The sequence below is a fragment of the Cryptomeria japonica genome, chromosome 1, assembly GCF_030272615.1.
Source record: "Cryptomeria japonica chromosome 1, Sugi_1.0, whole genome shotgun sequence".
In the NCBI taxonomy this organism is placed as follows: Eukaryota; Viridiplantae; Streptophyta; class Pinopsida; order Cupressales; family Cupressaceae; genus Cryptomeria; species Cryptomeria japonica.
Window position 1 is genome coordinate 382,136,387 of NC_081405.1, and position 72,089 is coordinate 382,208,475.

A 72,089-nucleotide genomic window follows, 5' to 3' on the forward strand; every position below is an offset into this window, starting at 1 on the left:
ATTTATGGTGATCATCTGTCTTCCTTCTATCATACCGATGTACTAGTATGCAACTGCACTTCTTATATTACTAGTTCATCCTTTGATTGCCGGTTTGTTATGCTAGCATCAAGTCTCTTTGCCTATTTACCAGTGAGTTATTGGTTGGTTAGAGAAAACAAGTTTTCTTACCCGAGTCACCTTTTGTGACTTCACCATCACCAAAGTGACTGATCTTCCTGAATGATAGATCGGTTGACTTAATTTATCTTTTCTTGAGCTGAAGTTACCTTTTATCATTCGATACCAATGTTGTTTCCATTCACTATTTCTTACTAAAAAGCAACACCACTCTACCTATACCACTTCATTGGTTAGTGTCTTCATCGATAAGTGTTGGACATCAATGACAAACCTTAGCACATACTGGTTTTCTAGATTGACCGATTTTGTCAATGCCAACAATCCAACATACTTGTCTAATAGAATTTCTATTTTAACAAATTATATCAACCTTAACACTAACCATATTTTTGACAACAAGAAAACATAGATATTCTTTAAACTATAATACCAACTTGCTCCCCAAGATTCAATTCATATATCCTCATATGAAATGCAATCTATGCTAGAAGTTTTGTATTCAAGTATCAATCATTCTTAAACTAGATGTTATACCAGCAAAAAATCAAACATCCGAATACTCATTGATATCATTAAATCTGAAATGCCAAAGGGAGGTTGAGACCTTCAACACAAGAAGCGGTATCTGAAAAAGAATGCATGCACTTTGTTTTCACCTACTCTGGCCACTATTGCTCCCAACTAAATACAATTCCCATTATTTTAATAAATGTATTTTTGTAGGCCCTTTACAACCCTAAATTTCCCACCATGCCACACTCTACAATATTATTTAGATTTTGTGAAAGGTTATAGAGACTAAACACACAACCACTACTTGCCCTTGCTTAATAATCTACAAAGATATGACACAAAAAACACAATGTACATATCCATCAAATCCGCTTCTTTGACAACCATGACATCCAATCCTTTGTCAAAATATATGCAAGCCTCTACAAGGACATCGTATAATGTCTTATTGAATGATAAATTCTACACATCTCACATCTACCATGCCAATGATGATTTTTTCAAATTTAAATTTAAAACAAAAGCAAGAGATGCTGACCAATCAGTGCAACTTTCACCTCCTGAAAGATCAATCTTGTGTTTCCATTGAGCAATGGATTGTCTTTCATGACCAATTCTTAACACATGTAGCTTCTGATAGTTTTGATACTTAATATAAGTACAGATCCAATAGCCAACAAGATGAGAGGGGGGTGGGTGAATCATACAAACTTAATCATCCATAAAAACATCAGATTCAACCTCGGTAACACATATATCAGTCATATAACCAAAAACTATCAAACATGCAAACTCAAAAGCATATGAACAATATAAACCTCATAACACCAGATTTAATGTGGAAACCCAAATAGGGAAAAACCACTGTGGGATTTCAGACCCACTAAGAAATATACTCTTCTAGAGTATGCTCGGTTAAAAGCAAATCTTGTTAAAGATTACAAACACTTTGCTAGATGTGACCCGATTAAGGGATTTCCCTCAGATCTATTAGGATCTTCACTTTCTTAGAAGTGACCTTGTCAAAGGATTTCAAACACTCAATCAGAATGTCACCTTGCTAGAGGATTTACATATAAGACTCTTAAGTCCACTCGGTTAAGAGATTTTCTATCACTTTCACAAAATAACAGTAATAAAAATCTATCTGCAACTTCACATCTAAAATGCTAAAGCAGATTCCTATTTGTTCAATACAATCTAGACATAGAACTAATCTTGTCTATCTGCTGGGCATCAATACTCTGTTATTCTAACAGGTCTTCAAGCTTCTGTGCTCGGTAATCACTATGTAGCATCCCTGTGCATACACTTTCCCGCATCCATTGTTTATCAACAGTTTCCTATTTATAAACAATCTTCTAATCGCTTAATCTCCTTGATCACATTTCCCATGATCAATCATAGCCATCAAATCTTCAATCTTGTCCAGGTTCAATGTATCTTTCTATCTAAAAATGTTTTACCCCACCTTGGAACTTGTATTTTCACCTTGGAACTTGTGCTAGGGTAATGCGGTTCAATCTAAGCTGTAGATCTTCTTGCCGAATTTCCATTGCCTTAGATTCATTAACAAACTTCTTCCACTGCTTACCAATCATTGATCTACTCTAGCTCATTAGCTTCTTTCATTAAATATCACATGTAAACATTTAATGCATTCTATTATAGCTCGGTTGTAACTCGGTAAATACTAAACTTCACTCGGTAGACAAATTGCCTTCATTAACCGATAGTGATAACCTTAGGGTTTACCGACTAGGTTCTTTGCCTGATAACATAGTATAGTATTAACCTTTACATTTTACAACATATGTATGATGTTAAAACAATCTAAAACATCATGATCTCATCATTGTCTGACTCGGTAGTAGTTGCCCATTGAATAACTTATCCCCTTATTCATCATATTCTTTCCTGTGTCTTTTACCGACTTCTTTATAATCTTCATATCATACTTTCTCAAGATATGGCAACATCATACTGAATTAGAAAATCAATTTTTTGACATCAATGACAAAATAATAATATCAAGATAGTAAAACATCTTTAATCAGTTATGTCCATAATCATCAACAACCTTCTCAATATCCTTATTGAAATGTCAACAATCTTTCATTGTTTGTTATAATGTAATATTGCCAACAATCTCCCCCTTTGGTATTGATGGCAAAACCAATTGATTTGACCTTTAAAAGATTTGGATTGCTATGATTCTAAAATGCTTGAAATGCTCTCCCCCATACATTAGACTTCTCTTCTGTTTTCAGTCTTTATTTCAATCTGTAGTCTTCTCTTAGTCTTCTCCCATATATTAGTCTTCTCCCCCTTTGGTCTTCTCCCCCTTTGGTAGGTCTTCTCCCCCTTTGACAACAATGCCAAAAAGAAAAGAACTAAAACATAATTTCTTTCTGTAAGAAGTTATTTCTTGCTATAGTGTATCAACTGAGTCTCAGTCAGAGCATTTGTCTTCAATTCCTGTTCCCTGTATCATTCTTTGTATTATTCCAGTATTAATTCCAGTACACTTTTAGAAAACATTCTAAAGTGTATAACTCCAGCATCAACTCCCCAAAAGATATTCAATAGAGTCATTGGATTGATGCTTTCACCAAACTCGGTCAATGAGTAGATGATAGGGGTAGGACCCCTAACTTACTTTTGAGATATTCAAAAGTGTCCTTTGGTAGTGGCTTGGTGAAGATATCTGCAATTTTCTCCTTTGTGCTAACATACTCCAACACCACTTTCTTCTCTTGAGCTTCTTCTCTAAGATAATGATACTTGATAGATATGTGCTTTGTCTTGGAGTGCATAATAGGATTCTTTGAAATATTAATGGCACTAGTATTGTCACAGAATATAGTTACTAGCTCGGTAACTTTCTCATTTATACCTTCCAACAGTTGTTTGATCCATGCAATGTTGGTACAGTTCAGTGCTGCAGCAACGTATTTAGCTTCTGCTGTTGACTGAGAAACACATCCTTGTTTCTTGCTAAGCCAACTCACTAGTCTTTCTCCTAAAAAGAAAGCTCCTCCACTTGTGCTTTTCCTGTCATCAATATTGCCTACCGAATCAGCATCAGTATAAACTTTTAAATCAAAATCATTTCCTTTCTGATATACTAAGCCATAATCTTCAGTGCCTTTTAAGTATCTAAAAATTCTTTTGATTGCCATCATGTGTGTTTCCTTAGGATCTGCAGAGAATCTTGCAACAATACCTACTGCATGTGCTATATCTGGCCTACTATTAACAACATATTGCAACTTTCCAATCATAGATTGGTAAAGTGTCTCATCAACAGATGCAGATTCATCATTCTTTGATAGTTTACAGTTGGTAGTCATAGGAGTACTTACTGGTTTTGAGTCCTCCATTCCAAATTTCCTCAAGATCTCCTTTATGTACTTGGATTGAGTAATGAAAATCTCATTTTTCATTTGCAGCATCTGTAAACCTATAAAATACTTTATCTCACCGATTAATGACATCTCAAATTCTTTGCTAATTTCATTTCCAAAGTTCTAGCATAAAGAGTCATTTCCACAAAATATAATATCATCAACAAATATGTCTGAGATCAGTATTCCATTTTCATCATTCTTCATGTACATGTTGTTGTTCTCACTTGTCCTTATAAAACCAATCTTAATCAAATAAGAGTGCAATCTCTCATACCATGCTCTAGGTGCTTGTTTCAGACCATATAAAGCTTTGTTCAATTTACATACCTAATCTTTATCATTTTCTTCAAAAAATCCTTCAGGTTGTTCAATGAAAACTTCTTCTTCTAATATTCCATTCAGAAATGTAGATTTGACATCCATTTGATATACCTTGAAGTTCTTGAAAGCAGCATATGCCAACAATGTTCTTACTCCTTCAAGTCTAGCAAGAGGTGCAAACGTCTCACCATAATCAATTCCTTCTTCTTGGGCATAACCTTTGCAAACTAATCTTGCTTTATACCGAATGACCTCCCCTTTTTCATTTAGCTTGTTTCTGAAGATCCACTTTGTACCGATTACATTTTTATCTTTCAGTCTTGGGACTAGTGTCCATGTGTCATTCTTCTTGATTTGATCAATCTCTTCAGTCATAGCATTTATCCAATCTTCATTGTTAAATGCCTCTTTCACTATTCTCGGTTCAAATTCAGATATCAAACATGTGTTCTATCTCAATTTGTTCCTTGTCATCACTAGATCATCCTTATCTCCTATAATCTGACTTGGTGCATGATGTCTTCTAACATACTTGGCTAATACAGGCTTGGTAGCTCTGTATGATCTTCTTCATCACTCAGTAACTGGATATTTCTTTCATTTTCTTCAACAGTTTTCTCGGTAGGACTTCTTGGTTGCACATAGACAAATTCATCATAGTCTTCTGGTTCTTTGGAATTTCCTTCATGATTTCTTTCCGCAAATTCATCAATTTTCACATTTGCACTTTCTACTATTTTGTTAGATGATTTGATCAGACATTTAAATGCTTTACTTCTAGAAGAATATCCTAGAAATGTTCCTTCTTCACTTTTCTAATCAAACTTGCCATTTCTATCATCTTTATGAACATAGCATTTATTTCCAAAGATTTTAAAATAACTTACATTAGGTTTCTTGCCATACTAGATTTCATAAGGTGTCTTCAAAGTACCTTTCTTCAATTGAACTTGGTTCAAGGTGTAAATAGCTGTGCTTATTTCTTCTCTCCAAAATGTTTGTGGAACCTTCTTTTCAATTATTAGTGTTCTAGCACAATCCACAATAGATTTGTTTCTTCTTTCAGCTATTCCATTTTGCTGTGGAGTTCTCGGTGTAGAGACTTGTCTTTTAATACCATGATCATTGCAAAATATGTTGAACTCATCAGATGTGAACTCTCCTCCTCTATCTAATCTAAGACATTTCAGTTGTCTTCCTGTTTCATTTTCAACTCTAGCCTTGTACCATTTAAACATTTGAAAAGCTTCTGATTTCTCTTTTAAAAACATTACTGACATCATCCTTGAATAGTCATCAACAAATAATATGAAATACTTATCACCATAATAACTTTGAACTTTCATAGGACCACAAAGATCAGTGTGCACAAGATCTAAAATTCCCTTAGAAGTGTAAGACTTACTTGTAAAGATTGATCTTGTCATCTTACCCATCTGGCATCCTCGACACATAGCATTCTCAGGTTTTTCAAGACTCGGTAGACCTCTTACTCAGTGCTTCCTACTTATGTTGATCAGATTATCAAAATTAACATGACAAAACCTTTTATGCCATAACCAGATATCATCAATCTTTGCATACAAACACTTATTGTGAGTTGAGTCAAGGTGAAATGTATTACCTTTTGTTTGTGTCCTGGTAGCAACTAACTTTTCATTCTTGTCATGAACTTTGACAATTCCTTTCTGAAATTCTATTAGGTAACCTGTGTTGTTTAGCTGTGCTACAGTCAACAAATTGTATTTCAAGCCTTCAACCCAATAAACATCATTGCATCTTGCATTATCAAGAAGTGTTATGGATCCTTTACCTCTTATCGGACATGGTGTATCATTACCAAATCTAACATAGCCTCCATCATAATCTTCTAACATAACAAACTTGTGTTTATCTCCTATCATATGATGTGAGCATCCACTATCTATAATCCAAGAATCATTAGTGTTTATGTGAGATATAAGGGATTTTTCTTCATACATTTCTTCATCTGATCCATCCTTGATAGCCACATAAACAACTTCCTCTGTATCAGTCTCATCTAATTTATCATCGTCAGATTCCTCATCAGCTATTAAGTATGTCTTTCTATCTCTTCTTCTGAAGTCTTGGTGTCCTCTGTAATGGTTATCTTTTTATCTGTCATCTCGGTAATCTCCCTTTTCAGTGAAATCTTTGTCAGGACAGTTAGAAGCCATATGTCCAATCTTATCACAATTGAAACATTTCAAAGGTAGTTTTCCTTTATACTTACCTTTGCCTCTCGGTAACCTTTTGGCCAATAGTGCTTCAAACTCTTCTTGCTGTTTGATTTCTTCATACAGTTTGTGTACTTCTTCAATGTTCTTCCGAAATCTTTCACTTGCTCCACTGTGATCTCCTTCAGAGTACTTATACTTTCTTTCATTGTAATCATTAGATTCATTCAGATGAAAAGAACTAAATGCAGATTCAACTTTATTTATCGATGACCCACTGTTATCAAAATTACTTAACTCAAATGCATGTAGCTTACCAATAACAGCATCCAAGGAAACTGGCATATTAGGTACAAACTTGAATTCATTGATTGTAGAGACTCAGATTGTATAAGCAGGTAGAAGGGTTCTTAACAACCTACTTGTTACATCCTTTTCTTCAATAGTTCCTCCTACTCCTTTGATTTGATTTACAATCTCCTTTAGTCTTGTACTATACTGGGTTATGTTCTCACCTTCATTCATCATCATAGATTCAAGTTGTCCTCTTAAACTATCTACTTTTTCTCTTTGAACATGTTCATCTCCTCCATATACAGATATGAGCTTAGCCCACATTGCCTTTGCATCATTATAGCCTTCTAGATCATTAAACTCTGAGTCGGTCAATGCAAATGTTATTTCAATCATTGCTTGAATATGTTCTTGCTTCGCCTTTATCTCTTCAATAGTCAATGGATAGGTTCTCAGTGCAACAAAATCATTCTCCAGATAGTATATAGCATATTCTCCAACTCCAGATAGATGTAACTTCATCCTTTTCTACCATGTAGAGAAACTTGACTTGTTCAGCTTCGGTGCATCCCTCTTATACATCTTTGGATCTTTAACTCAAGTGCCTTAAACTTTCCTTTCGGAGTCCAAAGCTCTGATACCAATTGATAGTTCTGATACTTAATATAAGTACAGATCCAATAGCCAACAAGATGAGAGGGGGGGGGTGAATCATGCAAACTTAATCATCCATAAAAACATCAGATTCAACCTTGGTAACACATATATCAGTCATATAACCAAAAAACTACATGCAAACTCAAAAGCATATGACTAATATAAACCTCATAACACCAGATTTAATGTGGAAACCCAAATAGGGAAAAACCACTATGGGATTTTGGACCCACTAAGAAATATACTCTTCTAGATTATGCTCGGTTAAAAGAAAATCCTGTTAAAGATTACAAACACTTTGCTAGATGTGACCTGGTTAAGGGATTTCCCTCAGATCTGTTAGGATCTTCACTTTGTTAGAAGTGACCTTGTCAAAGGATTTCAAACATTCAATCAGAATGTCACCTTGCTAGAGGATTTACATATAAGACTCTTAAGTCCACTCGGTTAAGAGATTTTCTATCACTTTCACAAAATAACAGTAATAAAAATCTATCTGCAACTTCACATCTAAAATGCTAAAGCAGATTCCTATTTGTTCAATACAATCTAGACATAGAACTAATCTTGTCTATCTGTTGGGCATCAATACTCTGTTATTCTAATAGGTCTTCAAGCTTTTGTGCTCGGTAATCACTATGTAGCATCCCTATGCATACACTTGCTCGCATCCATTGTTTATCAATAGTTTCCTATTTATAAACAATCTTCTAACCGCTTAATCTCCTTGATCACATTTCCCATGATCAATCATAGCCATCAGATCTTCAATCTTGTCTAGGTTCAATGTATCTTTCTATCTGAAAATGTTTTACCCCACCTTGGAACTTGTGTTAGGGTATTGCAGTTCAATCTGAGTTGTAGATCTTCCTGCCGACTTTCCATTTCCTTAGATTTGTTAACAAACTTCTTCCACGGCTTACCAATCATTGATTTCCTCCAGCTCATTAGCTTCTTTCATTAAATATCACATGTAAACATTTAATGCATTCTACTATAGCTCGGTTGTAACTTGTTAAATACTAAACTTCACTTGGTAGACATTCCGCCTTCATTAACTGATAGCGATAACCTTAGGGTTTACCAACTAGGTTCTTTACCTGATAACATAGTATAGTATTAACCTTTACATTTTACAACATATGTATGATGTTAAAACAATCTAAAACATCATGATCTCATCATTGTTTGACTCAGTAGTAGTTGCCCATTGAATAACTTATCCCCTTATTCATCATATTCTTTCTTATGTCTTTTGCCGACTTCTTTATAATCTTCATATCATACTTTCTCAAGATATGGCAACACCATACTGAATTAGAAAATCAATTTCTTGACATCAATGACAAAATAATAATATCAAGATAGTAAAACATCTTTAATCAGTTTTGTCCATAATAATCAACAACCTTCTCAATATCCTTATTGAAATGTCAATAATCTTTCATTGTTTGTTATAATGTAATATTGCCAACAGCTTCTATAACATCGCCACCCCCTCTTCACATCTTTCTTGTTCCCCATGTTTTCTATGCCATGGACTGTCATTTGTTTCACTTGTCAAAACTCCTTTTTTCTGTCTTGTTGCAAATCTCATATTACTTCACCCTACACAAGTTCACAAATGATTCGTAGCTCTAATACCAAATGCGAGAATAAAATGATTTGATATCATATTTAGCATCGAGGAGATCACTTTAGACAATGCATATTTCATTTGATAAAAAACCATCTGCACATACGATTATCAACCAACCACAACAACTACAATATAATACATAATATTTAACTAAACAACATCTCACTATACTCAAGTTTAATGGATGAAGTAGACTCTTAAGGATATTAGAGTAGTGTATGATGAAGTTATTCCTACTATGTGTGATAATACTAGTGCTATAAACATTTCAAATAATTTGGTTTTGTATTCAATAACTAAACATATTTCAATCTGTTACCATTTTCTAAGAGAGAAGGTTGCAGAAAAAGAAGTTAGAATGGAATACATTTCTAAATTAGAGTAGATAGTTTTTTTTTTTACTAAGGTTTTGGAAAAGGATAATTTTAAGTATCCTAGGTTGAAGTTAGGGGTTATTCCCCCTCCCTTTTAACTAGATGCATTTTTCAGTGGTGCATCTTTCTAGGGGGAGACCTAGTGCTTATGCTTTTCTCCTAGATTGATGTTGTTGATGCTCTTAGGGGAGTAGTGGTGCGAGTTAGTCAGTATGGTTTTCAGTGCCCTTTGTCATTATTGTGAAAGGGGGAGAGAGAAGTATTGTGATATTAGAGACAAAGCTGTTATGACATTGAAGACATAGTAGTTGTAAGATTATTGTTGTTACAAACGTGTGCTTAGTTGCCATTAATGTCAAAAAGTGTGGTCTAGATATGTTCTGGTCCAGACATCTATTGTATGTGTTGGATATTGCTACTGCTAAGATATGTTGTTGTCATTGATGTCAACATATTCTTGTGTTTCAATATTACAGAGAGTTGGTTTGGTTTTTTCAGTTGGTATGTTGCAGATGTGTTGGTGCGGATTTGTGATTTTACTAATGAAGTATCTCTAGTTCATTCAGTGTTGGTTTCATGATGATATGTGGTGATTTGATCGGGTTATGGATTCTGGTATGAGGATTGGTTTTTTTGTGTTCATTGTTGCAGTATTTTGGTATTTGACCTATTGTGCTTCAAAATGATTATATCTTGAGTTGCAGATTTGGGAGAGTGTTTGGGATATTCATGTGTATCTTCAATTCAAATGGTTCATGATTTGGTACTTTTCAAATTATCTTTCTAGTTCCAGTTGCTGCTTTTGAGTGTTTTTGAGTATCAACATGTTGATCAATGAAGATTTGATTAAGTGGTGTTGGTGAAGCTATTGCGGATGGTTCTAATGTGCTTGTTGGTGTTTCCTAATCATTTCCTATTTGTTTTGCTAGTCCGCATTGATCATTGCATGAGTTATTGAAGATCTTATGGGTCTGGTGATGTTCTTCATGTTATGCAACATTTTCGGTGGCGTAGCATGTTGTAGATGATCTTGGTGGGATTTGTGGTGGTGTTGCATGTTCATGGATTTGATTTATGTCTATGCTATGTCGTCATGGTATTGTATTGGTTCGGTGGTTGATTTATGTATCATGTGATGTAATTTTGTAATTAGGTCTTAAGGGTTGAGCCGACCTTGTAGTCAAGGTTGATTATTTGTATAAATAGGTATCATATTCATGTAATTTGGATATAGGTGTTGTGTCTGCATTATCAAAGAGTGGTGTATGTGCGAACAAGTGAATTCATTTTTTGGTGAGAAGTGTAGAGCAGAAAGTGTTATAGAGTAGACATTGGGCATTTGGAGATTCTATTCTTTTAGTTCATCTAATCTGGATTGTTGTCCAATCTTTATAAGGAAGTGAGCCTTCCTCAAGGTTGTAGCTCTTCTTGTTTTTGAGTAGTGAGCTTGTTGGCATATGCACACTCCAATGAGACATTGTATGTGATTGAAGTTTTTGTCATTGATGGAAACTTTGCAATCCTATTGCACCGGCAAAGGCATTATATCGGCATTAGCAGATCACACTCTACATCGACACTCAAGACATCGACACCAGCACCGACATAGAAGAAAGGAAGTATACTGACACAGAGGCTGACGGGATTTTTGTTGGTGCAAGTTAGATCAAGGATGATGAACATAACATAAGAGATAAAGAAGCATTGCTCGGTGCCTTGACCGATTCAAAGGACTAATGTGATGGGATTGCAAACTGCACATGATATTTGGGAAAAGTTAGAGACCTTGTATGAAGGAGATAAACATGTCAAAGTTTCTAAACTGCAGAGTTTGAAAGGAAAGTATGAGATGCTGAAGATGGGAGATGTTGAGAACATATCATCCTTTATGGCTAAAGTGAATGAAATTGTCATGAACATTAGATGTGCCGTTGGAACTCTTGAAGAAGATGAGATTGTTGCTAAATTGTTGAGATCTTCACCTCCTGCTCACAAATTTAAAGTTGTTGCTATTGATGAAATCCAAACCATGACCACTATGACAAGAGGCATGTTGGTTGATAAACTTGATGCTTTTGAGTTGAGTGAATTTAGAGAATCACATGGTAAATCTAAGATTGCATTTTAAGACTTTGTATTGGGGAAGTAGAAGTATGATCTGGAAGAAAGATCATCTAGGGTTTCCAGATATGAAAGAGAAATGAGAGAGATGGAAGAACATGAAAGAGAGTTGGAAGAACTTGAAGCACTTATTTCTCAGAGATTGCCTAAGGGAGCTGATAAGTATGATGGGAAGTTAACTTTGAAATGTTTCTCTTGTAATAAGATAGGACATTTTTCTTCTAGGTGTCTTGAAAGAATGTCAAAGTATGATAGGCATGATAAATTTGATAAGCATGATAGATACGAGAAGCCTAACAAGTATGATAAGCCTTATAAGCCTAACCAAAAATACAAATATCAAAAGAGATGTTATTATGCTATTGATGAAGGTATGAAAGATGAAGAGTCTGAGAATGGGAATTCAGAAGATGAATTTGTATTTATTGCTATCAAGGAAGATGATCTGGTACCAGTGAATTCTACATGTTGCATTGTTGAGGAGAAAGCTTTGGCTTCTAAGATTGAAGAAAAAGACGAATGGGTAATTGATAGTGGTTGTTCACATCATATGATAGGTGATAAAAGTAAATATGTGAATATGTAGAAGTATGATGGTGGTATTGTAAGATTTGGAGATGATAAAGCTTGTGTAATTCATGGTAGAGGTTCTATTTCCTAGAATTTTAAATAAATAAAAGAATAATAGAATAAATAAATAAATAAATGAATAAAAGAATTAATTAGAATTGAAGTATTGCTTTAATTTCTTTATTTAGAAAATAAATTTAATTTGCATGAGAAAAGAAAAGAAAGAAAAATGATTTTTAATAATTGCATGTTAATTTATCCTTTGTTAGAAAATTAGTAAAGAAAATAAAATTGCTTTTATTACTAAATTTAGGTTTTTGGCAAAAATAGATTCAACCTAGAATTTTAGTTTAAAAAGGGGAATAGGTCTTTATTTTAGGGGGAGACAGGAAAAAGGTTAGGGATTTAGGTGAAGAGAAATTTATTTGGAAGCTTGTTGAAGGATTGGTTCTCTTCTACAAATTTCTTCCAGGAAAGCTATACCAGGTTGGGTGGCTTCCTTTAATTGTTTGTTTTAAAGGAAATATTTTATTTCTTTCTTCTTTCTGAATGATGTGTGTGTTAAGATGTTTGTCAAATCTAAAATCCTGTCTGATTATTTCTTGTTCTTGGCTAAAGTCCATTCCTGAAGTTAATTTTTGGTTTATGGAAAGAAGTTATTTCCTGGGTGTTTTTAGATTAAAACTTTGAGAAGATTGGGAAAAGTTAATGTGGCAAATTTTGCCAAAGATTTTTATTGTGCATGAAAATTGCAAGATTTGGGAGGAATGGGATTTACCAGAGAAAATATTCCCTCTTGTTTGATTTTTGTTTCGATACTTCGCTATGGCAGTCCTTTTTAATATTTGTGTATCTTTGTGGAATTATTTAATTATTTTAGAAATAAATTTAATCATTAATTAAATTTATTATGTTATTAAAAGTTAAGGGAAATTGTTTTATTATATTATTTTGGAGAAATTATGTATTAAATAATTTCCCTTTCAATAAATTTGATTGGAAATAAATTTTAGTTGAAAATAGAATTTACTGGTTTTTGGGTTATTGTATGTTAAAAATATATATATATATAAAAGAAATAAAAAATAAAATAAATTAAAAACCTTCGGTAGTTACTACCGATGGTAGTAGTACTACCAGCGGCGGTAGTACCTGCTACCGCAAGGTAGCAGTACTACCTATGGTAGTACCTACTACCGGGGGTAGCACTTGCTACCTACGGTAGCATGGTTATATTAGTTCACTGTTTCCTAGTTAAAATTTTGTGCAAACCAAAATTTGATATTTCAGATTTCTGTGTAGGATTATTAAATTTGATTTTTAAATTAAATTATTATATATGATATATGTATATATATATATATATATATATATATATATATATATATATATATATATATATATATATATATATATATATATATATATATATATATATATATATATATATATATATATATATATATATATATATATATATATATATATATTCATATATAGGTTTTTTTTAAAAATTTTTTATGGGCATTATGTTAAAAAGTCAGTGGATGACAGGATAACTCGTCGAAAGTCAGTTAAAAAGCGATAACCTAATAATTGATTTGGGGAGGTGGAATAAATATTAATTAAGATAATGTACCTCGTGCATAGGTGAGTGCTAGTACAGGGCTCATAATGTTGCGAGAAGGCCTGGAATGACAAACTTACCACCTTGTCTTCATGAAAGGATTGGTAGGGTCTGCATGAGACAGTTGGAATTGGAGGTTCGGGAGAGGTTACTAGGACAGTGAGTCGGGACCTATGGAGGTTGTACCATGGCATCCATCTTAAGCTATGTGATGACACTCTCTCCTTAGAGTCACTAGTGTTTTGTGAGTTGAGTCACATGGATGTTTGCGGAGTCTTGTAGTTCTTTCGTGTTTGTCTTACTTTGCTTGCTTGAGGGTTTTCTACTATCTCCTAGCATGGTGGGGTGGTCCCATTTCGAGATCACATGGTCGGGTGGTAGTGCCACTTCCCATCGGATGTTCTAGATTGTATCTTGAGGCGAGGAAAGGCTTCGCTGGTGTTTCTTGGTTCGTGGTTAATGTACCAACTCTTGTTCATGATCATTATTCAGTTGAGACCTTGTGATTATTGTATCAGACTTTTATGTAACCTTGATATTGTAACTTTTGGATTCTGTGATATTTTTGGAAGCCATGTAATTATGGATATTGTAATATTATGTCAGTGGAATTTATGTTAATTCAGTTGTTTTGTTCTTATGTATAAATGAAATATGGATAAATAAATGCATCGGAATACTTTGATTCTTTCATTATGGAATTTAGATGTATGTGTAGGTTTTATCTTAAGCACTTTATTTACCTGATTAAATGGATAATTGGATTAACCATGGTGTTAATATAATCTGTGAATTAATCTTTGTTGGTAACCCTTAGGAGATCATGTGTTGGACTTCTGCTGTGTTATTTAACATGCAGTTGTTATAATTAATGCACTTAATTTTAAAAAAAAATTTATTTCACCCTCTAGTTGCCTAGTTGTGTTGTTTTCCTTTAGGGTTCCCTATGGGGCATTACAATACACATACAACCGGGTGCATATAAAAGGTGATTTCGGTAAGACTCCTTATGAGTTATGGTTTGGTCATGTTCCTACTATTAGATATTTCAGATTTTTTGGAAGAAAATGTTGTATCAAAAGAGATGAGGATATAGGAAAGTTTGATGCAACATGTAATGAAAGAATCTTCTTGGGTTATTCTACTAAGACAAAGGCCTACTGGTGTTATAATAAGAGGTTGAAAAATATAGTGGAAAGTGAAAATGTGAAGGTTGATTAATGTCATGGAAAGCAAATCAAAGCATGCATATATGAATTTGATGATCAAGATGTTATTTCAAAGCCAGTGCATACTCAGAGCCTACAAAAGAATGATCCAGTAGAGAAAGTTAATCTAGATATTGTTGCTACTGGTAAAGAAGTTCAAGGACCCGAGAATCAGAATAATCAGAAGACTTTGAGGTATGTGAAATAAAATCATTCAGAAAATCAGATTATTGGTGATAAAAATAAAGGTGTAATGACTAGGAGAAGGGTTGACGCTGAAGAAATATGTTTGATTTCCATGTTGAACCTAAAGATGTTGCTGAAGCTTGTGAAGATGAGAATTGGATAAAATCTATGGAAGAATAGTTGAAATGGGAACTTTTAGAGACCAGAAGACAAGAATGTGTTTAGTAAAAAATGGGTATTTAGAAATAAATTGAATGAAGCTGGTGAAGTGGTTAGAAACAAAGAAAGATTGGTATGTAAAGGATGCTCACATATGGAAAGAATTGATTATAAGGACACTTTTTCTCTAGTAGGTAGAATTAAAGTTGTTAGATTACTTCTTGCATATGCCGCTTATAAGAATTTCAAGGTATATCAGATGGATGTGAAGTCAACCTTTTTGAATGGTGATTTGGAAGAGGAAGTCTACATTGAGAAACTAGATGGGTTTTCATTATTAGATGGAGACATGGTATGCAGATTGAAGAAAGCACTCTATAGACTTAAACAAACCCCTAGAGCCTGGTATACTAGACTAGACAAGTATTTGATGAAGTTGGGATTCTATAAAGGTACTGCTGATAGTAACTTATACTTTAAGGTTGATAATAATAATATTTTGATTGTTGAAGTTTTTGTTGATGACATTATTTTTGGAGGATAAGATGATTTGAGTATGAGGTTTGCTCATTATATGCAAAAAAAGTTTAAGATGTCTATGATAGGTGAGATAAAATTAATCTTAGGATTGCAGATTACACAGACTAATAAAGACATTATCATTTCTCAATCTAAGTATGTGAAAGAATTGTTGAAGAAGTTTGGGTTAGATGACTCCAAACCTGTTGGAACTCCTATGGTGACTGGATGTAAGTTGTCTAAGAAAGATGAATCTCCAAAAGTTAATCAAACCTTGTATAGATCTATGGTTGGTGGACTGTTATACTTGACTCAAACTAGACTAGACATAATGCATGTTGTTTGTCTTTGTGGAAGATTTCAAGCTAATCCTAAAGAAGGTCATGTTACAGCTGCAAAGAGGACTTTTAGATACTTGAAGGGGATAGTTGACTATGGTTTGTGGTATCCGAAGAATGATGATTTTATGTTATGTGCCTATACTGATGCTAATTGGGCAGGTGATGTTAATGACCGGAAGAGTATCTCTAGTGGTGCATTCTTTTTGGGAAAGAAACTAGTTTCTTGGGCAAGTAAGAAACAAGATGCTATTTTTCTATCTACTGCAAAAGCTATTGCTACTACTAGCAAATGTACTTAGGTAGTTTGGATGAAGAAAATTATGAAGGACACTAGAGTTGTTTATGAAGAGTCTACTATTATATATTGTGATAATTCAAGTTCTATTGATATTTCCAAGAATCTGGTACTACATACTTAAACAAAGCATATATCAATCAAGTATCATTTCTTGAGGGAGAAAGTTAGTGAGGAAGAAGTCAAATTGGAGTATGTATCTACAAAGGATCAAATTGTAGATATATTTACTTCCTGTGCCTGTAGATACATTTGTATATCTGAGAGATAAGTGGGGGTCTCTACCCCTCTTATCTGGATCGATGAGAAGGTGTTTCTACTCAGTTAGAGTAGTCAGTGTGTGGTTCAGTGGTTTTGTGTTTGGGGGAGAGAATCATAATTTGTCTATTCTTAGAGGGAAATATTTTGTTTTGCATTGATTTCAAAGGGGGAGAGAAGCATGTGTAAAAATGCCTTATCTTGGGAGCTTGGTGTGCATGATCTTAGAGGGAGATTGCTGGTGTTGATTTCTTTATTTTCATTGATTGTTTTTCACATTCATATGTTGCCATAAATTCCAAAGGGGGAGATTGTTGGATATTGTTGCTTCTAGGATATGTTGTTGTCATTGATGTCAACATATTTTTGTGTTCCGGTATTACAGAGAGTTGGTTTGGTTGTTTCATTTGGTATATTGCATATGTATTGGTATGGATTTGTGGTTTTAGTAATGAAGTATCTCTAGTTGATTTAGTGTTGGTTTCATGATGATATGTGGTGATTTGATCAGGTTATTGATTCCGATATGAGGATTGGTTTTTCTGTGTTTATTATTGCAATGTTCTTGTATTTGATCTGTTGTGCTCTAGAATGATTATATCTTGAGTTATAGATTTTGGAGTGTGTTTGGGATGTTCATGTGTATCTTCGATTCCGATGGTTCATAATTTGGTGCTCCGCAAATTATCTTTGTAGCCCTAGTTGTTGTTGTTGAGTGTTCTTGAGTAGTAGCATGTTGATCGATGAAGATTTGATTAAGTGGTGTTGGTGCAGCTATTGTGGATGGTTCTAACATGATTTTTGGTGTTTCCTAATTGTGTCCTATTTGTTTTGCTAGTCTGTATTGATTATTGTGAGCATTATTGAAGATCCTATGGCTCTAGTGATGTTATTCATGTTATGCAACATTTTTGGTGGTGTCACATGTTTCAGATGATTTTGGTGGGATTTGTGGTGGTGTTGCATATTCATGGATTTCATTTGGGTCCATGCTATGTCGTAATGGAATTTTGTGTTGGTTTGATAGTTTATTTATGTATCATGTGATGTAATTTTGTAATTAGGTCTTAAGGGTTGAGCTGACCTTGTAGTCAAGGTTGATGATTTGTATAAATAGGTATCATATTCATGTAATTTCGATATAGTTATTGTGTCTACATTATCAGAGAGGGGTGTATGTGCGAACAAGAGAATTCATCTTTTCATGAAAAGTATAGAGCCAAGAGTGTTGTGGAGCAGATGAATGTGTTTAACCAGAACTGTCATCAGGAATTTTGAGATGCTATTCTTTTGGTTCATCTAATCCAGATTGTTGTCCAATCTTTATAAGGTAGTGAGCCTTCCTCAAGGTTGTGACCTTTCTTATTTTTAAGCAGTGAGCTCTAGGAAGTGTGCCTGAATGCATGTGCATTCCCCATTTTAATATTTTCACATACTAATGAAGAGTACTATCTTATTATGGGTAGGTTCCCACCATAGTTTTTCCCTTAACCGGGTTTCCCACGTCAAAATATTGGTGTTATGTGTGTTATTGTTATTGTGTTTATCTTTGTTCTTGCTGCAGTTGATCATTTATGAAGTTCTTGTTAATTTGTTTGATCTACCAGAAAACTGATTCACCCCCCCTCCTAGTTTTCCTTCATTGTTGTTGCCAGCAGTATGGGATTTAGTGTTGAAGTATTTCATTGAAGTATCTATAGCTATGGTTTTGTATTCTTTGTTATGATTATGTTTGTATTGGAGGTTATGATTATTTTTTATGGATTATAGATAGTTTGTATTGGTAGTTGTTGTAGTTAATATTATGTTGTTTTTGATGGTGAGGACAGTTGGAGGCTTTATTTGTATGGTCTAGGCATTGCCTATTTTGGCCCAGACTCTTTCATGTGATCAGTACATGTGTTGGGATTGATAAATATTCCTTCGTTCGGTAATTTTGTGTTATGTACTCTATTGGTTTGATGATACTTGTTGGATGTTGTTTTAGATCCAGTTTATGCTCCACATTTTATATTTTGGTTTAGATGTAAATCTTGAGTAAAAATTGTGTGTACACATTACAATATATCTTTGGCTAACCTGGTGAGAATTTTTTGTTCCAGTTTGGTACTATACATGATGATTTATTAAAAAAAAATATAGAGAGATATGTGAGTGAGATGGGAGTGAAGTGGATGATGATGAATATGTGAGATATGTGTGTGGAATTCAATAGTGAGTATGTGTGACTTGATGGAATGTTGATGTGACTTGAGCTATTGTATTATATGGTATTGTAGTGCAAAAGTGATAGTGGATGTAGATACAATAATCCTGAAGATCTGGTGGTCTAGATATTTCAATAAGATTAGAGATTGTGCTTTAATAGTGATTTTTATCAGTTTATCAAGATGCTTTTATTGATATAGTTCTTTTCTTGAAAGTTCTAAACTTTTATCTTGCCCTGTTGTAGTTAGTGTTACGTGTGCAAGTCTTTTTTCTTTATCTTGCTCCATGACCAATTAGCCTTGGTCTGCAAGTTCAGAGTTTGAGCTCACTCTTTTATAAATATTTTTATATAGTGGATTATCTTATGAGTTAACACTCACTATGGTTTTTCCCAATTTGGGTTTTTCATGTATAAAATATTGTTATTCTTGCATGGATGATTTATGATGAGGCTATTTGATGCTTGTGAAGTGTATATTTAAAATCAATTGGTTAACATAAGTAATCCTATCCATAATTTTAATTTATGTTGATTCCCCCCCCTCTCAGCATCTAGTGTGTGTTCAACAATTGGTATCAAAACAAGGTAACTCTTGAGTAAGATTAACCACTTGAGGTAGATCCAAAGTTTTGAACACTATGTTTGAAGAGTGTCTAAATGATATGGATGCTTTAGATTAAGGTGATTGGGATGATGTTGAAGGAGTTGTTGATATGAAAGGAGAACTAAGATATGTGTTGGCTGATCTAGATGAGTGCAAAGACAAGTATAAGAAGGCAGTTGAGAAGATTACTTTATTAAGAGGTTTAGTGGACAAAGGAAATAAGGCAATTGATGAATATGAAACAAAGCTTGATGAGAAGACCAAAGAATGTTTGAAATTAGAAGAAGAAATGAAAAATAAATAAAAAAGAACTCAAAGATGCAAAAGATAAGATCAATAATGACTTAAGTATGAAAGGTGGAAAAGAGATATGGGAATTTGTCTTACAATTTTAGAGTAATGCATATTTTGGTGGATGCTCTAAGGTCAATGAATATAAGGAAAAAGGAATGAAGAATGTTACTAAGGATAAGAATATTTTCATGCCTAATCCAAATTTTTCAGAAGTTAGTTTGGATCAGAGGTATTTATCTTTCAAAGGAAATTGTTTTTCATACAATCAAGTAGGACACAAAGCAATTGAAAGCAGAAATTAGATAAGGAATTATTATTTCAATGAAAATTGTCATTATTGTAATATGTTTGGACACAAGACTAGTGAATGTAGAAGTAGAATGAACATGAACAATAGTGTTAGATCTTTCAATGGATGTTGCTATGTTTGCAATGGATATGGGCACAAAGCTATTGGATGTAGGATGAATAGGATCTTCAAAAGAAATATGGATGGGAGTATGAAATAAAATAGTTGAGTATGCTATATTTATAATATTTTTGGGTAAATTGTAAACTTTTATAAAAGCAATAAAGGAAATAATGTTTTTCTGAAGAATTTGGTAGACTCTAATGGAAATGGAAAGAAGTTATGGGTAAATAAATTAGAAGAGAAGACTGAAGGAAATGTTGAAGGTGGTTCGTCATCCGCTGAGGGTGCAATTCCCTCTTTTGGTAATTGACTAAAACAATAGGATTTGAGAGGGAGATTCAATGAAAACATCTTTTGACCCCTCTTGTTTTGATGTTGGGTATTCTCTCAACATGGCAGATGTGTGTGATTTTTTTCTAGAGGTTTTAAGCTTATCTTGTGGTCCAGATGTAATTTTTAGAGGTTCGGCAAATAGTTCATCAACTTTTTGAAAACCTAATTCATGAGTACTTATTTTAGTGATTACAATCATTTGTGCATTAGTGATTTGGAAAGTGAAGGAGAGTGAAGGAGAAAATTTAAGTGAAAGTGTGTGAAAAGAAATTGCAGAGTGGTGTTTTGGCAAAATGGAAAAAATTGTAAGTATCAACAATGAGCCCAAACCTAAGTATGAATTAAAACCTTTTATTTCATCGATTATAGATTTGATTGGTGTTTTTACTAGTATTGATGATCAAGTTATTCATAAAGAGGATTTTTGTCAATATATTCATGTTGTTCTAGAAGAGTATGATAATGGGAAAATTAGGGCTTTTAGGCTGAATAATTTGGTTGATAGTACACTGAGGTTGAAGAATGAATTCAATAGCCTATGGAACAAGGGTTTGGATAATTGGAATTATTTCTTGATGTTTGAAGATGAAGAAAGTATCCTAATTGTTCTTAGTAGAATTCATGATGAATATATTTGGCTTGATGAACCATACTTGATTTTGAAGGAAGTATTGTAGGTTGTGATAGGGTTATGTGTGACCAAAGAAATGTATCCATTCTTGTATCCATATGACAAAGAGTGAAATGTATCCATTCTTGTATCATTCTCTAATTGTTTGTTTATTTTTCTATTTTCTAAATGCTTTGCCCAGTGTTGAGAATGTTGCATGGAGAAGAGATATACTTGTTTGGAAGATAGTTCTAAAATGTGAGAATTTATTTGAGAAGCTCAAAAGTGTGTTGGTTTTGAAGAATCAGATTCCTCCTAAAGTTTTAGATTGGTATGAGAATGACAATGTATTTTTGGTAGACGAAGATAATTTCCTTTTAGAAGCCATAGTTCCTAGAGTTTCTTGAGCAACTCTAATACCTTGTGAATTTTCAAAAGATGAATGATTGAGGTTAGTAGAAAAAATCCTAAAGATGCCAAAGGATCAAAATGTAGAGAGATTTGGAGCTAGGGAAGAGATTATTGGAAGGTCCAAAATGATGAAGTTGGAATAATAAAACCATAACAAATCGGCCAATTGCCTTCTAAAAGATGCGAGTATAGACTTGCTCTCATATTTGTATAAGCAATACCAGTGATTAGACTACACCAAGATGAAGGATTTAATCTATATGAGCATGAGAATAAGCTAAATGGATGCAAGATTATGCTAGATGGATGAATAGTAAGCTATATTAATTCAAGCAATCATAAAATATGCAAAAATAAATTAAACTAAGATGCAATAATCTCAAAAAGAAAGCACAATATCTTCAATGACTCTAGAGAAAAAATTGTATAATAACAATAAATCTCCACGGTGTTTTGAATGAGAGATGAAGGCTGAATTTATAGAGAAGCACAAGAGAGATCAAGAAAAAGAAAAATTTAGGATAATTGAAATAATTGAGAAATTAGATTCAGTTAACCTTGAGATAGATTCCAATTATAGTTTAATTGAAATGCATTGAAAAAAGAAGTTTGAGTTTGCATTGGAGATAAAATTCAATTAATTCCATGCACTTGAGATAAAAATAGATAATTCTTTACATATTTCTTTGATTTATTCAAGAAAAGAGTCTTTTCAATGCAACTGAATTTCTTTTCTGAAAAGCTTTGAGTTTCAATTTTAGAGAATGATTAATAAATCAATTAATTGCTTTTCTAATTTCAAGTTATCTCAATTTAGAAGAAGAAATAATATCTCAAGTTTGATTTCTCTCTTAATTCAATTCTATTATTTTATTTTCAATTTAACTCTTTCTTTGTAATTGTAGCGTCGTAAATTGTACGCACTCACTAGGGTGGTACAATTTCACACCTAGTTTAGCACCCGCCTTAGTGCATTTTGCATTCTGCATTGCATTTCTCCTTAAGCACTTAATTAATCAAATTAATTAGGTCTAAGGTCCTATTTCATCATTCTCTACATCATAAAGTTGGGCCCTTTCACTAAAAGCGCGCCCTTCGCATTTTATTCCTTCAATACATCACTTAATCAAAAACCCTAATTAAGTCCTATTCCGAACTTGGGGGCTTGGTTTCAGGGTCAAAACATCTTGAAATCACCTGTAACTTCGGGATTCTCTCTAAAATCATCATATCCGACGGCCCTGAAAATTTGGTGAAAAGTTGTCGGGACCGTGGCGCCCGGTGCACATGGTCCCGGACATTTTTCCCGAAATTTTAGGAGCGCGATCCAATCATAAAATAAAGCTTAACCCGAAGAAATTGGCGGGATATTCAATCTCTAGGTTGGCCAAAATACGAATTTACGACCTAGGGTTTCATACATAAAAGCTCTCTTTCCTCATTTGAAGGGATCGGATTTTTGTTTCCAGGAACTTCATATGCAGCGAAAGAGAAGATCTTTGAGGACTTCAACATCTTATAACATCTTTCTATCAAGCATCTATCAAATTCATTCATCCACTTAGGGCTTGGAAGACATTGAAGAACAATAGGAGATTACCGACTGAAGATTGGCTTGTACTCCTCCCTTGAGGGTTGGGTATGATTTCATATTGTTTTCATGTCTTTGCATAAGCTTTGATACATCATTTATTCATGCTTTAGATCACATTGCATCTTGATTTAGAGCATTTACATTATCATTTGCAAGAAATTAGGGTTTACTTTCTAGGTTGCTCTAGTTTGCTTTCTTGCATTTTTGGACCTTGCACACACACTAGGTCTGCACACACAATACATTTTACAAAACAACTTGGCTATTCGTGGAGGTGGAAATCACCGAAGCAGGGGTTTGACTAAGGCAAAACCCTATATAGCCGCCCCTCCCCCTTTTCAGATATTATTGCAGGTTTCGGGATTCGGACGCCGCCGCAGGATACAGATCTGGAGAGAGAAAGTTGGGACAGCACTCAGTGTGAAATTGCAGAGCAGGAGACCGGGACAGGGGTGCTGGGCGCCCTGATCCTGCCAGGACAGGGGCGCTGGGTGCTCTGGTCCCTGGGACAGAGGTGCTGGGCACCCTGGTCCTCCAGACAGACAGTTTGCAGATAGTTTCCAGACAGTGTTTCAGAGTGCAGAACAGTGGTTTCCGGTGCAGTTTTCAGGACAGTGGCGCCCGTGCCCCCATCCCGAACATTTTCAGTCCGATTTTGACTCTGGGTACATATCTGCATTCTTATTTTATCCTTACATTTACAGCTGTTCATTGTTTAATCTCAATTCTGCAATCTTGTTATTGGTGCATACTTGCATTTTGGGATTAGGGTTTGAACTTGCATTACTTGATCTTACAATTTCAACAAGGGAATAGGAATCCTAATAGATATCCCGTGGCTCTCTCTTTCACCAAAAGAAGTAGCCAATCGTGCGATATCTCTAGGCTCTTTCATATTCCGTAATGTGTGTCAAAGAGTAGGATTAGGGTATGTTGACCTAGTCTCGCTTTTTCCCCCACACATTTTGGTGAACCCGACATGAATCCATCATTGCTTCCTCTTGCATTACATTTGTTAGATCTAGATCTAGATTTAGTGTGTTTTCATTTTCATTAAAAGAGAAAAGGAAAAAAAAAAAGAGTGTGTTTCTTTGCATTGTGTGTTTAAATTTTATGCAATCTTTTCAAAATGTCAGATTTTTATTTACAAAATGTTCATGCTTTTGATGATTATTATGAGTATAGCCATGATGAATTAGATGAAGCTTTAGATGAGTTTTTAAACCCTAAGGATGCTAAACCTTCATTTTACCAAAAACTCATAAACCTTGTTACTATGCCATTTAGGTGTGATGAGAAAGATAAGCCGAATGATTCCTCTCAAGGATACATTCCTATCAACTCTTCCCCTGAATCTAGTAACATGGTTGTTTTCAATAATCCCCTCTATGAGGAGATGTCTCCTTTTGAATCAAAAGACAAACCTTTTAACCGATATGATCATGCTTTGTTGGATGATGGTCTTGATGACTTTGTGGCTTTGTCGAAACCTATAAACAAAAACAAGACCTCTAAATTGGTTAACATGATAAACTTGAATGAACATAATAAGCCTCTCTTTGAAGTCCAAGGTGCTTATCCTTCTCCTACCTTTCAAATTCCTAAATCACCCCTCCTTACTGTCCAAGGGAGGTATGATCATGATTCCTTTCGTACCCCGAATAAACCAATCATCACTGTACAAGGAAGAAAACCTATAAGTCCTTACAATTATGCTAAACAAATAACTAGAGAGAGTTATCATGCGGTTGCCCATACTTATCATACTAGAAATAATAGGCAACCTAATCCTCCTCTTGTTATTCCAGTTTCCCTTCCTAATCCTCAACCAATTCTTCCTCAAGCTCCCCGTATTTCACAAGTTATGGGTAAGGAATATGATCTCATAGAACAACTTAAAGCTACCCCTGCTAAGATATCCCTTTGGGATTTGATTCAAACTTCTTCCACCCATCATGGAATGTTACAAGATGCCTTGAAAGATTTGAATGTTCCTCCACCAAATATGTCTAGTAATATAGCATCTTTTGTTAACTCTGTGATCAATCCTAAAGCTCAAATTGTGTTTTCTCAAGATGAGTTGCCTACTAGTGAAATTCAACAACAATATGATCCCTTGATGATTGTGGTTGTCATGAAAGACACTGCTATAAGACGAACACTAGTAGATAATGGCTCTGGCCTTAATTTGTGTAGCATTAATCTATTTCAGAAGATGAATGTGGATATGTCTCTTATGGAGCCTGACTCTCGTCCCATTCGTGGCTTTGACAATGTGGCTAAGACTTCATTAGGTATCATCACCTTACCTCTCACAGTGGGACCTGTTACTTTGCCTACTCCTATACATGTTATGCCGGGAAATTTAACATACAACTTGTTATTAGGGAGGCCTTGGATTCACAGCATGCAAGTTGTCCCCTCTACGTTGCATAGACAAGTTAAATTCATTTATAATAATAAGACATACACTTTGATGGGTGATACTAATTTTCAAGCTTGTCTACAAACATCTAATTCCAAAGGAGAGTCTTCTAAGCCATCCTCGTCTAGTAATGACTCTTTAAACAAGGAACCTATCGCTGAGTGTTCGCTCTCTGATGATCAAAATTCTCTGGAAGAGTCTGGAACTCCTGAAGAAGATCCTTTTTGACTTGAAAATACACATAAAAAGGATTTTGATCCTGAGAAGGTCCTCGCAGAAGATGATTGGGGATCTCTTGATTTTAACCCTACCTTTGTGGGTGAATATAAGGTTCCTTCTAGAGAAATTAAAATTGAAAAGAAGGAAGAAGCTGAAAATCATAAAGTTGAAAAGAAAGAAGAAACTAAAAATCAATCAACCTTACCTAAATCTATGAGTAATAATTTTGTTGCCGCTTCTCAAACTTCTTCTCCTCACATCTATAATTATGAAGAGTTTGATTCTTTGTCTTATGAAAAACCACCTTCTCTTCCTGAAATGGCTGATCGTTATGGTCGTGGTTTTCGCATTTTTGCTAAGCATGGGTATCATGGAAAAGGTTGTGGTGCTCATGAACAAGGGATAAGAGTTCCTCTAGAGACTAATTTTCACAATTATTCCTTTGGACTTGGCTTTAATCCCTGCAGACGTACTAAAGCTTCTAAAAGACCATGCATTAGTGTTAATGCTATCTCTACATCTTTATCAATACAACATCCTGAGTATATTGATGGGGATCCTTCGTGTACTTGTGCTTTGGATATCTTCCCTACCGATGATGCTTTAGCTGAGTTCTTGGGAGCTTATGACACTCTTCCTCGTTATCATCACAATAGGGGACTCCCTTATTGTTTGAACACCAAAGCTTATTTTGGAAAAGAGATTGATAATGATGAGATTGTGAAAGAATTCCCTCAGTTAAAGGATACTCTTCAACAAAGTAATCTTCTCATAAGTGACACCACTGATGTTAAGATGGATCCTTGCAACAAAGAGAAAGTTATTAAAATTGGGAAATGTTTGGATGAAGAGGAACATAAACACTATGAAGAACTATTGCATGAATTCCCTAAGATCTTTGCTTGGGCATATTCTAACATGCCTGGTATAGATCCTAAGATCGTTACTCATAATATTGTCTTAGTTCCTGACGCTAAGCCCGTGAAACAAAAGATTCGAAAAATGAATCCTAAGGTGGCTCTGCTTGTTAAAGCTGAGATTGAAAAACTATTGGAGGCTAGATTTATCCGCCCTATTGACTATTCCCCATGGATTTCAAATATTGTCGCTGTGGCTAAACCAGATAACAAAATAAGGATGTGTACCGACTTTCGGGATATAAATAAGGCTTCTTTAAAAGATGATTTCCCTCTTCCAAACATTGACATGATAGTTGACTCTATGGCAGGACATGCCTTGCTATCCTTCATGGATGGTTTTTCAGGCTACAATCAAATTTTCATAAACCCTCAAGATCAATTCAAAACTGCTTTCACCACTCCTTGGGGTACGTTTTGTTGGATAATGATGCCTTTTGGACTTAAAAACGCTGGTGCAACTTATCAACGAGCGATGACCCTTATCTTTCATGATTATATGCATAAGATTTTAGAGGATTATGTTGATGATATTTTGGCCAAATCCTTTCTTCGAATGGATCATGTTAAAGTCCTTCGTCAAATCTTCGAAAGAATTCATAAATATCACATGCGCTTGAATCCCCGAAAATGTGTTTTTGGTGTGGATAGTGGAAAACTATTAGGGTTCATAGTTTCGCATCATGGGATTGAGGTGGATACTAAGAAAATAGATGCTATTGTTAACATGCCACCTCCTCGAAATGTGTCTCAACTTAAAAGCTTACAAGGAAAGATTCAAGCTATTCGTAGGTTTGTGTCTCAACTTGCGGATCGTACCTTTCCTTTTACTCAACTTCTTAAAAAGGATATCACTTTTCAATGGAATGAGGATTGTCAGCAAGCATTTGAAGATTTAAAAGTGTATTTGGCTAGTTCTCCTGTTCTTCAACCTGCCGAACCTTCTAAACTCTTCCTTCTGTATACAGCTGCTTCCTCTCATGCTCTCGCAGCATTGTTGGCACAACATGATAAAGATGGTAAGGAATGTCCAGTTTATTACATAAGTCGTACCTTACTCAATTATGAGACCCGATATTCTGCGATAGAAAGACAATGCTTGGCCGTGGTGTTTGCGACTCAGAAATTGAGACATTATCTTTTAAATTCAGAAGTCCATATCATGGTTAAGTTTGATCCATTGAAGCATCTTTTCTCTAAGACTGATTTATCAGGACATCTAGCTAAGTGGGTTATGATGTTAACTGAATTTGACCTTAAGTTTGTTTCCCAAAGAGCAATTAAAGGACAAGCGTTGACCGATCACTTAGTTGAGGCCCCTTCGCCTTTCTCCTTCCCTAACCCTGAGTCCTTTCCTGATGACTTCATTCTTTCTATAGAGAAAGATGAAACTTGGGAGTTATACTTTGATGGCTCTAAGTGTCGTACGGGATCAGGGGCAGGTGTTGTTCTGATTTCTCCTACAAAGAAGTCCATTCCTTTATCATATCATCTAAATTTCCTGTGTACCAATAACATTGCTGAGTATGAGGCTCTTATAGCGGGAATAAAAGCAGCCTTAGCTCTGAATATAAAACACATACATATCTATGGAGATTCACAATTGATTATAAGACAAGTAACAAGAATATATCAAGCAAAACAAGACAAATTATCACAATATAAAGATCTCGCTATCTCTTTATTACAAAATTTTGATTCTTATACCATGGAACCCGTTCCTCGAAAAGATAATCGACATGCGGATGCAATGGCATGTGTGGCTTCTCTAGTATCTTTAGAGGACCCTATGGTCGATCTCAATTTCGTTATTCACAATCTTATTTCTCCGGCTATTGAAGATGATTCTAGCTTGATAACATGTTGTGACTTTGTAGACTCAGATGAATGGTTCTCGCATATCGTAAGATATTTGACCGATGGTAGCTTTCCTGATTCCGCTAATAGGAACACTAGGGCTAGAATCCACAAGCTGTCTGCTAGATATATCATCCTTTCTAATGTCCTTTATCGAAGGGGTTATGATGGTCTTCTCCTTCATTGTCTTAACAAGTCAGAAATCCCCGTTGCTCTTGAAGAGGCACATTCAGGTGCCTGTGGGGGGCATTTTGGGGGCAAATCCCTGGTTCATAGGTTGCTTCGTATGGGATACTATTGGCAAACTATGCAGAAGGATTCCTTTTCATTTGTTAAAAAATGTCATCAATGTCAACAACACAATAATCTGATTCATGCTTCTGCCCAAGAACTCCGTTCTCAAGTAGCTTCTTGGCCTTTTTCCACATGGGGTTTGGATCTTATTGGAAAAATTTCTCCTCCTTCATCTCAAGGACACACCTTCATTATAACTGCAACAGATTACTTTACGAAGTGGGTAGAAGCTATTCCTCTTCGCTCTACTACTGCTGAAGTGATTTGTCAATTTCTTCTAGAAAACATCATTTCTCTATTTGGGATACCTTCCACTATTATCTCAGATAATGGGACATCGTTTAAAAACAAGGATGTGAAGAAATTCCTCGAGAAGTATCATATCAAACATCGATTTTCTACACCATATTATCCTCAATCAAATGGCCAAGCCGAATCATCCAATAAGATAATTGAACAAATTCTTCGTAAAACTGTGAATAAGCATGGTAAGGATTGGAGTAACCAGCTGATCTATGCTCTTTGGGCCTACCGAACGAGTGTACGAATTGCTACGGGAACTACTCCTTATAATCTTGTTTATGGTGCTGATGCTATTATGCCCTTATAATTAGAGATTCCATCACTTAGGGTTTCTCTCAAAGGTATAGTAGATGATGACTCTTATAGGGAACAACGACTTCAACAGCTTGAGATGCTGGATGAACAGCGCATAAACGCTCTTGAGCATATTCAAGCATATCACAAAACTCTACAACGAAGCTATAATGACAAGGTTATTCAACGTTCCTTCTCAGTAGGTGACTTAGTCCTTTATGAGAATCAGCGCAATGTGAATGCCTTGCCTGCAGAAAAGGGAAAATTCAGTCCTAATTGGCTTGGACCATACATCATTATTGAGGATTATGGATCAGGTGCTTACAAAATAGCAGATGTAGATGGTACGCCTCTTAAAGAACCTATAAATGCTATGCACTTGCATAGATATTATGCTTAATTCTTCATTCTTCATCTATCTTCTTTTTCAATTCTTCAACATTGGATAATATGGTAGTATCTCTTAATTAAAGCAAAATAGAATTAAATGTTATGTTGTTTAATCTATATTGCTTCGTTCCTGACAAGCGTGTCTCCTTACTTTATAGTTTGTCTTGAATTCATTAATGTAAATTGTAAAAGGTTTACATTTCTCATTATGCTAGCATATTATACAATGTCTTTATGTATTAAGTAGAATCGTATCATGTTGTGTTTAAATTCAGAATTAAATCACATTAGTTATATGATTCTTAGGCTTAATGCATATTTCTTCCTTATCATCAATGTAGTACTTGATTAAACATTTTAATTAAGTCACACATGTATCAATTTAATCATGGAGCATTGAGAAGTCAATCACATGGAAATTAAATTCTGAACATACATGTACATTTACCAAATGTATTAGATTTAATCAAAACAAAATATACATTGTTTTAAGCATTAAAAATAACACACTTGAGACAAAAGAGAAGCATGTATATATACATATATATGTGTGGATCGTATACAAATCTAGGTCACTGTACATCCAAAATGTGATCTCTCTTTTACATCATAAAATCATCTCCTATCCCTAGGGCTAGTGGCTGGAGAGTGTCGACTGGACGTTCCCTCCTGATCTGGCCGTGAAGGTGGACCCATGGGTGTGTAGCGCGATATAGATCGTGAGTGACTCCGAGAGGAACTCCTATGATCCCTATCCATAAGAATCGCACGATAGGTGGTAGCCTCGGTCTGAGCCACTGCTAGATCTCGCCGCGCCTGCTGGAGGTCCTCTGATAGGACTCTCTCTCTGCCGCGCCTACTAAAGGTCCTCTGATAGGACTCTCTCTCTCTCCCTCCATATATCTACCTGTACTCGGAATGAGAAAAACAAATCCTCATGCCGACCCGCGTTCCCCTGAGGCCTATAGGCAATCTGTGAGGAACTGGGGATCTGTGCTATCATGGAAATGTCTGTCATTGCCTGCTGAATCAAGGAACGCCATTCCTGCACATTAGCTGTGGCAGTAGAACAGATTTTTGTTAGTACCATTCTTTATCATCAAAACATTAATCAATCAATATAAACCTACTATACCTGGATCTCCCTCGCCCCAGTAGGGATCATGATATGGTAGTATCTGTGCCTGGGCACTGCTAGGCTCCCCTCGCTCGCATACTCTATCCACGATGGGTGTAGGCTGGACGGTACTGGCGATAGGTCTTCATATCGCCTCCTGTTCCCCCTGTTGGGGAATAAGAGGTGGATCCAGAGCTATGGTATCGTCTCCTGAATGGTGGGGAGCTGCATTTGACTCCTCCTCATCATCTCTATCCTCCTCCTCGTCGTCCTCCTCATCATCATCATCCTCGTCCTCATCCGCATCATCACCTGCATCCTCCTCGTCCTCCTCTCTATCTGCATCTCCATCCTCCTCCTCCTCGTCACTGGGCTGATCGCCTGTAGGTGGATCAGGATCTCCCGCCTCCTCATGACCCTCTCCCTCCTCTGGCTCCTCTGACCTGGATCCCTCGTCCTCGTCTCGGTCTCCATGTCTCCATGGGCCTGGATAGCTTGTCGGATGATCTAGTGGAAAGATAGGACCTGGATATGATCTCATGAACCATGAAACATATCTATGCTGTGCTCCAAGCTCTGCAGAATAGTCGGTGACTACATCCTGATCAGATCCCTCTAAGTCTGTCGTCTCAATATCATCTACCATCGGTCTCGCTACTGCTCCAGGTCTAGGAAGGACCTGTGAGTGTCGAGTATAGATGGGTACATCGGCTGGAACACACTGCTCTAGTCCGAACTGCCTCCGTACTCGGTCAAAGTAGAAAGGGACTATGATGTGTTCATATCGTCCTCGCAGTAGGCGGTTCCTCTGTAGACATGCTAACTGTCTCTCCATACCATCCCATCTATGCATCAGTAGGTAAGGTCTCCACACTATCACCTCAGATGTCAGTCTGTCAACAATCACTCTCCAATACAACAAATCGCCAAATCTCCACTCTCTGGTAAGTGGATAAGCGAACACCCTAGGTCGCTCGCTCGCTGTACTCAGTGGAAAGCCGACGGGCCTGGTGCATGTGAAGTGCTCTAAAATCCACACTTATAGAAGTGTGCATGTCATCAAACTACAACCTTGTCCGAATACATACTCCTCAAGGTCGTGATAGAGATGCGCAAGCATACTCCGACCCCAAGCATACACTCTCCTGTGTCTCTCCATCGCTCTGATACACCATGTGAGGCCCCCATGCGTGTGTGTCCCTCGCCCATTAGGGCAGATGGCTAGTGCTATGATGGCTATCATAAGGCGTCTCAGAAGTGGTACCTCCCCTGTAGGATGTAAGAGCCAGCTGACCATGATGTGACCTCTCGTCTCGCTCGGCATGACTCTCCCTATGCAATACATCTGCTCTCTCTGATGATCCTCCACTGACCGTGTTGAGCACTATTTTTTTAAAAAAAAAATAATAAAAATAAAAAATAATAATATATGTTTCCATAAGCATGAAGACTAATGGATATTTCGGCCAGTAAACTGTATCGAGCACTGCAGGAGAAGTTTCATCGAAAGAGCGTTTTCATCGACATAGGGCATATAAAGCATTAAGCAAAGGTGTTTTGGCAAGAAGTTACCTTTGATGAATGCAAGAAACCGCTCATCGATACTCCAGGTTTCATCGAAAAGGTAAAAGCAAAAAGCGAAAAGGCAAAAGGTGATTTCGAAGGAATGTCGTTACCGAAGAAACTCAAGAGACATTCATCGAAATGCAAGTTTCATCGATGAACGTGGTGTCGAACAAAAGAAAAGTTGTTTCATCGATAAAAAGGATATCGATGAAAAAGGGGATATCGATGAACACTCATAAGCCTTCACCGAAGAAAGAAACTCATCGAAAGTATGGCATCGATGAAACTCACGAGCAACTTGTCGAAAAAGGGGACTATCGATGAAAAAGTGATTTCGATGAGTCCTAAAAGCGGCTTCTCGACGTAAGTTTTTCACCGAAACAATATTATCGAAGAGAGTGAGCTTTCGATGGAAGATTCAAACACTTGGCCGAAGACAAGGGTTTCATCGATAACTTGAAACGCGCGCACTTTGAGCGGACTGTACTTCCCGCGAAGGAGTTAAAGGCCTAGTTGAAAAGTGTCACATCTGCAATTAAGTTTAAAACACTTGAGTAGCCATTACAGATGCAAAAACATTAACTATACACAAGTTGCCCATTCGATTGCAATTGAACTGAGGGAATTTTCGTAAGAATCAGATCGATGCTAAGAGATTGGAAGCTGTGAAGAACTTGCAGAGATTTGCAAACGATAACCAGAAGAGTTGAGCATTCTACCAAGTAAGTGTTGTCTCTCTTATTTACTGTAACTATGGAACCTTCATCTTCTTCTTCTAAAAAGAGTAGGAAAGGAAAAGAGTTAAACCCTGAAGAGAAGCCCAAGAGACAGAAGAAAGAAGGGAGAGCTTTGACTCAGGACTTATTAGACCAGTGTCCATCGTCTAGTGTAAGGTCCAAAATGATTAAAAGTGAAGAAGAAGGATTAGAGGACAAATTTGAAAATCTAGGAGACATTTGGACTGAGATAAGAGGACATGAGTTATTTTTGTTTGGTTACAAAAGAAGGGATGCACCCGAACCCATTAGTAATCTATGGAAGAGGAACTTAGGCAAGTTAGTAGTTCCAAATGTGTTTGTACACGTAGAATTAATGAAAGCTCTGGTAAATTGCTACAACCCGAGAACTAAAACCATATGTGATTACAGAGGGAATACATTAGTAGTAATCAACAAGCAGACTATTGATATGGTTTTTGATCTAGACTGGGAAGTCGAGGAAAGTATCGATATGAAGAAACTTTCACAGGAATTCTTTAGTTTGGAAAATATCTACAGGACTTGGAGGCTACCTGTTCACAGGCCAAAAGTGAGTGGGTCATTTGTTCAGTTTGGCAAAAGTTACAAGGTGCCATTTGATGTCAACCACTTCCATCCATATTTCAAATATACGTATTATACTGCAGCCCAAGTACTAGGCATAGAGGCTCATCCACTCATGGATGTTGGGATTATGGTTCTGTGTGCTGATATTCAATCAAAAGACCCTAGGTCATTTGATTTTTCTACTTATGTTGCGGATACCTTGAATCATGGGCTGGAAAAAATGAAAGGAGACCTTGTGAATGTTCACTTTTCATTATACTCCATGCTAATGCATATTCTTCTTTATTGTGGACAAGAAATTAACTTCTGGCCAGATGAGTTCAGCATCAGGTCTTATGATAAGAATGGTCTGAAGAAGCCGGTTCAGTTGTGGGTATCAGCATGGGACCAGAGGTTTATGAACAACCAATATTGGCATTTTCAAGAATACTTTGTGAAACCTCTCAGTGCAGCTTTTGGACAACGCAGGGATTATACTTTGTCCCCTGAAATTAAGAGGTTCCTCAGGCCAAAGGATTTCTCTCCAGAGTCACAGATTGAACATAATTGGGGTGATTGGTATTGCCATGATAATCACACAGAGATAAGGGTATTTGGATATGAAGAGCAACCGCACATGCTTCCAATTACGGTGCCAGACAGAGTGGCTAGCTTGGAGATTATAAGGCAATTGTCTATTGCCAGTGCTAAACATTTAACTGATTTTGGTAAACAATCTATTGTTCCGGGTCTATTAGTTTTCTCTGATTTCATTGTCAAAAGTTCAAAGAGTTATCATTTATTACAGAATAAATTAAATTACTATGGCATGACTCTGGGTGAGCCTAGGGAGAATTTTGATCCCGAAGGATATATAAGAGCTGCCAGAGCCTCACAGAAACTCAAAGCTGGGATACATATGGCCAAAATGCCAGACGACCTAATTAAGAACCTTCAGCGAGAGGAGGCCAAGGCTTTAAAAGGAAAGAGTGAGTTAGTCTGGGAGGCCTACAAATGGAAAAGGGCAAGGGGAATGATAGATGGAGACCTAATTGGAAATCTCCAAGATCCTCTGGAGGTAGCTAAAAGGCTGCTTCAACATGAAGCTGAAATTATGCACAGAGTTCCTTCACAATTCCTTCGCTTCATTAATACTAAAAGGGACAGTCAGCCCCTAGCTCACATGTCACCGAAATCAACCGCCAGTAGTATCCCACCTGATTCTCCTAGAGAGGATTATCCTCCTAGTTTCGAAACAGAAATGAACATGGACACAGGAGAAATCAACATCAAAGATGTTGTTGACATAAGAATGACTGAGCATGAGGACGTCATTGCTGATGATGGATTCGCCTCCTCTAGGGAATTCCTTTCATTTCTATATCAATACAAAGGGGCTCATGTCAAACGAAGCATGGCTGGAAAACCAGAGGAAGAACAGATGAAGAGATTACAGGATGAAATTGATGTCCTCATGAAAGACATGACTCCTGAAAAGGGGAGGAAATTATTAAAAAAGGCCGGTGTGATCATCTTCTCTGGTTGGGATATCAACTCAGCACTCTTATTTGATGGCTTTTTGAAAAAAACAAGATTTGAATCAGCAGGTATTGCCCCAGGAGGTAGATAAACTGTTCCTAGGCTCTGGATATGATCCAGACAAAAAGGCTCTCCTACAGTGGGCACTATATCCAAAAGGGAAGAGGCCAATCATTGTGGATATAGAAGAAACCTTTGGACATCTCATGGTTCACCAGGTTGGAAAGACTGATCCTAGGGTCACTGCAAAGCTCAACCTGGATGTTGCAAGATTGAACTTGGACCAGACAGAGTTTTTGGTCAGAGAGAACATTACATACAAGGGATTATATGAAAAATCCAAGGAGGAAAATCAGAAGCTGCAAGCAAAGGTATTGCAATTAGAAACGGGGACTCCTATCAGCGAATACACCTCATACCCCGCAGGACGCAGCTTGGATGACGTCTCTGATGCCCTGTACTGGAAATATCAGGTAGAGAAGGCCAATAAACGCGCAAATAATATCCAGCCAAAGACAGACAAATTGGTCAATGACATCATAGGACATCGGTTTAACACCATGCTCTTACAGGTCGAACCATATTGGATAGTTTACAATGGGACAATAAAAGCGCTAACAGAGCATGAACGGTTAAGAGCACGATTGCAGGGGGTGCTAAGCAGTGACGATTCCATGATGCCAGAAGAAAAGGCTGAGGGGAACGCGTATATGGATAATCATGTCAAACTCGAGGATATGCTGAGAAGAGATTTACAAGAATTAGATGATGAAAAACCCGTTGGAATGCCTTCCGTCTACAAGGAAGGAGAGGTAATAACCTTGGAGGATTTACGAAAGGAACTTGTCAGCGTCACGGATTGGGCCTTGTCAGAAATTGATCGGAGTAAGGATATGGCCCCTACCGTCAACCAGATGATATTCAAGTACCTGACGCTAGGGGATGAATTAAAAAAACAAACGCCTCGAATCAGAACATTCAAAGATGATGATTACATTCATCATTTGGGGCTTTTGAATCTCTTTTTGCTTAAGTTTAGAAACACTCAAGTTAACGACTAATATTTTGAAAAGTCGTGTCTCTTCGTGAAAAAATTTCGTCCTCATATATATATGAGAATGATTTTTGTAATGTAAGGAGATATAGAATTAGATAGATTTAGATAGGATTAGGAGCGAAACAAGAACAGCCTGTAAGTCTTCTGTGTACAAACTATAATGGAATACAAATCTTGATCTACTGTTTCCTTGCATATGTGTTGTGGATTATTTCATTTTCTTTTGGCAATCGTCTGTGATATTGTCTGATAAAGATAAGGTTATTCATGTTCTTAAGATCAGATCTATGCTTTATGTTATAATGTTGCAACAAAAGTTCTGCTTGTGGATTGTAATCGTTCCTTGCAAAGCTTAATTGACTGGTCCCTTAAGGGTAGGGTTAAATTCACTCAATCAGCACATAATATAAGCATTCATTTGGTTTTAAAAGAAATAGTAACTGACAGGTTCATAAGGGATGAATTAAAAAGCTGTCTCACAGATTCGCACTATAAGTCCTGAAGAAAATTGTGATGACTCTGTAACCCAAACAGTGAAGAAGGCACTGGCTAAAATCTCGAGTTATACTCATCATTTCTTTCATAATTAGTTATTTTGACAGCTATAGAAGTAATTAAGAAGCACAAAGCAAACAATTATCATAACAACAATCTTGAACTCGTCTGCTATATCTCCATTCAAGGAACTCATGCCATTTCAAGACCAGGAGATATCAGATTAGGATAACATATCTGCTATAAAAAGCACTGTTTATTGGAGACATTCAGTGAATAGGTATACCCGCCTAGGTCCTGCAGAACCTAAAGTGAGAGAGTAAGCAACCAAACAGGTTCACTCTACATGTTGGCCAAGTCAATTGGAGGGTTTGACCATAGGGACTGGCATTTCCTTAGAACCTATCCAATCTGTTGATTTGAGACCCAACAGATTGGCGACTCTACTGGGGAAAATTATAAAAACTCTACTGTGGGAAAGAGCTCAGAAGAAACAAAAACAATTCATATCCTCTAGAAAAGAGGTGGCGACTCTGAAATAAGAATTTCAATGCACGGGACAAGATCGGTTGTGAAAGGACAATCTTTATCCCAATTAGATTTCCCTCAACAAAAGAACAAAAATAAAGAACCCATGAATGATTCCATGAGAGAAAGATACAACCAGTATAAACATGAAAGTAACCAACACTCGCCCTTAAAGGAACAAGATAGAACAACAACTTCAGGCCCGGTGAATGAAGATTTGGTTGTAGCATATAAAGCTCAAAAGGGGCGATACCAAATTCCCCCTGGTTTTGAAAATCATGAAGCACGGCCCAGACAATACACACCACCTCCGTCAGGATCAAGTATGGCAGACCCTGCAGATAGGTTCACATATTTAACTAGACAAATGATGGAGGCAGCTGCTGAGATGAGAGATTCAGGAAGGACTCAGGAATGTTTGGAGCTGTGTGCCAAGTTGGGCATAAATGTTGGTGAGAATGACTTTAATAAAGATGTAAACAACTACAAGAAAACATATGCTCAGGGAGTGGGTAAAACAAAGAGTAATGATTTCAAAGCTTATGAGAACCCTCTGTTTGGTAACAAGAGGGATGATCATGTGCAATCAGGTGCACCACCAGTCCAGCAAAACTCACATACAGGCTTCATCCCTCATAATCAGTATCCACCTCCTGGTCAATTTTATAACCAACATCCACCCCCTAATCAGTTTCAGTATCAACACCAGAATCAATACCCTCCTCCTTATCAAAACCAAATGCCCTTGTATGGTAATATGAACCAGAACTTTGTGAATCCTCATGGAGGGCATGGACTAATAAATATGGAACAAATGAGGCAGTTTGATTTTTCAGGAATGATGGTGTATCCATATCCCATCCCAAATGAAATCAGGACAGCAATACCAAAGTTCACAGGAAGTAATGCAGTTTCAGGTGAGGCTCATTGCAAAGCCTTTGATGCAGTAATTGAGAATTTTGGTTTGCCATATGAGGATGTCAAGATCAGGTTGTTTATGCAGTCATTAATAGAAGATGCGAGAGATTGGTTTAGAACGTTGCCTGATGCATCCATTAGAAATCTTGCAGAATTCAAAGAAATGTTCCTGGAACAGTATGGAGACCATAATAGTCCCGAGTTTGCTTTGCATGAAATCATCAGCATTAAGAAAGAGAAAAATGAATCAATAATTGACTTTAACAAAAGATTCAATAGGGTTCTAAACAAAATCCCTAATAGGATGAAACCAGTACCTGAAGTGAGCATTCTGTACTATATCAATGCTTATGACAGCAAAACAAACTATGAGTTGAGAACCAGAAACCCAAGAGATCTCCGAGATGTTATGAAAGATGCCATTGTTATAGAGAACAATAGAAAGGCTGCTGGTAAGGTTGGAAAAAGAGAGGATGCAAGATTGTACAATCCTAAAGCACCCAAGGCCAATAGGGATGAAGATAAGCTTGACAAAGTTTTAAATGCCCTGAAAGATTTATCTGTAAGAGTAAACAAAACAGAGAAGCAGCAATACTACCGTCCTGAGAGACCTAGACTACATGACATGCCTTATAACACTACATGGAAGGATGGAAAACCGGTAAAAAGGAACCACAGAGACAATCAACAAATTCCAGATCCTTTAAAAAGAACGGTAAATTATACTCAAGACGATAACATGTGGTGCTATGGTTGCAATATGCCACACGCTTCCTCTTTGTGTGCAGTAGCAAAAGGGTTGCAAGAGGAAGAGGATAGCTATGAAGATCATGTGGATGATTCAACTATTAATATGATGTCATTTAGTCAGGAAGGAAGGTCAGACTCTATCAATATTGATCAGTGCTCTGTTTTACCTGTGACCACCAGCAAAAATGAAAGTGTCAAACTCAGAGTCCCTACTGAAGAAGAGAAAAGAAAAATTACAGCTTATGCTGTTGCACAAGCAAAAAGGACTTATGACTTAAGAAACAGGATGGTGAATCCAGAACAAGGTAAACCTGCTAGTCTTTTCATGAAAGAAAACGATGAAGCACTTAAGCGAATGAATAAGGCAACTAAGACTAAGCAAGATGGTAATCAGGGTCCTGATGTTCAAAAGAAAGAAACGGTAAAAATTCTTTCATCACAGCAATCTACCTCGTTTGATATCTCAGCTGCACTAACACAATTAAAAGTTTCTGTCCCATTAATGGAAATCATGAGGTTTCTTGAATATAGGGAAAAAACTTTGGAGATGATTTCAGGTGTCCAAGAAGGGAAGGTTAATGAACAGAAACAAGAAGTCCCAACAGGTGGCAGTAATGAACAAATGGCTCCAGTTATATACTTAGGGTCCACTATAACTAAAAACCCAACACAAGTAGACCCATTTTACCTCACTTTGGTGATAAACAACAAAAGGGTAAAGAATTGTATGATTGATTCAGGAGCAGCCATAAATGTCATGCCTGTTGGGGTGATGAAAGAATTAGGATTGGAAGTTGATACTACCTTTGGGAAGTGCTATGCCATGGACAATAGATCAGTCCCAGTGGTTGGTGTCATAAAGAATGTAGAGTTCAGATTAGCAGCCTGTCCAAAAGCATCATATAAAACAGATATCACGGTGGTAGATGTTCCACCAAACTATGGAATGTTGTTGTCTAGACAATGGTCGAATATGATTGGTGGATATGTGCAGCTGGATTTGTCTTATGCTACGATTCCAATAAATGGACAGGAAATAAAAATTGACAGGGAGCCTCGGTCCACATATATCATAGAAGACATGGAAGGAACAGTGAACCAAGTATGTTTTTTACAAACTGATATGGACAACTTCCAGGTACAGTTGACAAAACCTAAATTTAAAGAGTGGATCCCCATTGAGTCATGTCTAACTGAAAAGGATGGTCAGATATGGAAGATGTTCTTTGATGGGTCTTGTAGCAAAGAAGGGAGTGGGGCTGGAATCCTTTTTATTTCACCTACAGGAGAAACTTACAAATATTCTTTCAAGTTGTTATTTGAATGTACAAACAACATTGCTGAATATGAAGCCCTACTCACTGGTCTTAACATAGCAGTCAAACATGGAATCAAGTTGCTAAGTGTCTTTGGTGATTCAGAATTAATAGTCTCACAAGTAAAGGAGAGATATGCCTCGAAGCATTTAAGACTGAAACAATACAGGAATGCTGTATGGGATACCATGGAGCTTTTTGATGCTTTTCAGATAACTTGGATAGATAGATCAAAGAACATCATGGCATATTTTATAGCAAATATTGCACTAAAAGGTAATGATATAACGCAAACTGGGATATCTGAAGTGGAGGTGAAAGTGAGACCATCTGTTCCTGACAACTTGTATAATTGGCAAGTGTTTCAAGATGATGCAGATCTGCTGAACTTCTTACAGTGTGCTGATCATTATCAGGCTCAAGCTATAAATTTTAATGACTTTGTGGAACAAACTGAAGGTAAGGAGACCTTATTCGGACATGAAATTATACAACTGAAGTCAAATAAATTACCAAGAGGCCTGGTAGCATTAGAGAGAACTTTTAATGCTCAAGATGTGATTGAAACCAAAGGGTCAGCTGTTAAAGAAAGTAATGTTGAACAAATCAATCTAGGAAATGAAGAAGCCCCCAAGAATGTTTTTATTGGGAAAAAATTGACTCCTACTATGAGGCAACAACTGATAATCTTGTTAAAAAGATATAAACATGTGTTTGCATGGTCTTATGAGGATCTCAAAGCTTACAGGGAAGATCTCTTTCAACATGAGATACCACTTAAGCCAGAAGCTAAGCCATTTAGGCAAAAGCAGAGACCAATTAATCCTACATTGCTACCAAAAATGAGAGAAGAAATTATAAAGATGAAAGATGCAGGAATAATAGAACCATGCAGATATTCCACATGGGTTTCTAACTTGGTACCAATCAGGAAGAAAAATGGGGATATTAGATTATGTGTAGACTTTAGGAATTTAAACATATCGTCTTTAAAGGATAACTATCCATTGCCAAACATGGATAATATGCTGCAGAAGGTAACAGGGTGTGAGTTGCTGTCCATGATGGATGGATTTTCAGGTTACAATCAGGTGAAAGTTAGAGAAACTGAAAAATATAAGACAGCCTTCACAACTCCATGGGGCACTTATGTCTATGCACGAATGCCATTTAGATTGACCAATGCTGGAGCTACTTTTCAAAGGGCAATGGATGTGGCTTTTGCAGAATTGATTGATATAATCATGGTAGTATACCAAGATGATCTGACTGCGTACTCGAAGAAAGCTGATGATCACTGTGAACACCTTGAGAAGATATTTAAAAGAGCCTTAGAATATGGAATTTCCTTGAATCCCAAGAAATGTCACTTTGGTGTTGAAGAGGGAAAACTACTTGGACACATAGTATCCAAGGAGGGGGTGAGAATTGACCCTGAAAGGGTAGCAGCTATTAATGAGGTTCCCATCCCCCGAACTATCAAAGCCATTCAGTCATTTTTGGGACAAATTAATTTTGTGAGAAGGTTCATTTTGAATTTCGCAGACATAGTGAAACCTATAGTAAGGATGTTGAAGAAAGAGGCAAAAATTGACTGGACTGAAGAAGCAATTGATTCCTTTGTGTCTATTAAAAGAGCAATTTCTGAGGCACCAGTACTAATTTCCCCAGATTTTGGCAAACCATTTATGATATTTTCATTTGCCTCTTGTCATACTATAGCAGCAGTGTTGTTACAGAAAAATTCAGAGGGATATGAGCAGCCCATTGCATACTTTAGCAAATCTTTAAGCCCTTCAGAAGTAAAATATGAAATAAATGAAAAGCAGGCCTATGCTCTGGTCAAAGCAGTAAAACAATTCAGGCCATACTTAGTAGGGGCCGAAGTTATTGCTTATGTCCCCAATGCAGCAGTAAAAGATATCTTCAGACAAACTGAGGTCACGGGCAAAAGATGCAAATGGATCAATCAGATACAAGAATTTAACATTGAGCTTAAGATTTCACAGGTTATCAAAGGACAAGGACTGGCCAAACTCATGACAGGAACTGAAATTGAAGATTCTGATGTGAATCAGGTTGGATGGGAAGAAGCTAATTTCAGTATTGAGAAAACAGCATGGTACACTGATATCATGTATTACCTTAAGCACTTAAAGTGTCCAGATGCTATGACCGATAGTCAGAAGAGAGCTTTGAAGTTAAAATCAGCAAGGTATGTGATTATCAATGGGGACTTATATTGGAAAAATAGAGATGGGATATTGTTATTATGTCTAGACAACTACCAGGCAGACAAGGTTCTTCATGAAATGCATGATGGGGTTTGTGGTGGCCATTTCTCAGCTAAGACTACAGCACATAAAATATTGAGAGCCGGATATTATTGGCCATGTGTCTTCAATGATTCCTATGGATATGTCAGAAAATGCAAAGCTTGTCAAAAGTTCTCAAGCAAAACAAAGTATCAAGGATCACTCCCGTTGAGACCAATGTTGACTGAGGAACCATTCCAACAGTGGGGAATAGACTTTATAGGGGAAATATCAGAAAAATCCAGTGGAGGACACAGATGGATATTGGTTGCTACAGATTATTTTACCAAATGGGTGGAGGCAATACCTACCAAACAGGCCACTAGCAAGGTGGTGATAAAATTCTTAATGGAGAACATTATTACTAGATTTGGTGTTCCTGCAAGAATCATCTCAGATAATGGCATGTCTTTTAGATCAGAGGAATTCAACAATTTTTGTGATGAATATGGCATTAAGATATCACATTCTTCTCCTTATCACCCCCAGGGGAATGGGCAAGCTGAATCAAGCAACAAGAACATCCTGAAGATCATTAAAAAGATGCTGGGGCAGAACAAAAAAGCATGGGACTCAAAGTTGAATCTTGCATTATGGGCAGACAGGATAACTGTGAAAAAATCCACAGGAAAATCTCCATTTGAATTGGTTTATGGCAAAAGGGCCAGACTACCTTTGGATAATCTTCTACCTGTACATAGATTTATGATTCAAGAAGAAATAGATGTTGAAGATCCATCACAAGAAAGAATAATGCAGCTAGTAGAACTTGATGAAGTCAGGGCAGAAGCTCAAAGGCAAAATATCAGGATTCAAAATCAAATGAAGAGGTTGTATGACAAGAGGACATCTAACAGGAAATTTTGTGTAGGAGACTGGGTTTTAATGTGGAATGCCAGGAGTCAAGACAAAGGCAAGCATGGTAAATTTGAAGCCTTATGGATCGGCCCATATGTGATCATAGACAAAGGGGGGGAGGATTCTTATTTGCTCCAAAACGTGACAGGGGAGGTCCAAGAATTGCCAGTACATGGGCAGTTCTTAAAGAACTTCTTCTCCTGAAGCACTCTGCATCACCTGTATAGTAGGGTAGGATCCATTTCCATTGTAAATACCATCATATCTGCGCTAACCAGAGATTTTGGATTCTTGAAGGCATAGTTCAAAATGCCTTCATCCTCAGTCAGAGCCGCTGTTGAGCACTATTTTAAAAAAAATAAAATAATAAAAATAAAAAATAATAATATATGTTTCCATAAGCATGAAGACTAATGGATATTTCGGCCAGTAAACTGTATCGAGCACTGTAGGAGAAGTTTCATCGAAAGAGCATTTTCATCGACATAGGGCATATAAAGCATTAAGAAAAGGTGTTTCGGCAAGAAGTTACCTTCGATGAACGCAAGAAACCGCTCATCGATACTCCAGGTTTCATCGAAAAGGTAAAAGCAAAAAGCGAAAAGGCAAAAGGTGATTTCGAAGGAATGTCGTTACCGAAGAAACTCAAGAGACATTCATCGAAATGCAAGTTTCATCGATGAACGTGGTGTCGAACAAAAGAAAAGCTGTTTCATCGATAAAAAGGATATCGATGAAAAAGGGGATATCGATGAACACTCATAAGCCTTCACCGAAGAAAGAAACTCATCGAAAGTATGGCATCGATGAAACTCACGAGCAACTTGTCGAAAAAGGGGACTATCGATGAAAAATTGATTTCGATGAGTCCTAAAAGCGGCTTCTCGACGTAAGTTTTTCACCGAAACAATATTATCGAAGAGAGTGAGCTTTCGATGGAAGATTCAAACACTTGGCCGAAGACAAGGGTTTCATCGATAACTTCAAACGCGCACACTTTGAGCGGACTGTACTTCCCGCGAAGGAGTTAAAGGCCTAGTTGAAAAGTGTCACATCTGCAATTAAGTTTAAAACACTTGAGTAGCCGTTACAGATGCAGAAACATTAACTGTACACAAGTTGCCCATTCAATTGCAATTGAACTGAGTGAATTTTCGTAAGAATCAGATCGATGCTAAAAGATTGGAAGCTGTGAAGAACTTGCAGAGATTTGCAAACGATAACCAGAAGAGTTGAGCATTCTACCAAGTAAGTGTTGTCTCTCTTATTTACTGTAACTATGGAACCTTTGTCTTCTTCTTCTAAAAAGAGTAGGAAAGGAAAAGAGTTAAACCCTGACGAGAAGCCCAAGAGACAGAAGAAAGAAGGGAGAGCTTTGACTCAGGACTTATTAGACCAGTGTCCATCGTCTAGTGTAAGGTCCAAAAAGATTAAAAGTGAAGAAGAAGGATTAGAGGACAAATTTGAAAATCTAGGAGACATTTGGACTGAGATAAGAGGACATGAGTTATTTTTGTTTGGTTACAAAAGAAGGGATGCACCCGAACCCATTAGTAATCTATGGAAGAGGAACTTAGGCAAGTTAGTAGTTCCAAATGTGTTTGTAGACATAGAATTAATGAAAGCTCTGGTAAATTGCTACAACGCAAGAACTAAAACCATATGTGATTACAGAGGGAATACATTAGTAGTAATCAACAAGCAGACTATTGATATGGTTTTTGATCTAGACTGGGAAGTCGAGGAAAGTATCGATATGAAGAAACTTTCATAGGAATTCTTTAGTTTGGAAAATATCTACAGGACTTGGAGGCTACCTGTTCACAGGCCAAAAGTGAGTGGGTCATTTGTTCAGTTTGGCAAAAGTGACAAGGTGCCATTTGATGTCAACCACTTCCATCCATATTTCAAATATACGTATTATACTGCAGCCCAAGTACTAGGCATAGAGGCTCATCCACTCATGGATGTTGGGATTATGGTTCTGTGTGCTGATATTCAATCAAAAGACCCTAGGTCATTTGATTTTGCTACTTATGTTGCGGATACCTTGAATCATGGGCTGGAAAAAATGAAAGGAGACCTTGTGAATGTTCACTTTTCATTATACTCCATGCTAATGCATATTCTTCTTTATTGTGGACAAGAAATTAACTTCTGGCCAGATGAGTTCAGCATCAGGTCTTATGATAAGAATGGTCTGAAGAAGCCGGTTCAGTTGTGGGTATCAGCATGGGACCAGAGGTTTATGAACAACCAATATTGGCATTTTCAAGAATACTTTGTGAAACCTCTCAGTGCAGCTTTTGGACAACGCAGAGATTATACTTTGTCCCCTGAAATTAAGAGGTTCCTCAGGCCAAAGGATTTCTCTCCAGAGTCACAGATTGAACATAATTGGGGTGATTGGTATTGCCATGATAATCACACAGAGATAAGGGTATTTGGATATGAAGGGCAACCGCACATGCTTCCAATTACGGTGCCAGACAGAGTGGCTAGCTTGGAGATTATAAGGCAATTGTCTATTGCCAGTGCTAAACATTTAACTAATTTTGGTAAACAATCTATTGTTCCAGGTCTATTAGTTTTCTCTGATTTCATTGTCAAAAGTTCAAAGAGTTATCATTTATTACAGAATAAATTAAATTACTATGGCATGACTCTGGGTGAGCCTAGGGAGAATTTTGATCCCGAAGGATATATAAGAGCTGCCAGAGCCTCACAGAAACTCAAAGCTGGGATACATATGGCCAAAATGCCAGATGACCTAATTAAGAACCTTGAGCGAGAGGAGGCCAAGGCTTTAAAAGGAAAGAGTGAGTTAGTCTGGGAGGCCTACAAATGGAAAAGGGCAAGGGGAATGATAGATGGAGACCTAATTGGAAATCTCCAAGATCCTCTGGAGGTAGCTAAAAGGCTGCTTCAACATGAAGCTGAAATTATGCACAGAGTTCCTTCACAATTCCTTCGCTTCATTAATACTGAAAGGGACAGTCAGCCCCTAGCTCACATGTCACCGAAATCAACCGCCAGTAGTATCCCACCTGATTCTCCTAGAGAGGATTATCCTCCTGGTTTCGAAACAGAAATGAACATGGACACAGGAGAAATCAACATCAAAGATGTTGTTGACATAAGAATGACTGAGCATGAGGACTTCATTGCTGATGATGGATTCGCCTCCTCTAGGGAATTCCTTTCATTTCTATATCAATACAAAGGGGCTCATGTCAAACGAAGCATGGCTGGAAAACCAGAGGAAGAACAGATGAAGAGATTACAGGATGAAATTGATGTCCTCATGAAAGACATGACTCCTGAAAAGGGGAGGAAATTATTAAAAAAGGCCGGTGTGATCATCTTCTCTGGTTGGGATATCAACTCAGCACTCTTATTTGATGGATTTTTGAAAAAAACAAGATTTGAATCAGCAGGTATTGCCCCAGGAGGTAGATAAACTGTTCCTAGGCTCTGGATATGATCCAGACAAAAAGGCTCTCCTACAGTGGGCACTATATCCAAAAGGGAAGAGGCCAATCATTGTGGATATAGAAGAAACCTTTGGGCATCTCATGGTTCACCAGGTTGGAAAGACTGATCCTAGGGTCACTGCAAAGCTCAACCTGGATGTTGCAAGATTGAACTTGGACCAGACAGAGTTTTTGGTCAGAGAGAACATTACATACAAGGGATTATATGAAAAATCCAAGGAGGAAAATCAGAAGCTGCAAGCAAAGGTATTGCAATTAGAAACGGGGACTCCTATCAGCGAATACACCTCATACCCCGCAGGACGCAGCTTGGATGACGTCTCTGATGCCCTGTACTGGAAATATCAGGTAGAGAAGGCCAATAAACGCGCAAATAATATCCAGCAAAAGACAGACAAATTGGTCAATGACATCATAGGACATCGGTTTAACACCATGCTCTTACAGGTCGAACCATATTGGATAGTTTACAATGGGACAATAAAAGCGCTAACAGAGCATGAACGGTTAAGAGCACGATTGCAGGGGGTGCTAAGCAGTGACGATTCCATGACGCCAGAAGAAAAGGCTGAGGGTAACGCGTATATGGATAATCATGTCAAACTCGAGGATATGCTGAGAAGAGATTTACAAGAATTAGATGATGAAAAACCCGTTGGAATGCCTTCCGTCTACAAGGAAGGAGAGGTAATAACCTTGGAGGATTTACGAAAGGAACTTGTCAGCGTCAAGGATTGGGCCTTGTCAGAAATTGATCGGAGTAAGGATATGGCCCCTACCGTCAACAAGATGATATTCAAGTACCTGACGCTAGGGGATGAATTAAAAAAACAAACGCCTCGAATCAGAACATTCAAAGACGATGATTACATTCATCATTTGGGGCTTTTGAATCTCTTTTTGCTTAAGTTTAGAAACACTCAAGTTAACGACTAATATTTTGAAAAGTCGTGTCTCTTCGTGAAAAACTTTCGTCCAAATATATATATGAGAATGATTTTTGTAATGTAAGGAGATATAGAATTAGATAGATTTAGATAGGATTAGGAGGGAAACAAGAACAGCCTGTAAGTCTTCTGTGTACAAACTATAATGGAATACAAATCTTGATCTACTATTTCCTTGCATATGTGTTGTGGATTATTTCATTTTCTTTTGGCAATCGTCTGTGATATTGTCTGATAAAGATAAGGTTATCCATGTTCTTAAGATCAGATCTATGCTTTATGTTATAATGTTGCAACAAAAGTTCTGCTTGCGGATTGTAATCGTTCCTTGCAAAGCTTAATTGACTGGTCCCTTAAGGGTAGGGTTAAATTCACTCAATCAGCACATAATATAAGCATTCATTTGGTTTTAAAAGAAATAGTAACTGACAGGTTCATAAGGGATGAATTAAAAAGCTGTCTCACAGATTCGCACTATAAGTCCTAAAGAAAATTGTGATGACTCTGTAACCCAAACAGTGAAGAAGGCACTGGCTAAAATCTCGAGTTATACTCATCATTTCTTTCATAATTAGTTATTTTGACAGCTATAGAAGTAATTAAGAAGCACAAAGCAAACAATTATCATAACAACAATCTTGAACTCGTCTGCTATATCTCCATTCAAGGAACTCATGCCATTTCAAGACCAGGAGATATCAGATTAGGATAACATATCTGCTATAAAAAGCACTGTTTATTGGAGACATTCAGTGAATAGGTATACCCGCCTAGGTCCTGCAGAACCTAAAGTGAGAGAGTAAGCAACCAAACAGGTTCACTCTACATGTTGGCCAAGTCAATTGGAGGGTTTGACCATAGGGACTGGCATTTCCTTAGAACCTATCCAATCTGTTGATTTGAGACCCAACAGACCAATCGATCGCGTATGTAACTGTCGCTCCTCTGATAGGAAGACGAAGTATACGGTACACATCCTCAAGTGTGACCGTCAGCTTTCCTACTGGAAGGTGAAAAGTACATGTGTCAAGATCCCATCGCTCCATCAAGGCCATCAGCATCGCAGGATGAAATCGAATGGCCAGCATCAGAATCACGTACCACAATCCTACAATAGATAGAGTGTCTCTCTCTGACTGAGTCAGCCGCGGAATCTGATCTCGCAAAGTGCAAAGAATATGTCCCGCTGTGTGCTCTCTCATGTACGGGAGACCCTGCAAAATGAAAACATGACTGTAATCAGTACTCGATCATCGAAATTGCAATTGAAAACTGTTGTACATCGTATGCTAGCCCTGTAACCTCTCGCCAGGCCCTGATTGGGGACCATGGCGCCCTGATGGGGACCATGGCGCCCTGTCAGGGACCATGGCGCCCTGAGGGGACCATGGCGCCCTGCAGTGACCATGGCACCCCTGTCAGGGACCATGGCGCCCTGGGGGGACCAGGGCGCCCCTCAGGGACCATGGCGCCCTGGGTGGGCCCCGGTCAGCCTTCGAGGCCCGCATATGATCACGAAAAAGTCAAACATGCGAAAAATCAAAAGTCAAACGTTCAGTCAACTCACCTTGTCCAGTGGCTCGTCGTCGATCACGACCTGGCACAGGATCTCGATCCTCGTGGGACGCTCCGGTCATCGTGAAGGCATGGTGATGGCTAGGTGGGCTCCGCTGCACTGAATAGTATCCTGAAATTGACAAAGTGACGAATACAAGTGTCACTTTCGAAGTATATACTCTTGTGTGTTTACTCTTGCTTTTTGAAACCCTAATTTTTCCTCTGTCATTCATTTTATCATAACTTGAGTTTGGGAGATGCGATTTTCAAGCCGTTCATTGCGTTGGAATCGTATTTTCCTTCTCCTACTCTCGGGATGTTCCAAAAAGTGCTTTGATGAAGCCTATTTCGCGAACACCCCTCATCAACACTCTCTTACACAATTTGTCGCAAGTAAACATGCTACCCTGTTTCACCTCCCTAATAAGCAAGTCGAAATAGGGGGGGGCATATAGCTACTCACAGATTTCATCACTTTCCCTAGAAAGCATTAGGTGATTTTGTGATCTAACGTTTGTTTTGTAGGGTGCGATTCCTAACTGTGTACTGCAGATACCGCTGGGGGCTTCGTCCGACAACTTATGGATATATCCTTTTTTTAAATGATGTTTACTTTTCTGTACTTTAGCTTGCATATGCACGTAGTACTCATATGACCGCTAAAGTGGGGGCTAAATGTAGCGTCGTAAATTGTATGCACTCGCTAGGGTGGTACAATTTCACACCTAGTTTAGCACCCGCCTTAGTGCATTTTGCATTCTGCATTGCATTTCTCCTTAAGCACTTAATTAATCAAATTAATTAGGTCTAAGGTCCTATTTCATCATTCTCTACATCATAAAGTTGGGCCCTTTCACTAAAAGCGCGCCCTTCGCATTTTATTCCTTCAATACATCACTTAATCAAAAACCCTAATTAAGTCCTATTCCGAACTTGGCAGCTTGGTTTCGGGGTCAAAACATCTCGAAATCACCTGTAACTTCGGGATTCTCTCTAAAATCATCATATCCGACGGCCCTGAAAATTTGGTGAAAAGTTGTCGGGACCGTGGCGCCCGGTGCACATGGTCCCGGACATTTTTCCCGAAATTTTAGGAGTGCGATCCAATCATAAAATAAAGCTTAACCCCAAGAAATTGGCGGGATATTCAATCTCTAGGTCAGCCAAAATATGAATTTATGACCTAGGGTTTCATACATAAAAGCTCTCTTTCCTCATTTGAAGGGATCGGATTTTTGTTTCCAGGAACTTCATATGCAGCGAAAGAGCAGATCTTTGAGGACTTCAACATCTTATAACATCTTTCTATCAAGCATCTATCAAATTCATTCATCCACTTAGGGCTTGGAAGACATTGAAGAACAATAGGAGATTACCGACTGAAGATTGGCTTGTACTCCTCCCTTGAGGGTTGGGTATGATTTTGTATTGTTTTCATGTCTTTGCATAAGCTTTGATACATCATTTATTCATGCTTTAGATCACATTGCATCTTGATTTAGAGCATTTACATTATCATTTGCAAGCAATTAGGGTTTACTTTCTAGGTTGCTCTAGTTTGCTTTCTTGCATTTTTGGACCTTGCACACACACTAGGTCTGCACACACAATACATTTTACAAAACAACTTGGCTATTCGTGGAGGTGGAAATCACCGAAGCGGGGGTTTGACTAAGGCAAAACCCTATATAGCCGCCCCTCCCCCTTTTCAGATATTATTGCAAGTTTCGGGATTTGGACGACGCCGCAGGATACAGATCCGGAGAGAGAAAGTTGGGACAGCACTCGGTGTGAAATTGCAGACCAGGAGACCGGGACAGGGGCGCTGGGTGCCCTGGTCCTGCTAGGACAGGGGCATTGGGGGCCCTGGTCCCTAGGACAGAGGCGCTGGGCACCCTGGTCCTCCGAACAGACAGTTTGCAGACAGTTTCCAGATAGTGTTTCAGAGTGCAGAACAGTGGTTTCCGGTGCAGTTTTCAGGACAGTGGCACCCGCGCCCCCATCCCGAACATTTTCAGTCCGATTTTGACTCTGGGTACATATCTGCATTCTTATTTTATGCTTACATTTACAGCTGTTCATTGTTTGATCTCAATTCTGCAATCTTGTTATTGGTGCATACTTGCATTTTGGGATTAGGGTTTGAACTTGCATTACTTGATCTTACAATTTCAACAAGGGAATAGGAATCCTAATAGATATCCTGTGGCTCTCTCTTTCACCAAAAGAAGTAGCCAATCGTGCGATATCTCTAGGCTCTTTCGTATTCCGTAATGTGTGTCAAAGAGTAGGATTAGGGTATGTTGACCTAGTCTCGCTTTTTCCCCCACACAGTAATTAATTCCTCTTTTGTAATAAATTAATTCCTTATTTATGATTAAATGGAAAATTTATTAATTTAATTAAATATGCTAGGATATTTAATAAATTAAATAGGAGAATTGATCAAAATGATTTTCTTGGAATGATTTAATTAATTAAAGAAATATTTAATTAATATAGAATAATTCACTTGCCATGTGTCATTTGATGTTTGAAGAATTAATTAATTGTGTGCTCAAGATTGATTTAATTGGCTTTGGTTAGGATGGTGGTGATGTTGTCGAGATTAGGGGCCCATGGTTTAGATGACCAATTTTAGGGTATTACATTTGTCCCTCTTTGAATTAATGTGCGAGCAGTGCGTTGGTTCAAAGGATAATTGATGTCTAGGAGATACCAGTTCTGAACTTGATTGATCACAAACCTAATGAAGAGAGGTGTTTAGCTTGATTTGAAGTGATGAAACTGAATAGAGTTGATTAAAGCAGAACCGATCTTGAACTTGATTGAACTAGGATCGATAGAGAGCAAAGATACCAAACTTGAACTTGATTGATCAAGAAGCAGATATTACTAATCTAGAACTTGATTGAACTAGACACAATGAGCGAAGATAAAATCAATCTTGAACTTGATGGATCAAGATACGATAAGCGAAGATAAACTGTCCAGCTTGATTTGATGTGATGAAACTGAACACCTACTTAGATTGAGCGTGTGATCAAAGAGACTCTTTAAACTTTTGATTAAGTTTAAATGAATAATCAGCTTGATGAAAAGCGATGAAACCGATTAACGTTAAGAGACCGATTTAGATAAAGACAAATATCAACTTGATTTAAAGAGATGAAACCGATATGCCCCTAGCAATTGATTCGATTTAGATGACCGAGAGATCTCAACTTGATATGAAGTGATGAAGCTGAGATGCTCCTTAGCAATAAGAATTTATTTGATTTTCTTTAGTTAAAAAGATTTTTGCTCAACTTTTGATGAAGATTTGAAAATTTTCTTGACATTTGAAGATGTGAGATCATAAGGTCATGAGTATGCCCCCTCAGGAGCGAAATCAAAAAAGAGAGAGGGTACATGATTATAGGCAATTGTTTGAGATGATAATTATTTGAGCACAAATTTTGAATCAAAGGAATATTTAAAGATTTAGCGATGATTGATGAGAAATTGAGCGAAAATTGAAAAAAAGAATGATCATTTGGGGAAAGCGCTAAGTGGTAGTAGTTGTGCAAAATTGACTAGAAGTACGATCTTGGATTTTGATTTAAATCCTGAAAATAGAATCAAGATGGGCAAATTAGCTAAGGGTACAATTTCCATGTCCATCGGAGAAAGTTGAAAAATTAGGTTTTGGGCTATATAAGGGGTCCAAGTGTCATTTTCAATTCATTTTAACCTCTCCAAGTTTGAATTTTGAAAAGCCTTCTGTGAAGAAAAATGGTCATTTCAATTCAAAAGCATCGATTTGAGCACCAAAGATGTCATAATCGATCACGAAATTATGAGCCAGTGATGAGTGACTAATCGTATGCCTTTTTATGTCTCATCAATTTTGAAATTTTTGTTAAATGTTTTGCTTTTTGTGTCTTTGAAAATTCGGTCCGTGTCGTTTTGTTGTGCGAGACGATAATGTGTCTCGTACGACAAACTGTCCTTTAGTGTTTTATCATTTCAAGCCATTAGTTTTGTCGTATGAGACCTGCTCGCGTATTGTATGAAAGTTTGCTTATAAGACCATTTTTATCATGCATGTATATGTCTTTCGTCATATCATACTCTTTTGTCATTCTATAGCTATTCCTGACTCATACAAGTTTCTGCCTGCACTGTGAAATGTCGTATGAAAAACAGTGAGCTTTTTTAAGGGTGCAAACATGAAAATTTGATTTGGCAATTGATGTATTTGGATTTGCGTGATGTTTAAGTTGTCTTATAGCAAATTTGAATGACTTTCTGATGATCTATTGTTTTGATTCTTATAGGTGTGATTACCACATATTCTTTTCTGATGCATCTATCCTCCAACTATGAGGCTAGTGCGTGAGTTATTTGATATAAATAGAGCACATATTGACTTGTGTGGGTTTACCTACCTTCTACATATGCCAGATATCCGTGTGAATCACAAGATGCTCACTGCACTTTTTGAGAGATTCCATTTTGAGCATAACACGTTCCATTTACCAGTTGGGGAGATGACCATCACTCTAGAGGATGTTTATAGGATTCTCAGGATTCCCTTTGCTGGGGATAAGGTTAATTATGATTCAACTTAGCATTCTGGTATATTAGCCTTGAGACGCATTTTTCATGATGAGGACATCCTTTCGCGAGCTATCGGTTGGGATGATATGATGGCCAAGTAAAGTGAAGATTTTCCCTTGGCATGTGTCTTGGTAGGATTCATTGGTTGCTTCATCATGCCGGACAGGGGATAGCAGGGTTTCTTATGCGACTAGGCCAAGATGCTGGAGATATTGGTGGATCATCCTGAGAAATTAGGATGGGGTTCTTGTCTATTAGCTCATATGTATCGGGAGATGCATGGGGTTGTGTGTAGGGAGGGGAAGAGCATGGCACCGGGTGTTTTGGTTTAACAGATATGGGCCTGGGAGAATCTCCTAGTTTGCAGACCTATTGTGGATGATGCTAGAGATCCACAACAACTAATAGTCTATAGATATTCTGGATATGTTACTCAGCCCCATCTAGGCAAGAGAGAGTATTGAAGATGACAACTAGATGACCTAATTATTGTTGTATGGAGACCATACAGGGGCCTTGAGCTTTGGGATGACTGGAGAGCTATGCGGAGAGATATGTTCATGACTCACCTCTTATCGGCAGATTTGTGATGGTGATTGAGCAATTCATTGTATTTTGAGTCATGAGGCAGTATGGTAGGCCTCAGGGGATTTCACAGGATTTTACTGCCTATGCTCATTATGCAGATGAGGAGAGATAAGGATGGGCCCCTAGGTTGTCCTACACATTGAGAATGTAGGCATTGACAGGTTTAAAGTGACTTCAGTGGGATTATTTGGATGACATTGCAAATGCGGGGGTATTGCCCCTGTATAGGGATTGGTTCCAGCAACATCCATTCCATAGGTTTACAGATCTAGCTGAGTAGACACCTCTCATAGAGGAGATTGAGGATGATTCCCTTGCACAGGCATAGGGAGAGAGACATGGGCAATGACAAAGAGAAGAGGCTCCTAGGCAAGCTGGTGGTGATCCTAGTACGAGCAACAGTAGGGTACCAGCTGAGGGGAGACAACAATAGAGAGGAGAGGGTAGATCTCTAGGGGCTATTGGTGTGAGGATGAGTGGTGTTAGGACAATGGAGGGTGTAGGAGAGGAGGAGCAAGTAGATCCTAGATAGGTACGACAGAGGAGGGATGAGCAGGGTGGAGATGGAGGTGAAGAGCCAGTGAGGGATCAAGGGCCAGCTAATGCAACATAGTTGATGAGAGTGAGATTAGGAGGTTTGTAGTCACAATTGATAGTGGCTCAGACACAGCTTACAGAGCAGAATCGATAGCTGGCAGATCTCAGAGTGGAGTGTGATTGTCAGGTCATAGAGATGAGGGAAGAGTGAGACTGATAGGTGGTGGAGCTCAGAGTAGAGCACAATTGCCAAGTCATAGAGATGAGGGCAAAGCGAGAAGCTCTTCAGCAAGAGGTTTTGCACCAGACTAGCTAGACAACATATTGTGTGGTAGCATATAGCGTAGCTATTCCTGTAGCGCAACAGGTTGTCGCCTACTCTTAGTACATGGCATGATCTAAGGGAGATCATGCACCGAGGTAGGATGTTGGTTAGCAGGCTCCACCTCCTCCACCACCTGGCAATGAGGGAGAGGTAGAGATCTAGATTTCATATAGCTCTTAGATTTTGTTAGATACCCCATTTTTTGTAGCCCATATGATTCTTGCTCTGATGGGAGATTGTATATGATAGTTATATCACTTGTACTCCGAGATATTGATGATTATATATATGAGATCTTGATTTGATTTCATTGTACTTGTGTCAATTTATTTATGAGATGCTTTTCTATATGCTTTATTCTATATGCATGCATATCTATTCAGTATGGATGTATGTAATGCAAATGAATATGAATGTTTGTTTTTGTTTCTTTTCATATTCAAATAAATGATGAAAATGATTAACTAGTAATGCAAATTTGTTTTTTCTATGCAATAATGTGAATGCAAATGAATGTATATAAGGAAATGTATGGATCTATATAAGATGCTTATGTATGAAGATAACATCTCAATACACAAGTACTCGATCGAAGAAATGATGAAACAAAGACCTCTTAGCGTAGAAATGATGATACTTCAAACTCTCATTCAGAAGATAAAGAGATCATTGTTATCATGCAGAGATCACTCGGAATGGAGAAAATGCAGAATGAATGCAACTTAAACTAGTCATTGGATTTGGAATGCTTAATATTCATCACTGAGCATTTACAAATATACTAGGAAGAATAGAGTTCCTTCCTTTTCATGTGTAATATTAATTATCTTGTCCGCAATGACCCTTTTTTCATTCATATCCTTGGACATATTACACATGCATCTGGATTGCACATTTAAAGAATTTCCCTCAAAACAGACAAAGAAATGATGCCAACCTCCTTGCAGCATACAAATAAGCAGAGTTGAGGTATGTGTGGAGATTTCATCTTGATGTGAAGGCTCTTATTATAGACATCTAGTTGATTAGATGTTTCCATATCATCAAAATCATTCCTACAAGCAAAAAACAAAGAAAATATTATGTCCCCAATCCTTGCTCCTCTTAGTCAAGATAGACTTCCTCGAGTTACTCAGAAGGAATAATAATCGAAAACCAATATAAAAGACAACACAAAGAAAATTTCATGCATATCTCAAATTGTTTAGTGATTGTTTTCAGTAATGTTGTTTTGCTTGTGTACTCAATGATAAAACTCTTCAGTAGTTAGGAGATAGGTGAATGACTCAGATTGGATGATTGGGTATCACTGACAAAATGTTGACTTGGTTGATACTGCTTAGAACACATAAAATGCTTAGTCAATTACCCTAAGACTAGGACATTGATCAGTTTCAAGTCGTGAGGGTTCTAAAAGAACCAGAATGTCACAAAAGTGACTAAAAAGATATGTACAAGCGAAATCAAAGATACATGAAAGTGGGAAATGCCAATGTTGTGTTGATAGATGGAGCATTTGAGTACAAGAGGCACCTATTTTCCAGGTTTTCACCTGCTTGGCAAAGTTTTTTTTTTTTTTTTTAGGACTTTTTATGATTTTTAGATTTTTTTTAGGACATTTTCAGCTGTACAGGTTTGCTGGAGCAGAGAATACTAAGTGAAGGAATTTTTCAAGTGGATGGTGTTAATTGGTTCATAGAGTTTTTCTCCTTCCAATGGTGAGAGCTGATAGGCACCAGAGCCAAAGACTGCAGTAACGATGTAGGGACCCAGCCAGTTGGGTTCAAACTTCCCTTTGTTGTCTCGAAACTATTGATTTTTAGGATTTTCTCTCAGAACAAGGTCACCAGCCTTAAATTCTCTTTGTCTAACCTTCTTGTTATATCCTTTAGACATTCTCTTTTGATACACTCTCAGATAATCAAATGCCACTTTCCTACGTTCATCAAGAAACTCGAGTTCTTACAATCTAGATATTCTATAGTCTTCATCAGTAACAAGACCTTGCAAAGAAACTCTCAAAGATGGTATTTCCACCTCAATAGGTAAGACTACTTTGGATCCATACACCAAAGAAAAAGGCGTAGCCCCAGTAGGTGTTCTAATACTTGTTCTATAAGCCCATACTGTAGGATTGAGCTATAGATGCCAATCCCTTCTAGATTTATTTAATGTTCTGTGTAAGATAGTCAACAGGTTTTTGTTAGATGCTTCGGCTTGTCCATTACCTTGAGGGTAATATATGGATGACCATTACTATTTGATTTTGAATTTTTTATAGAGCTCATCTAGATCTTTGTTCTTGAATTGTCCTCCATTGTCAGTTACAATGGATGAAGGTATACCATACCTACAAATGATATAGTTTATGATGAATAGAGCTACTTGTTTATTGGTTGCTTTGATGAGCGAAACCGGTTCTACCCACTTAGTGAAGTACTCAGTGGCAGTTATGATAACCTTGTGTTTGTTGGATGATGCAAGATATATTTGACCAATGAGATCAAAGGCCCATTGCTGATGTGTAATGAAGGGTATGAGATCCCTTGTTGGAGCATGTATGAGATTCCCATGTAGTTGATACTTCTCACAAGTTTTAGAAAACTTTATAGAGTCTTTCTCCATGTTTGGCTAGTAGTAGCCAACCCTTAATAGTTTCTAAGCTAAAGTAAGACCATTCAAATGAGATCCACAAATACCTTCATGGACTTCCGATAATGCACATTGGGACTCTTCAGTTTCTAGACACCTAAGTAAAGTACTATCCAAACCTCGCCTAAATAGGTCATTAGCGATGATGACATACCATGAAGCATTTCAGATTAGGTTCCTTTTCTCATTACGGGTAAGATTTTCTAGGACAACTTTGTCTCGTATATAAGAATAAATGTGGCTATAGCAAGATGAGTCATGTCCAATAATAGAAAAGACCATCTGGGACTTAGGAGAATCATAGGAAGGGTATTATAACTCTTCCACCAAGAATTCAAAGTGAAAATTAGATTCTTGTAACTCTGGTATAGATGCCAAGGTGGCCATAGCACTTGCTGCTCTATTTGCAGATCTGGGAATCTACTGTAATGATACAAAAGTAAAATATTTCTTGAGATCATCCACCATTCTCTTATAAGGCATCAGTTCCTCATCTTGAGTCTGATATGTATCATTGATTTGATTGATGATTAGCTGAGAATCTCCATAGATGTGTAATTCCAGAACCTTCCATTTGATAGCCAGCTTGATCCCATTTACCAGAGCTTCATACTCTATAATGTTGTTTGTACAAGGGAAAATAATCTTGTAAGCCTTCAAGATTGAATACTTTTGAGGGGTAATAAAAAGTATTCCAGTATCGGAACCATTTTGAGTGAAAGACCCATCAAATAACATCTTCCATGATTGTTGAGTAAGGTGCATTATTGATTAATCTGGAAATTCTATATCCAGAGGTTGAGTGTCTTCAAGTGGAGAATCATCAAGTTGATCTACAATTACCTATCCTTTGATGGCTTTGCGTTCTATATATTCAATATCAAACTCTGTAAGAACCATGACCCATTTAGCCAATCTTCCTGTAAGTGTTGCTTTGTTGAGAAGATATTTGAGTGGATCAATCTTAGCTACTAGCTTGATGGAGTGTGCTAACATGTAGTGTCTCAATTTTTGTGATGCAAAGACTAATGCCAATCATGCTTTTTCTATTATAGTATAGTTCATTTCATAAGACAGCAATGGTCTGCTGATATAATATATAGCTCTCTCTTTTTTATTTTCATCTTGTTGTGCTAGAAGTGCCCCCAATGATGAATCAGTAGCTGATATGTATAAAATCAATGGTTTACCTTGAATTGGCGGCATCAGTATTGGTGGATTAGATAGGTATTCTTTGATTTGTTGAAGGTGATATTCACATTCTTGATCCCAGTTGTATGTTACCCCTTTCCTTAACACTTTTGTGAAAGGTTGAGCCTTATCTGCTAGCTGAGAAATAAAGCGTCTGATTGACTGGAGATGTCCTTGTAGACTTCTCATTTGAATGATATTCTTTGGAGGTGGCATTTCCATTATAGCTTGGACCTTCTCAGGATCAACCTCAATTCCTTTCTTTGAAATGATATAACCAAGTAGTTTACCAGATGCCACTCCGGATGAACACTTTTTAGGATTTAGCCAAAGCTTGAATTTTTCCATTCTATCTAGTATGAGGCCTAGCTCTTGAATATTTGTGGATCCCTTCATAGTTTTCACTAAAATGACATCAACATAATCTTCCATATTCTTATGCATCATATCATGAAAGATAGTAGTTACTTCTCTTTGGTAAGTTGCTCCTACATTTTTTAGACCAAATGGCATGACGTTCCAATAGAAGGTTCCCCATGCACAAGTGAAAGTTGTCTTTTATTGATCTCTAGGAGCTATTTTGATCTAATTATAACTGGAGAATCCTTCCATTAGTGAGTACATCTCATATCTAGTAGTCATATCCACTATCATATCAATGTTAGGCAATGGAAAATCATCTTTTGGACATGCTTTATTGAGATCCCTGAAGTTTGTGCAGACCCTAATAGATTTGTCTACCTTTGATACAAGTACTATGTTTGAAATCCATTCTGTGTAGTCTATTGCTCTGATAAATCCAACTTTTAACAATTTTTCTAGCTCAGCTTTGACTAGTAGTGCCACATGAGGGTGCATCTTGCGTAGTTTTTTCTTGAGTGGTTTAACTCCTGGTGTAATAGAAAGATGGTGCATGATGAGATCAGGATCTAGACCCTTCATATCAGAGTATGTCCATGCAAAGTTGATCTTCTTTTCTAGGAAGAGATTGCTGGAATATTTTAACTCTTCTATTGATAATGATTGAGCTAAGTGGATGATATGTGGTGTCTCTTGACTCCCAATTTTTACTGGTTGATTTGGTTCAATCAATATAGAAGACCTTTCCTGAAAAGGACTTGGTAGTATATCAAGTATCTCACCTTCAGGTGCCTCAAAGAGGTTTTCACCCTTAGGTACATCCTTTATTTTTTCTGTTTTTGATTCTGACACTACCACAATGTGGTTTTCACCATCAGATCTTTTAATTTTCTTCTTTTGATTATTGTGACTAAGATACTTGATATTTGTTTCAGTCATGTTCTCACTATGTTAGCTGGTGTAAGAGTCCATTGGTTTAACTGCATTAAGGTAGTAGGCTAACGTATAGTCATTGGCAAAGATAGGTACATTCATAGGTTGATTTTGGAGAGTACAGTCAATTAGTTCAGGATGTACCAAAGATAAAGTTTGGACAGGTTCGAGGGAGTTCATGGTATTATCATCATAACTTCGGTCCGACAAGTCAAGTTCTAGAAGACTACCTTGCGTAAATGTCTCGAGACTAGGAATAGTTACAACATGATCATTGAAGTGCACGTTAATATTTAGTTGACCAAATCCAATAGACCAACTCATAGCACCATTCTCTATGCTAGACTGGACTACATATCATGGTTCAATAGTAACAAGATCAGTAGATAGATTCTTGACATTCATGACAGAGGAGTTGGAGTTTGATGCTGAATAGGTATTATCATCAATAAGACTATTATCGGAGTCATCAGAATCATAAGAGGAAGTTTACGACTCTTCTTCAATTGATTGAGTGAATTTTTGTATAGTGTCAATACCTACATCTTTGATGCTACAAGTTCCTTTATGATTTGGTTCATTTATCACTTGTATCTGACATACATGTTGACATAACCTTGATGGTTCTATGAATTTCTATCTTCTACTCCATTCAACTTCTTCTGGACTAATGACTGGTTCTATTTCTGTAGCTTCCAATTCTTCTCGTGTTGTTCCATACCTGATTTGTTTTGTCCTATTAGAGAGAGACATAGTAGGTGAAGAATTTTTTTGTGTCCTTCCTTCTTTTAGCTTTTGTTCATAGTCTGCTTGTCTTTTTAGTTTATTCTATCTCTGTTTGTAGTTTTAAGCGTATCAGCTCTTGTGTGTCATCTGTGATATCATTGGACTCTTCTAGAGTTTCTGTACTAGATGTATCTGAGAGATGATCAGGACCCCATTCATACTCATTCGATTTAGTTTCAGAATCATCTACTTGTTGTCTACCAGTGTATGTAACTAGGATTTTCAGTGGTGCAAACAATTCTCTGATTCTTTCTACCTCTTCTCTCATATCCTTTGGGACTTGTACTCCTTGTAATGTTGTAGCTGATACCATTGGAACTTGATCATCGATTGTTTCCTCTCTCTTAATTGCTATCTCTTTTTGTTATTTTTCATACTCTTCTTGAGTCTGTTGAGTGTTTACTTCCCGTGATGTTGAAGGTAGTGTCTTTTTCTTCCACTTAGACTTAGAAGCATATTTTTGGTCTGATGTCTTTCTTGGATTGTATCTCAGTCCAACTTTGTCATTTGCAGACTTTGTTTGTAGATGAATGGGTTCAATAATACCTTCTTGATTTTTTCCCAAAGGACCAGTACCTGAATATCCCATGCATTGAATCATTTTATATCCTGGACCATATTGTGTTGGAGAAATCTCACAATGTCTTACTTCTTTGTTTTCACTATCATCTTTGAAAAGTCATTTGAGAACAACATCCTCTTCTATTTCATCTTCAAGGGAAGTAGAGGATTGTACAAACAGACCGTCATATATGACATTTGGAGCAGAAGTTTGTGGCTTCATAACCTCTGATGGTTTTCCTGATTGTCTAGGTGATGGAGGAAGAGAAATGAGTGAAAGTATTGGTTCTATCTTGTATCCATCCATGCCAGTATCTATGATTTTCAATTTCTTTTCTAAGCTCTTCATCAAGGTTTATGAACTTTTAGCTATAGAGGCTGCTCTATTATGAGGAACAAAAGTGTCAGCACTCTTTGTCAATGCATTATAGGGGTAGTGTGTGTCAGCAGGAATACTGACCTCAACTCTATTATAAGGAATTTTTAAGCACTGATGGTATGTAGATCGAACTACCTTCATTTCATGAATCCATGGCCTGCCCAATAAGATGTTGTATGATAGAGGGAGATCAGGCACATGAAAAATGACATCTCTTTCTACAGGTCCTACCTTGATTGGTAATAGTACCAGACCTTTAGAGGTTCTTTCTTATTCATCACAAGCTTTGATTGTTATTTTCTTAGCCAGATCAATGACATTTTCAGAAAAGCCTAGCTGTGTAAGCAGATTATAGGTACAGATATTCAACCCAAAGCCTCCATCTATCAAAACACGTTAACTCAGTGTTTATGGATCATAGCTTCAATGTGCAATGGTTGGTTATGTGGGTGATTCAACAAGTTGTCATCTTCTTCAGAGAAAGTAAGATAATGAGGCGAAGTCAAGTGACCCACCATAGATTGAAACCGATCGATATCTAAATATTTTGGGACATTAGTTGTGAGTAACACTTTGTCTAGGATCTCTTTATGAGCAACAAAGATTTTGAGTAATTTAAAGATGGATATTTGAGCATTCATTCTTTTCAATTGTTCGATAATGCTATATCTAGGGGATGATGATGAAGTTAACTATTTAAAATTAGAAAATGTTGTATTTGTTTATTTGAAGAGGTTGATAGGTTTGACATCGTTCGAGTAGGAGTTGAAGAACTAGCTCCTTGGAGAGTGACTTTCTTTTGAGCACGGGTCACATCATTTGCATTTTGTGATTCATTTTTTTAATCTTTGATTATAATCACATTGCAATATTTAGGTTGGGAAGACTCAATCATGTTGATCACATTGTCATTGTTGGTATAGGTGTAATCAACTTTGGCACCTCCTTTTGACTTTGAGGAATCACCTTGTTCATAAAAAGGTAAGGGATCTTTAAAAGCTTTGTGATCAACATTAGTTGTGTGATTTCCAACAACAATTTTGCCAGCGTCAATGAGATCTTGAATCTCATGCTTGAGCTTCATGCAATTGTTTGTGTTATGACCTTTGTTTCAATGGTATTAGCAGTATTCGTTTTCTCTCCACCATTTTGGTTTAACTTCAGATCATATGGCCTAGAATTGTCTGGTAAGGTTATCAGATCATTTGCCAATAAAGTTTTGAAAGAAAATTCGTATGATTCTTCCAGAGGAGTGAATTCGCGTTTAGGTTTTGAAAGCCAAGGTTTCTCTTTAAACCACTCTTTTACTTTCTTCAGAGGATTTTTTGTTACAGTTTCAGCTGCTTTGAGTGCTTGCATGCCACTAGCCAAGTTAAATATCATGGATTTTGATTTTTCTTTAACAGTGTCTACCACTCCATCATTAACAATGTTTATGTTGTTGTCTTTGCCATATTTCCAATATTTGTTCTTTTCATTGGAGCTCGAAGCTTGATGTGTTTCTTTCCAAAGTGAGATATCTCCTTTCTTTATAAGCACATCTTCCATTCTGAGGGAACTGTCTACCATTTTGTTGAATGAGGGATATACTTGTATTTGGATACTGTATTTCAATTCAGGGATTAAGTTGTTCATAAAAATATCAATCTTCTCAGAATCTGGAATAGGTTGTGAATATCTAGAGAACATCTTTCTCCATCATTGGAGAAAAGTGAGAAAGGGTTCTCCTATTTTCTACTTGGTATTGCAAAGATCTGTCATAGTGACTGGGTGACTTATGTTATAGGGGTATTATTGTAGAAATAGTTGGATTAATTCTTTAAAAAATTTTATTCCCATAGGTAGGCTTGAGAACCATTCCATAGCTTGTCCCCCTAAACTTCTCGGGAAAAGGCGCATGGGATATGTTTGGTTGTGCATAAACTCCATACATAAAGCACAAAATTCTCTGATATGGTCTTGGGGATCTGAGTTACCATCATATATGTCAAATTTTAGGATCTCCACTCATGAAGGAAATGGAGGCATGTAAATGTTTTTGTCAAATGGAAAGGGCATATTGTGTCTAGAGAATATTGTTTTGGTGATTTATCCTTGTTTTTAAGTTCAGTGATCTCAGTTTGTAACACTTGTAATTGTTTGTTTACCATTGCTAATGGTGTCTCTTCCTCTTTAGTGATGAGGGCCTCAACATTATAACCAGTAGGAAGTTTAGCTCCTTGCTTTGCTCGTTCTAGAAAATAGTCTTCTTTTTCTCTAGGCATGATAACCTTCATCATTTTTTCAGAAATCTTTACCTTTTTGACATTTATCTATATTAGTTTTTGGAGGTTCAGAGGCTTCAGATTCACTTGATGAGGAATCACTATCAGTATCATGGATACCGAGATCATCATAAGTTTTATGTTTAGCAACTTGTCTTTCTTGTTTTGTTCCAGATATAATGGGAGACAAGGGTTGTTCATAAATTGGCATATCTGATGATGAAGGTTTATTAGCGAGAGGATCCTTTACATACAATGAATTATTTTGATATGTAAAGGATTGTCCTTTTCCCTCAACATCTTTCTTATGAGAACTTCTGGTTTGAATAGGCATTTTTATTGACTGATGTGACCTAAAGTTGTTTGTGATGCAAAAGTAAAGATCAAATTTGGAGCTAGTTGTTCGTTTAACGTATTGATTGAGAGAAGCAACTAAGATTGAGTTTGGTTTCAGGAAAGATCTTTCCTATGTAAGACATTTATCTAAGTTACCTAGTTTGATTTAAGAGAAGTGACTAAGACTCAGTCTGGTTTCAGGAATGATCTATCTTGTGTAAGACGTTATCTAAGTGACTTAAATTTGATAAATGGTTGATTGAACTAGCTAAAAGATGATTGACAAAATCATGCAACACTATGACAGAAGTACACTATTTAGATTTGTTTATGCTCAGAATAATGATAACCAGTTTTATGCTCGTTGTAGACTATTTTAGGCAAGTTTGACTATTCTAGACTAACAAAATCAGAGATTCGTATGACAAGTTTTACAGTTTCAGATGAGAGTATAATATCTTTAGGATGATAGAAACATAATTTTGTACAAGTTGCTCCCTATGTTTGTAGGACAGATGTGTATACCTCAGACGACAAACTGATGAATGTAATGGTTTTTTGTACAATACAAAATCAGATATCAGACGATAATTCCCTAAGCAAGACACAAGTTTATCAGATTTTGTACGACACAAAACTAAGGATCATACAACAAATTGTTAGACCTGATGAAATTTCGTACGACAACAGGTATAAAGTAGGAAAATAAATCAGAAGACTCATACGATAGTTTATTGGACAGACACAAAATTTTGACAGACCGAGTTTTTAATGACTCATGACAACTAGTTTTAAGATGGACTGAGTTTTTGGACAGCTAAGATAGACTAGTTTGTGACACGAACAGAGTTTTGACTAGGATAGACTAGTTTTGACACAAATAGAGTTTTGACTAGGATAGACTAGTTTTGACACAGACAAAGTTTTGACTAAGATAGACTAGTTTTGACATGGACAGAGTTTTGACTAGGATAGACTAGTTTTGACATGGACAAAGTTTCAACTAAGATAGACTAGTTTCGACACAGACAAAGTTTTGACTACTGAGTTGTTTATTGTTTTTTCCAATTTTGGTATTTCAATTTCAGTTTCGGGAATGAAAACACAGTAAAAATGCAATATGTATGACTCCAATCACAACACACTAACCCTATAGAAATTGGTAAGAGAAGAAAACCTTTTCTTGCAGACTCAGGTACACACCCAATAGCTAATTAGAATACGGCCGCTGAGTCTCACGCAATGGATTCTCAATGCCGTATTAGCTGACTTCAAACGCTAATGGGGGCATGAAATGACAAGTATCTTGGGAGAGTTACTATCTCTCTTGCATAAAAATTATCCCCCTTTTCAGAGGTGAACTAGGTATCTTCTAATTTTAATTAGAACTAGTAAGGGATCCATTCAGCGCATTGAGGTATAAACTCAATCAAGAGGTCTCCCAGCCTTGAAAACCAAGGTTTAATATACCCAAAGGTACAAAGGAGAGCTATTGCTGAGCACTATTGTTCATTTGATTTTCATCAAATCATGTTTATTTTATAGTGGGTTGGACTACTTGGCATTTAGTCATTCCCATTTGGGTCGTTTCCCTCTCACTGGCCCTAATGGCTTTGGCCTTAAAGGCTCCTCAGGAGGCCAGGCCCGCTAAAGATATACAAATCTCAGACTTAGGAAAAAGCCTCAAGGGTCTGGATTTTTGATTGTCTATGCAGACAAGAGTATACTCTCCTACCTCTTAGAATTTTCTTAAAACACGAAAGACAGATTTGTTCATTAACTAGATAACAAGTTAGGTGCCTAAAAAAAATGAATTTAATGAATACACAATGTTTGCTCGAATCTCCTTAGGCAACCTGCAAAGACAACAAATCAGTAATCATATTGTCCTTGTTTGACAAGCATATTCTTCAACAAGCATTCTGCAGAAACTTATTAGGCTATGAAAATTTCTCAAATAGATGAACAACAAGCCAGGGTCAGCATTAGTATGATAAAAATTGAATGAGAAAACCTGAAGAATGAAATCTTCTTTTAACCCAAAAATACAGAATACCATACAACAATTCTCACCAAGCCATATGATAATTCATACGAGATCACACGATATCTGGAATTTGTCATTCGAGACTATGGGAAAACTCGTATGATAATTTGCAGAAATTGTACAGACGAAAATCCAAAAAAAATAAAAATCTGAAAAAATAAGAAAATGTTAGTCTTTGAGGCCGAAAGATGTAGTCTTCAACCCCATGGTGGGTGCTAGAAATGTGTGTGTGAAAAAGTGGAATAAGTCTGCAAGCTATAAGACACAACACTTCAATTAAGTCATTACATGTATGGTTACACATATATAAGCAGGAATAATAAAACCATAACAAATCGACCAATTGCCTTCTAAAATATGCGAGTATAGACTTGCTCTCATATTTTTATAAGCAATACCAGTGACTAGACTACACCAAAATGAAGGATTTAATCTATATGAGCATGAGAATAGGCTAAATGGATGCAAGATTATGCTAGATGAATGAATAGTAAGATATATGAACTCAAGCAATCATAAAATATGGAAAAAGAAATTAAAGTAAGATGCAATAATCTCAAAAAGCAAGCATGATATCTTCAATGACTCTAGAGCAAAAACTGTATAATAACAATAAATCTCCAGGGTGTTTTGAATGAGAGATGAAGGCTGAATTTATAGAGAACCACAAGAGAGATCAAGAAAAAGCACAATTTAGGATAATTGAAATAATTGAGAAATCAGATTCAGTTAACCTTGAGATAGATTCCAATTATAGTTTAATTGAAATGCATTCAGAAAAGAAGTTTGAGTTTGCATTGGAGACCAAATTCAATTAATTCCATGCACTTGAGATAAAAATAGGTAATTCTTTGCATATTTCTTTGATTTATTCAAGAAAAGAGTCTTTTCAATGCAACTGAATTTCTTTTCTCAAAAGTTTTGAGTTCTAATTTTAGAGAATGATTAATAAATTGATTAATTGCTTTTCTAATTTCAAGTTATCTTAATTTAGAAGAAGAAATAATATCTCAAGTTTGATTTCTCTCTCAATTCAATTCTTTTATTTTATTTTCAATTTAACTCTTTCTTTGTAATTAATTCCTCTTTTGTAATAAATTAATTCCTTTTTATGATTAAATGACAAATTTATTACTTAATTAAATATGCTAGGATATTTAATAAATTAAATAGGAGAATTGATCAAAATGATTTTCTTGTAATTTTTTAATTAATTAAATAAATATAGAATTAATATAGAATAATTCACTTGCCATGTGACATTTGATGATTGAAGAATTAATTAATTGTGTGCTCAAGATTGAATTAATTGCCTTTGGTTAGGACCTTGGTGATGTTGTCGAGATTAGGGGCCCATGGTTTAGATGACCAAATTTAGTGTATTACAAGAGTGAGGGTAGGATTCTAGTTGCTACTATTGTGCTTGGAAGGCCTTGGTAGTCAATATGAAGAAATAGTACAAAGATATTTGGCCTAATGATTGTGGTGTTTTATATTTTGTCCTTTGTCCTTGATGTCAAAGAGGAAGAAAGGTACTCAAAAATGTTTTATCTATTTTGGTAATTTTATTGTTAGAGGGAGTTGTTATTGGGTGTTTTTCCAAAGGCTTGAGGTGAAATTTTTTTTGGTTGTTTGCCATCAATGACAAAGGGGGATATTGTTATAGATATGTGCTTGGTTGTCATTGATATCAAATAGTGTGGTTCAGATATGTTCTAGTCCAGACATTTGTTGTGTGGGATTCAGTGTTGAATTATTTCATTGAAGTATCTATAGTTATGCTTTTGTACTAGTTGCTATGATTATGTTTGTATCAGAGATTGTTATCATTGGTTTTTAATCGATTATAGATAGTTTGTATTGGTAGTTTCTCTAGTTGATGTTAGATTTTTTTATGGTGAGGACAGTTGGAAGCTTTATCTATATGGTCCAAGTGTTTCCTATTTTTTTCTGGAATCTTTCATGTGATCAATGCATGTGTTGGGATATGATGTATATTCCTTGGTCTGATGATTTTGTGTGATGTATTCTATTGGTTTGGAGATATTCATTGGATGTTGGTTTAGGTCTGGTTTATGTTCCACATTTTATATTTTGTCTCGAATATATATCTTGAGTTAGAAATGTGTGTACATGTTACAATATATCTTTTGGCCTACTTGGTGAGAATGCTTCAATGTTTCAGTTTGGTATATATATACATAATAATTTGTTGAAAATAATATATATAGAGACATGTGAGTGAGATGTGAGTGAATTGGATGCTAATGAATATGTGAGATATGTTCATGGAATTCAACAGAGTATGTGCAACTTGATGTAAGGATTTCAATGTAACTATAGTTTCTATATCAGGTGGTATTGCAGTGCAGAAGTGATAATGGATGTAGATGTAGTAATCTAGAAGATTTGATGGTCTAGATATTTCAGTAAGGTTAGAGAATATTCTTTAACAATGACTGTAATCAACATATCGAGATTCTTTTATTCATATAGTTCTTTTCTTGAAATTTGTATCTTTCCCTATTTCAGTTAGCTTCAAGTTTACAAGTCCTATTTTGTATCTTGCGCCATGAGAAGTTAGCCTTGGTTTGCAAGTCCGAAGCTGTGAACTCTCTCTTTTGTAAATATTTTAATATAGTTGATTATCTTGTGAGTTAACACTCATTGTGGTTTTTCCCTATTTAATTTTTCCCACATATAAAATATTGGTGTTCTTGTGTGGATTATTTATGATGAACTTATTTAATGCTTGTGATGTGCATATCTAGAATTAATTGGTTAACATAAGTTTTATGTCTAAATTTTAATTTATGTTGATTCTCCCCTTCACAACATCTGATGTGTGTTCAACAATTGTGGGGAGAGAGAGATTTGTGAGATTATTAAGATCATATTGGTGTTTCCATTAATGATAAAGGAGGATATTGTTGGAGATTATTGCAGATTGTTGGAGTTTATTGATAGTATGAGCTTATATAGTTATCATTGATGTGAAAATTGGTTATTTATATGAATTTTGGTCTAGATATGCTTTGTTAGACCTAGTTATTTGGATAGATGTTATTTTGGATATGCTTTTGGTGTTGGTTGTGTCATCTTGTATTTAGGGTGGTCCAAAATCTTTTGGTGCCCTTTGGATATGTTGAAAATTGTATTGTGGTTTAGTGGATCTTATTATTTTTTTCCAAATATGTGTTGGAAGATGTGTTGAGATGTTATTATGGGCCTCACCTTGGTGTGTGGAGATCCACATGGAGTATTTTGCATTGGATTAGGTTATGTGGACAACATGTTGATTATGTCTACGTGTTACATTTGCTAACACACTTTGGATTATGTGGTAGTGTGTGTAGATTGTTGGATCAATCATAGAAGGATGTATTATGATATGTTTTGGTTCCCTCTTTCTTTTGGAGTGGACTCATCTATCTATATTAGGTCCAAATGGCTTATTTTGTGTAATATTGCTTATTGTATTTTGGCCAACCCTTAATTAGGATTTGAGTATTGTATATCATATTTAAGATGTGCATATGGATGGATTGTGTGTGGATGAGAAATGCATATGAATTATTTACAAGTAGATTTGAGTTTTTGATGACGTGAAAGACAGTTTGAGAAGAGATTTGAAGCTAATATATTCTACAAGATAGTGTGTTGAGACATATAAGAGTATCAAAGTTGTTTTCCATTCTATTAGTTGTTTGATTCAGTTATTCAAGGACAATTTTATGATTAAGATAATCCTTCTCAATTTTAATTCAACTATTTCATTCGTTGTTGATTGACAGTGAGTCCTTTGGTAGTAGTTTGTATCTTGTCCTAAAGAAGTGTTCTGAAACTATGCAAGTCCTTTTGTATCTTGTCTAAGGTTTTGGGTCTTAACTTTACAAGACCTTTAGGTGTTAGTGCTCCTTGCCTATAAGCCTAAAAATATTGTAAACATTGTTATTCATATTGTGAGTTGGATTCTCACTATGGTTTTCGTATGTTTGAGTTTTCCATGTAAATTCGATGTCCATGTGTTCATGTGTTGATGGTTGATGATTATGTGTTGATGATTAATGTGTTATTTCTAAGTAAGTTAATGTTGTTTATTAATAACTATTTTTATTGTTTTGGACTAATTCACCTCCCCCCCCTCCCTAGTCATACCAGGTGTTCAACATTCCTAAATTAATTTCTTGTGTTATTTCTACTAGTAGCAAAGATTTCCTGATTCATTTGGGGTATGTCCAATGTTCCATCCTTGGGCTCCTCTGAGAGGTTTTCACCCTCATATACATCCTTTATTTTAATTATGTTGTTTTCTAGAGGTTCCTTGTAGTTTTCACTAAGAGACCCATTCTTTTCTCTTTTTTCATTATTTTTATTTTTATTTTTGTGACTACAAGATGGAGTTGACTCCTCAAAATACATTGCAGCATCCATGTCTATACCAAAGCCTTTCTTAAGATATCCGAATGGTATACCTTCCTGAAGCTCAAAGAATTTAGCTAGAGTTTCATCATTTTAAAAATAATCCAAGCTCAATGGTCCTTATTGATGCCAATCTATAAACTCAATGTATATTAGGGGAATATTATCATCAATATAATAAAGGTATTGGGATGAAGAGGTAATTTTCATGACAAATATTTCAGTGGAATATGTATCATTGTTTGTACTATTGCTTTCTTTCAATGATGTACTGGGATCCCATAAGTCTTGGATCCAAGCTCTAGGATAGGTTTTCATAGGAAGAGTATGTTAGATAGTTCAAATAACTAGAAGACAACTGAGAGG